Source organism: Ipomoea nil, unplaced genomic scaffold, assembly GCF_001879475.1.
Source record: "Ipomoea nil cultivar Tokyo-kokei standard unplaced genomic scaffold, Asagao_1.1 scaffold2845, whole genome shotgun sequence".
In the NCBI taxonomy this organism is placed as follows: Eukaryota; Viridiplantae; Streptophyta; class Magnoliopsida; order Solanales; family Convolvulaceae; genus Ipomoea; species Ipomoea nil.
In genome coordinates this window covers 5,083,690-5,155,778 of record NW_017619273.1, presented here as the reverse complement: position 1 = coordinate 5,155,778, position 72,089 = coordinate 5,083,690, and the positions used below count along the sequence as shown (strand labels likewise).

Below are 72,089 nucleotides of genomic sequence, written 5' to 3'. Positions count from 1 at the left end.
CATAAAACCTGCCTCATCGAGAATCTCCAGGGCATACCTTCTTTGGCACAAATTTAGGCCCGATTCCTCCATACGGGCTTCGATCCCCAGAAAGTAACCTAAGGAGCCGAGATCTTTGATCTTGAAGGCTGAATTCAAGAATGCTTTAAGCTCAGTAATCAGCTGTAAAGAAGGACTTGTTACAAGTATATCATCGACGTATATAAGGAGAGCAATGAAACCTGTAGCATCCCCTTTTGTAAACAAAGAGGGATCAGATATGGATTGTGTGAAGCCTTGCTGAATCAATGCATTACTTAGCTTGGCGTTCCACTGTCGACTGGCCTGTTTCAAGCCGTATAGGGAACGTAGTAATTTGCACACTTGCCCTGGCTTATCACTGTGGAAACCGGGTGGTAAGACCATGTAGACCTCCTCATCTAAATCACCATGGAGGAATGCATTGTTGATGTCTAGTTGATGAATGTGCCAATCCCGGGATGAAGCCATGGCTAGAAAGGTTCGAATGGTAGTAATTCTCGCAACCGGAGAAAAGGTTTCAATGTAATCAACTCCAAGTTGTTGGGTGTACCCTTTTGCCACTAGCCTAGCCTTATGGCGTTCCACTGAACCATCAGCTCTAAGTTTCACCTTATAGACCCATTTGCATCCAATGGGGTTCTTTCCGGAGGGCAGATCGACTATCTCCCATGTGTTGTTTTGTTGCAAGGCCTTGATCTCATCATCCATGGCCTCTTTCCAACACTGATGGTGTATAGCTTGACTGTAAGTGCGGGGTTCGTCAATGGAGGTGACTGCCAAAGCAAACTTCTTGTGTGGCAAGGAGAGGTGGTCATATGATATGACCTTAGAGATAAGATGTGGTGAGGAGCCTCGGATCATAGCAGAGTCACAATAATAGTCCATCAGCTTGTTTGGAGCTTGGCGAGATCGACCTGACCTTCTAGGCTGCATGACAACATCTTGGTCAGAGTGGTAGGCAGAGTCTTGTTGCTCAGTAGTACTGCATGGTTGTGGCTCAATATCCACTGGATCATGAGGCATGCTAGAGTTTTGCTGTTCACCATTGAGATCTGTTGGTCCATGAGGTGAGTTTGAATTCAACAATTCATGAGATTGAGACATATCAGTAGCTACTGGTCCATGTGAGTTATTTAAGTCTGGTGGATCACGAGGGTACTGCATCTGATCACACGGCTCCAAGTCCAAGTTTAGGGATGTAGGAACATTGGGAAGTGAAGGCTCAATATGTGAAGGCTTTTGACTTGGAATATCTCTATCCATCATAGGGAATTGAGTTTCATAAAAAACCACATCCCTTGACACAAAGACAGAACCATCACTCAAACTGTACAGCAGGTAGCCTTTAATCCCAGCTGGGATTCCCACAAAAATGCACCTCTGACCTCTGGCTGCCATCTTATGTCTGGCATTCTTAAGCGTAGCTGCGTAGCATAAACAGCCAAACACCCTCATGTTGCTAATGTCTGGAGTCTTTCCATATAACCTCTTGTAGGGACTGGATAAATCGATAACAGGAGAAGGAAGTCGATTTATGATAAACACTGCATGCATAATGCAATGCCCCCAAAATTCTAGGGGAAGATTGGCTTGGAACCGTAGGGATCTAGCAACGTTGAGGATGTGTTGATGTTTACGTTCTACAACGGCGTTCTGCTGTGGCGTATGAACACATGAACGCTGATGGATAATCCCTTTTTCTGAAAAAAAACTTTCCATTTTAAATTCTGCTCCATTATCACTGCGAATAGTTTTGATCAGGATGCCGAATTGAGTGAACACAAAAGAATGAAAGTTCTTCAAATGTTGCCTTGTTTCAGACTTATTTTTCATCATATGAACCCAGGTGAACCTGGAGTAATCATCAACCACAGTCAAGAAATAATAGTCCCCTTTCAAAGAGCAAACATGAAAGGGTCCCCAAATGTCAATATGAATCAAATCAAAGCATCCTTTTGAACTAGTGGCACTGACAGGAAAAGAAGAACGTTTATGTTTAGCTAAATGACATGTATCACAAGCTACATTCTTATTTCTAGAGACATCAATGTCACACAAAAGGTGAAGTTTATTTGTTGGGAAATGCCCCAACCTTTGGTGCCAAATCTCTGGACTGATGCATGGCATGGCATAATTCTTGACTAGTGATCTGGATGGTTGCATCAGGTATAGACCCTTTGCCTCCCTAGCTAATCCAACTATCTTCCCATGAGTCTCCTGGATTAAGCATTGTTTAGACATAAAAGTCAATTTATAAGCAGCATCCTTAATTAACTTGCTCACAGAGATGATGTTGAACTTGAATAAGGGAATATATAAGACTTCTCTTAGCCATAGATTATCACTGAACCTCACGTCTCCTATGTGTTTAACTGAGACACACTGCCCAGTGGGAAGGTTCACCTCAATTCCATTAGCATCATGATAATTGTCAAGAGAATCAAGAGAAGACACAACATGATTTGTAGCTCCTGAATCAAGTATCCATGTAGAATTATTCAGAGAGAGAGTATTAGCCAAGTACTTGCCTTCAGATATAGGTGACTCATCAAATTTTGGAGTTAAGGTGGTAGCAACAGACATGTTGGAGCCGGATGATCCAGTGGCTTGGCCTACTTGAGTCTGCAAATAGGAAAGCATTTTCTTCAATTGCTCCGAGGAGAATCCTAGTTCACCTGCTGAGCTTGTTGCTGTCGTAGCTTGCTGCTTGGCCTTAGTCTTGTAACCGGGCACCCAACCGGGAGGATAACCGTGCTTTTTGTAGCACTTGTCAATGGTATGTCCAGTCATCCCGCGGTAAGTGCACTTAGCCTTCACACCATTGTTCCTTTTCCCATTGGAATAGTAAGGAGCTGCTGCTACTATCTCATCAGTTGTGAAGCCCTGCACAGCATTAGTTTGAATGACATCCGAACCTGCCAGAGTCAAATTGGTTAATCTAGCTTGTCTCTCCAATTTTTCTGCCATAACGAAGATTTTATAAACCTCCGGCAAGGGATCTAAAACAAGCACATTAGACTTAAGATTATTGTATTCATCACTAAGGCCTTGTAAGAATCGGATCACTTGATCCGTGTCTCTCTCCTTCCGGATGATCTCCATGAGGTCGCAGCAGCACCTAGGATCGCATTTGCAGAGAGGTAATGGTCTCAAAGTGTTCATCTCTTCCCACAATGTCCTGCATCTGGTATAATACTCACTGACGGTAAGAGATCCTTGCTTCAAGTTGTACATCTCGGACTGCAAACTCGAAATCCTCTGTGCGTCTTGTTGCGAGAATCTCCGCCTTAGATCCTCCCATATGCTCTTCGCATTATCCAGATGCATTACGCTCTGCGCTATGGAAGGATGCAGCGACTTGAAGATCCATGAACAAATCATCAAGTTGCATCGTCTCCAAGCAGCATGGTGACTCTGATCTCTGCTCGGCGCTGGAGTGCTTCCGTCGACGATCGTCCATTTGTTCTTCACTTCTAGGGCGATCTTCATTGATATGCTCCAGCTGCCGTAGTTCGAACTTCCCGCCAACACCGGACTGACGAGGATCGCAGAAGCGCTATCACTGGAGCTGAAGAACAGCGGATTCTCCAACTCGTGAATGTTATAGTTCCTTTCGGACTGGAAACGATTCCCTTGTGGAATCACTTCTGGAACAGCTTGGCTTGGTGTTTGGACGACCGGTGAGGCAGCATCTTCTCCTTGGCTGTTCTCTCCGGCGCCGGTAACTGCAGCGGCGTAGGTGGTGCGCCATCGCTCTGATACCATGTTGATTAGGATGGCATTGGAAGATCAGAAGTAAAAAAGAGGAGGGAAAACTTGAGTTGTATTGAGGAAGTGAACCGAATGAATGGAAAAAAAAAAATCTGTGATTACAACAGATGCTAGACTATATATATACGGTTATGATGTAACCGCCTCTAACAACTTTCATCAAGGAATGAAATTACATGAAAGTCCCTCAAAGCCTCTCGATAGGATATTCCATCGTCCTGCCGGAAAATCCTTCCACCGTTGCTGTCATTTCCTCCCAGTCGCGCGCCATGGCGAACCTAGCCCACACTCTTTAGTCTTCAAAATTTATTCACACCTCAAATGTTAAACATCATCTTTTCATAATATATATCATTTCACGGTGCTGTATGTGGAGTTTAAACTAAAACAAAGTTAAAGCATATGTCATTTGAACTTTGAAATAATCATGCATGAATTGAAGACTCAAATTTGAAATTTGAGTTGGAATCAAATTCAAATGAATTGTCATTTCAATACGTACATTCGCAACTCTTTGGTCGAAAAATTTCGTTATCAAATGATGCATTTTTTTTTTCTGCGGATGGTTAAATATTTTGATTAAAAAAGGATGTTGATGTCACGTTATCATTTTTAGAACAATTGTGGTGTGTTTTTTGTCACATTTTTTGTGCCAAGTTTGCATATTTAAAATTTAAAACAAAATTAAAAGAAAATATTTAAAAAATATATAATACTTAAAAAAAAAAAAAAGGTATTTTTTGGGTGAATACTAGAGATGCGACCAACGGGCACATGTAGTCCACACGCCGGCTCAAATGAGGGAATGGGGCTCAGAGCCTCTTTCATTTTTCTTCTCAAAAATTGCATGTGTCAAGAACTCAAGTTTGCAAAAGAACTTTATTTTTGCTCACCTCTCCCTCTCTCTTCTAGTTATGTTTTCTTTTATGAAAGTACATCTATATCTTGGAGGTGCATTAAGTAGACCATAGTTGCTACTTCGTCCAAATGTCCAATCACTCAGAGAAAATTACTTTATATGAGACCTCAGGTGAATGTGTATGGTTGAGGTCATTGATACAACATATCTGATCCATAGCTCATGCGGTATAATGAGCAAAGTTGATTCCCCCACTGCCCTAGATGAGGACAATGCAGCCTGTGTTGCACAGATCTGTAGTGGGTACATTAAAGGAGATCTTACGAAACATATTGCTCCTATATCTGTTCTTTTACCCACATGAACTCCAGAAGAGTGATACCTATTGAGAAAGCTCGTTCTAGTGAAAATCTAGTAGATTTGTTCACTAAATCCCTGCCTACATCCATATTTGAGAAATATGTCTATAAAACTGGTATGCAAAGGCTTGGAAGACGCGCGGTTGTCTTAAGGTGAAGCGATAAACTCTAAGTGTAATTGAATAGACGGTCTAGAAGACTTTAAATCATGGAGATGATACTCGGAAAGCGTATGGTTGTATTTTGTTTTGCTCTTAACTAAGTTTTTCTCCCATTGAATTTTTCTTATGCTAAGGTTTTTGATGAGGCAACCGATGCAACATATTTTCATAATGTATGTACTCTTTTCCTTGACTATGTTTTCTAGCGAGATTTTTAACCACGCATGAGTATTGTGTGATAATGGCCCACGGGAGTGTTATAAATATTATTATTATTATGATCATTATCACTAAGACTTTTCATTTGCCTTTCATTTATTCCATTGTTTATGTTAAAGAAAATAAAATAACAAAGACAAAAAACTTGTGTATGCATGTGAGACTATCTCACGAAAAAAATCTAAAACTAAATTAGGAAAAAAATGTTTATTATTTATATGAAAATGCAATACTTTTATATTTTGATTTAAAAGTATTACATTTTTCATCAAAAGTATTAGGAATAAGGGTCAAATTAACCACTGAACGAAACCTGAAAGTGCAATTAGACCACTGTACTAAAAAAGATTGCAATTACACCATTCAACAAGTGAAATGTGTGCAATTTTATCGGCTAGCAGGTAAACGCCCTCTCCTTCCGGTTACCTGGTGACATGGACGTTGAGTTGGCAATTATTTCCCTTTTCTTTCTTATTTCTTCCATTGAAATTTCTACTCTCTCTCTTCTTATCACAACCCAGTTGACCTTCACGACGGTTTTAGCTCTCTTTATCAATGCACAGAGGTTCATGCCTTATGACCTTCACCGCAGTGATGTCGACCTTCAACTCCGTCATGTTTCTCACATTTAATTTTCCCTTTTCCTTCTGGTGTTCGACAACGATAGTGGCAGATCCCTGGCGACATCTGTCAACTCCGCCGCCGCCAACGTTCGTTTCATGTTAGGGGCTCTGTTCACAGTTCACGGTCGATACCACTAAGACTCTAAGAGGCGCTGTGGGATCATATCTGATAAACTTTTTTAGAAGTTTCAATGGGAAAGACAGGCTTTTAGGAAGAAATGGGAAAGAAAAAGAAAATAATTGCCAGCTCAGCGTACAAGTCACCAGGTAACCGGAAGGAGACTGGTGAAATTGCACCCATTTGGCTTGTTGAAGGGTGTAATTGCAATCTTTTTTAGTACAGTGGCTTAATTGCACTTTCAAGTTTCGTTCAGTGGCTAATTTGACCCTTAATCCAAAGTATTACATTTGCCTTTATAAGTACCAAACATTTACCAACATTATTATAAGGGAAATTGCAATACCTTTTTTTAAAAAAGTAATACTTTTATATCAAAATGTAAAAGTATTACAGTTGTCTTCAAAAGTATTATGTTCCTCTTATAAGTAACAAACACTTTATTCGTAATTAGTATTACATTTTGCAATATAATTAAGTATTACATTTTCATATTGACCCGATCCGACCAAACACACGGATAAGAATTCGTGAGACGGTCTCAATAACAAAAGTGAGATCGAGTAGAATTCTTAAACAACTCAAATTTGTTGAAAATTGATGCAATCAGAGAGATGGAACAGAAATAAAAGTAGATCTATGCTAGTTTTGGAATGGAGGGGTTGTTAATTAATAAATATAATGCAAAAAAGAAATGCCATTTCTTAAGAACAAAGTTGAAATGAACCACAATTCAAATAAAATAATTATTGTCATACTAAAAGTTAATTGAAACGAATTGAAATACCAATTTTACAAACCAAACATATATAGGTATGTGTTTTCAATATAATCCATTGAATGTGCAAACTTTTAATTTAGTTAGACAAGTCCACTTTGGATGGACAATGAAATGTCCAATTCGTTGGGGTTTCTGAGAGTTTGTTCTCTTCAAATTAATGATTTATTCGGATGTAAATAAATGAAGGCAATTTATATCGTGCACCAGGGCGCGCATTGCATTGTGCGCCCTGGTGCAAAACGACGTCGTTTTGAAATTTTTATTTTTATTTTAGAAATTTCGCTTTCGTTTGTCGGTTGTTTAAAAATGTACATAATTATATATTAAAATGTACATAATTGTATCACAAAATACACATACTCTTTTTTGAAAAGATAATACATATAATCTAACATAATACATAATACACATAATCTAACATAATACATAATACACATAAACTCTTAACATAATGCACATAAATTTCATGTTTTGGATGTACATACTTGTATAATAAAAAAAATGTACATAATTGTATAACAAAATGTACATAATCGCGTCAACTACCTACACAACTTAACAAAATAACGTCGTTCGCTATGTGCGCTGTAGTGCACGGTTATGGGCTGTAGTGCAGTGTATAACCGCACAGTGCTATGTGCGCTGTAGTGCAGGGTATATCGATTGATAAATGAACGGGAGAGTTCAGATGTGAGTATGTGATGAATTCATAAAAGGAAAAAGCTAGAATAAAACATTATTTATGTAGAGCCCCAAAACGTGCCAGATAATATAGAAAATAAACATTTACTTAATAAACAAAATACCACTCTTAGCTTGAGTCTTGACAATCCACCCACCACACATACCAGGCCAAAACAAAACATTAACATTAAAGATTTTCAAAAGATTTCATGTGATCCAAACGTACCCAAAAACAAAGTGAAGCACCAAACATTTTTATCCATCTGCCAATACAATTCTGTCCATGATGTTGGCAACAACATCCTTAGATTCCATGAGCAGCTTGACACTCTTGCTCAACCGATAACGCTTCTCCGCGACCACCTGCGACTCCCCCAACATCCTCTCAATCCCTCCGCCGTGAGGCGCCATCAGATCACCCACAACTTCTTCCTCCAACTCTCTATTAACCAGCGTTTGAATGCTATAAAGAACATGCAACGCCATGGAGTCAACCAGCCTCATCAGAACAATCTTCCAATACGCAATAATTCTCATCCTCATATCAAACGCTTTACAAACAGCATCGCTACCAAAACCCCTTAGATGGCTGATTTCAATTTTGTTGCCGTCAATATTTAACTTAGACCCCTTGGAGCTGTCATTCAAACGCTCCATCAACTCTCCTTGCTTCACCATCAGTTTACTCCATGTTGCTGAGTATTCTGGATTGCAAGAGTAATCCGCCATCATTTCCATTCCGATTATTTCCTGCACCCAATCAACAGACTTCTGCTTCATCTTCGCAATCAAATTCTGGGAAGCTCGCTTCATGGAAGACAGAAGCTGTGGATAACTTTCTGCATATTCCTTCCAAACCCTAACCACCATCTTCTCAATATAGTCCCACAACTTGGCCACAAAATCTTCTGGCCTTGTAGATATTGCCTTAACCCTTTTGTGCAGAATGCTAAGGAACACTCTACGGGGAAGAAAATTGGGCAAACTAATCTCTTTTGTCTCTTCCAAGGCCAAAATTTCTTCCATTAAGAAATTATTGCTATCAAAAGATACGCGCAAATCTTCCGCATACTCATCTAGCATTTCCACTAATCGTGCCTTGCAATGCATTTCTTCCTCATCAGGGTACTCATCAAACTCACCTCTAACAAGAATTTTTCTAAGCGACTCCTTGGCTGAGCTGATAATCCGCAAGAATGTCGTCAAGGCTTCAGCCACCGTGCTTAGATTCTTGGGCAGTCTGTTCAAATCAGCCATGTTGGCTGTCAGCTTATCATTGATTTTCCGGACAATTTCAGGCAAACATTTCGAGATAATATTGGCTTGGATCCTCACCAATTTCTGCGCCAGTACAGGAATGGACACCATGGACTTTTCAATCTTGGAAAGGAAAGGATGACTCTGGAATAGCTTTGCCTCTTCCATTCTCGCTTCTTCATAGGACTCTTCGCCGATTCGGTTTCGGACACAAACGTAACCGAGCCCGATGTGAACATCATCGGCTGATACCTTCTCAAGCAGGCCTTCCGGTGATCGATCCACCTTTGTCACCACCGCAAGTGTTCTCTCTCCTGTTTTATCCACTTTCTGGGACATACGGATAGATTCACATGTAGAAAAATCCACGCTAGCCGACAGAACATTAAGGATTATGCTCTCTTCGGGAGTAATATACTCCATGATAATGTTGGAGATTTGTTCGTAGATATCCTCGGGCTGGCCGTGAACCGGCACCCTAGTAATTCCAGGCAAATCCACCATTGTTAAATCAGGAACACCGCACTTTTTCACTGTCAACGTTAAAGGGGCGTGAGAAATCCCCTTTCCCCGGCCGGCAACCTCCTCAGTAGCAAGCACGATAGCCTCTGCAACACTTTCTTCATCAGTCGGGACGGTTTTTCCATTGAACTCCAAATGGAGCTCAGGCTGGCCAAGATTCGGGACATTCTTGAGGCGCATGATTAGAGGAACCCTTGTACATATGCCCTGCCCTCTCGGCAGGCTGATTCCGGCAAGGGACTCGAGAACGCTAGACTTTCCCGATGACTGGTCGCCGACGACCACGATGGTGGGAAGCTGGATTCCCTCCTGCATGATCTTAAGGTGTCGGAGCTTATCGATACAATCTAGTAAAGGTCTGATCTTGTCGTTATATGACGAAACAATTGGTGCTTCCATAGGAGATTGTCTACATATCAGAACCATGATAACAGTAATGCTATTAATGTAAGAACAGGAAGAAAATGCTTAGGCAGTAAGAACCAGAGCAGTGGTTGACTTGATATAGCTCGGATACAAAACTCAAAGTATAATTCCAACGCCAGGCCTTAGAATAACAAGAAAATAGAAAAAATATAAGAGAAAATATAGGAAGGAATTTTGTATCGAAGAGTATTAAATCGCTGAAAGTTCTCTCACTCTCTTGTATGTGAGGCGTCTATTTATACCTATTTTGGACCTAGAGTCCTACCAGGAATAACAATTCTAGATTGTCTGGGAGTCTTAGTTACAAGATCTAATTCTATTATACAAAAAAAAAAAATGAGTACAATTCTAATTACACTAGGAATAATAGGCTCAATCCTTAATATGCTCTTGATTGCTCCGTACTGTATATCTCTCTTGGACTTTCTTGATCGAGTTGTTTTATTGGGCCGGTCCGTATGGCCCAAGCCTAGTATGCTATCCATCATCCAGTTTCCCACTTTCTTGGCAAATTATTGTGTGGACCATGGTCCACACAGTGTTGTGTGGACCATAACAAAAAATACATTATTTTTTTACTGAATGAATATTATTTTTGTACTAAGTGTACATTATACAATATAATGTACACTCAGTACAAAAATAATGTACATTATTTACACATTAACCTTATTGGCTATTTTATTTAGTAATAGTTTTATTTGTTTTAATTAAACAATTAATTAAGAGTTGTTAGAATTTATGATATTTTGGACCATGTGATATAAGTATGTGGATGGGATGCATTGATAAATGAAGAAGTCAGCAACGCATGAAGTGTTCAAAGAAAACAAAAGATGTGGCTGTGAATCATTCGAACAAATGAAGGCTATATGATTAAGGATCACTAATGAGGCTTGTCATCTAGTATTTAAAGAAGTTGTTCGAAAGAAGAATGTCAACCTTGAGATTAATATTCAAGAGCACACTTCTGATTTACAAAGCCTTCGATTTTAATGTGTTTTATTATTTAATTCTTAAAAATATTTAATCTGTACTACATGATCAGTACGTGGTACTGCTGAAGCATCTTGTGAAGATTGTTTGGGTATTCGTGTGTCAATCCTAGATAGGTGTTAGAAAGAGTGGTAGTGGTAAAGGCTGGAGGCCATCTGTATTTACCTCTTGTAATACTCCTTTTGGTAAACATCTATAGTGGATTGGGCAGACGTGGTCTGCCCCGCAGACGTAGGAGAAGGAGCTCCGAACTGCGTAACATTTCTTTGTGTTTTTTACATTCTTTATGCTTTTAGCTTTCATTATTTACATTTGCTTAAACAAGTTTAATTAATGAACATAACTACTGCATAACCTAATTAACAAGTAAAAATACATTGCTTTTGTTTTTCAAGTGTCACGGTGAAATTTCAGGGAGAATATAAGACTGAGTAGGAAAGAGAATAATGTGGGAGGGGAGGAAAAAAAATCAAAACTGATTTTATAAAAAAATATATAAAATAAGTATGTCATTTCTCTATTGGTTCTCTCTCCTCCATCATTAATTCTTTTTCTTGGGCAGAGTAATATCCCAACATTTACAGATGCTCCCGACCCCTTCTTGCTCCCGACCCCTTCTCTCTCTTGATTCTCTCTATGCTATTATGGCATTTTGGCCTCAAAAGTAGTGAATTCCCTCATTTTTACTCTGATGTAGATGCTCTTAGTGTAGATATCTCACCACCTTACTCCTCTGACCTCTCTACGGCAAACTGCTTGAATCAACGGACGCCATCAACACTCACAGCTGTGGGTAAGCCATCCTCTTCGTTGTTGTCTGGTCAGTGTTATTTGTTGTAGTAGATGTCGAGACCAGAGTTTTCTTTTCTTCCCCTCATCCTCTCTCTCTACTCTTTCTCAAGTTCAGTAATTAAACTTTCTTGCTCCCAACAATGGCATCGGTTGGAGCTTTAAGGCACGCAACACTGAAGTGTATGCTTCTTGTTATATGTAATGTATTTGCATCTCCACATCGCCATGTATCTATGCAGTGCTATGGGCACAAAGTCTGTGGAAGTTTTTTTTTTTAATATTATTATTTCGGTGGTCGACTGTTGCTTGCGGCTTACTGGTAGCCAAGGGAATCAGCTGGGCGACTAGACTGACCGGTCGGTTAGCATTATTGGATATCCTACACTAGCGCTAGGCGATTGGTTCGCTCGTTCGTTGGCAGACAGTTGGTGACCGAACGCTTGACTAGTCGGTTATTCTTGCTTCTATTTTTATTTTTTTTATCGGATCGACGGGCGCTCTACAACTGGTTCATTATCCGGTGGTCAGTTGGCCATCAACCGAAGGGAATTGTTGACCGTCAGCCCCTTGGGCTGTTTTTTCAAGCTGTTTATTTATTTTTTATCTCTTCCAAGTTAATACTATGCCTAGGGTACTTTAACGCTTTCCAAAACAGACAATCGAGTCAAAAGTTATGTATTGCCGAACTTTTAACACTTTTTCAACAACCTTTAAAAAAAAAAAAAAAAAAAAATCGGCCGGTTCGCCGCCTTCCTCGCGGTGGCCGGACGGCGCTTAGCGCCTAGCTAGGCACGATTTATGCAACACAGCTAAATGTGAATTTCTTGTGAGACAATTTTTTTGGCATTATTATCATGGATGTTTAAGCGTTTCCATAATATTTAAGACTTTTGAGATTTGTATGGAGTTTTAGATTGAAATTGTTGTAGGGTTCATTTTTTTCTTTTGTGTGCAGTGCAAGTGCAAATGCAAAAATGGACAAATTTCATAGGGACTTCCGGAGCAATTATGTTTTATTTTCTTGGTTTCCTACTTACCCTGGCCTAAACGCAAAAATTTCAAATTTTGAGAGTTTGCGCTCATGTCAAAGAACTGTCACGAAAGTGCTAATGTCATTTAGTAGCTATATATCTCTCTCCTATATAATGTTGGCTAAACTTCCGTATTCACCTTAGCAACGAGTACAGAAACTCAAAAATGGATACAAACTTTTTCCAATTCGTTGCTTGATTACTTTCTTGTGAGTTCTCCTTTTTATTTAAGGTTGAACTTTTGCTTTTTCAACATTTACCTATATGTATGTTTGATTGATCTTTGTTTTGTATTCTCTATGAGATATATTGGAAATTCCATTCTGAACTCATATTTGATTTCTAGTAATTGTTTCTTTTTTTTTTTACTCTTTTTGAAAGTCTTTTTTTTTTTACTCTTTTTGAAAGTCTTTTTTTTTTTACTCTAATTATGAATTTCTTTTGATATTTTGTTTTGGCTTGCTTGTTATGGTTCTCTAAGTGTTTCCTTGATCTTTTACACATCTAAGATTTGTATGGAGTTTTGAATTGAAATTGTTGTAGGGTTCATTTCTTCCCTTTTTTTGTGCAGTGTAAGTGTAATTGTGAAAATGGACAAATCAATTTGTTATTTCTTCTTTTGGAGGTTAGTAAATCTTCATCTCTTTCCACTCCATTTTGGCAAAGTTCATAGGGGCTCTGTTTGGCAACGATAAGTTATAAGCTTTGTTTGGTAATGTTCTTAAAATAAGCTCCTAGCTTAAAATAAGAACTTATTTTGGAACGCTACTTTAGATAGCTTTTCAAAATAAGCTAATAGCTTCCTAACTTTTTTTCCATCTTTGCCCTTATTATTTTAAAGTAATGACATATTTTAACCTAGTAAATCATGCTAGTAGCTCTCCTCCTCCTCCTCCTCCTCCTTCTTCTTCTTCTTCTTATTCTTCTTCTTCTTCCTCTCCTCTTCTTCTTATTCTTCCTCTCCTCTTCTTCTTCTTATTGAATTAGCAATATGGCTTCAACCAATGACAATATTGCTATTTCATTATGGGATGCTAGATCATGATCATGCTAATAGTTTTATTTTTTAAAAATGTTTACTTTTTTTGGAAGACGAACTGTTAAATTTTAATATGTCATTTTTAGTCTTTTTACATTTATCAGCTTATCAAAAAGCTAATTTTACCAAACACTTTCAATCATAACAGCTAGCTTAACAACTCTTTAATTTTCAGCTCCGAGCTTATAGCTTTTCAGCTTTCAGCTCATTTTCAGCTATCAGCTCCTAGCTTATAGCTTTTCAGCTAGGTTTGCCAAACAGAGCCAGGGTATTCCTGAGAAATTAGGTTTTGTTTTCTTGATTTCATTCATTCTGAAATTTTAGTTCATAGATTATGGAATTATAGTTCATTGATTATGGAATTATAGTTCATCGATTATGGAATTGTAGTTCATCGATTCTGAAATTTTAGTTTATAGATTATGGAATTTTAGTTCATTCATTCTGGAATTTTTAGTTCATAGATTAGATTATGGAATTATAGTTCATCGATTATGGAATTATAGTTCATCGATTATGGAATTATAGTTTATCGATTATGGAATTATAATTCATCGATTATGGAATTTTAGTTCATATGTTGTTGCTGGGAATCCAATCTGATTTTTTTTTTAAGGGAAGACACGCGTTTTATTAAAACAACGTCGTTTTTGCATCCGTATGCACCATGCATGGTGCATACGGATGCACAACATAATTTGTCATAGATACCTATACTAGGTGGTTCTAAGTTAAGTATGGAACAAAAATGGCTAACGACCTACCGTTCAAGATGCAACACAACAAGATGTGGTTGGAGATCAACACTGCTTCCGCTTCCGCTACTACGAGGTCCAGTTGCTCTTAGGGGGTGTATTCAATCATGACTTTCGTAGAGTTTTAAAGACTTTTATGAACTTTAAAAGTTTGAAGGTATTCAATTCAAACTTTTAGAGAGTCTTTAAAAGTCATGCGGTATTCAATCAAGATTTTTAAAGAGTCTTTAAAAGTGGTGTGGTATTCGATTAAGACTTTTAAAGAGTTTTTAAAAGTCATGTGGTATTCAAAAAGTTATAAACTTTTGTAGACTTTTTAATTTTAAGATTTTTGTAGACTTTTTCTTCTCAAATATAAATAGTTAAATCCAACCATCAACCCCAAGATTTCAAAATTTTATTTCTAACAACTTTAAATGTTTTCTCTCTCTATTTAAACTCTATTTTTTCTTCCTGTTTCAACTTTATAAACCTATCTAAATTCAATAAAATTACTTTTTTCTTCATTATTCTATACTTTCTTCATACCTAAACTCTACCAATTTTTTTTTTCTCTCCTACACTTTACCATCTTCAACTAAAAATTCGAAATAATATTATTTTTACTTCATTATTACTTGTCTATATTGATTTTTATTTTTTCTATATGAATTTTTTATCCCTAACTTCCTCTAATTCTCCTTAAATACATGAACAAAGCAAATTTTTCATCTTCAAATTTTAGTATATGTTTCATAATATTCATATAAATACTTATATATTTTGATTTTTATTCTTTTTTATGTTTATATTCATAATATATATTTTTCCTCTTTTTTTAACAATGAGTTACTACGAATAGCGAATTACTGTTCGCAACAACAATTTGGGGTTGAAAACAGTAGCACCTTGTTGTTGTCTACAATCTCGAATTGCTATTGCAAATAATATTTCTTTTCGTGATGCCTAACAATAAAAGTATAATTATATATATAAATATTACGATATTTATTATAAATAACAATTTCACATATAAGTATTATAATATTTGCATTAGATTTATATTTTTATAAGTGTCATATATAATTTCAGTTATAAGTATTATAATATTTATCATTAATAATAATCATTTTACCTTAAATAGTATCACAATTTTGCATATAAATATTACAATATATTTATTATAAATAACAATTTATTTGTTTCAAATAGGTATTAAATTTGTTTGTAATAAATATTATGATTTCTATCATAAGTAAAACTCGTCGTTGTTTATAACACGATCCGTCTCACAAACAAAGATTAGTGAAACGATCTCACACAAATTTTTTTCTTAGCTAATATATTAATTTTTTTTTATTAAATTAGAGTTAATACCACAAATGATTCTCTGACTATTGGAGTAGTACTTCTTTTAGTCCTTGACTTTCAATTTGACCAAAACATGTACCACGACTTTCATTTTTTACCACAAATAGTCCTCCGTTAGTCTTTCTGTTAAGTTAGTGTTAAATTTACCTTCATTCCTTTCATTAAACTTTTTTGCTTCGTCCACAATGTCGACATCAAAATAGTGTATATATCAGCAATATGTGTACTATGTAAGGAGTAAAAATGTCGTATCCCGTAGCCTACTACTGGTGGTGGTTTTGACACATTTCCCTCTCTCCTTGCGTTGTAAAAATTTCTCTCATGGATTCCATTGAGATACAACCATCTCTGTTCACTCAGAAGTGTTCAACAAGATTTTCCACATATAAAGAGGGAAATTATGGATTGAGGAAGCAATTTACATAAAGATTGACGGATTTGACGATAATACCCTTAAATTGAACACCCACTTATAACAGATGACTTTTCCGGATATCAAAAGTGGTCGGAACAAGACTTTCGACTTAATTTAAGATTATTTTCAGGTGGTCGGAAATTTCATAAATTCTAGTAGTGTATTAAACAAAAAAATCAAATTTATAAATAAGTAAAAATATTAAAGAAAATAAGCAAATAAGAAATAGTTGGTTTGACTCATAAATACTTCTTAATAAGTAGGACATATAAAATGAGAAAAATGATATATTATTTTATAACAATTGTAAAATATATTTGTACTCTTATTAAAAAAAAACTTTTATTTAAAAAAGCAAGTAACCCAAACGTTAGAAGGACCATGCATACAACATTATGACTAGCAATTTCCAAAGAAACTGTATCACTTCTCGGCAGACTACAGCATTATCGGAAAACGGTATTGCCGCTCATGCCCCTTGTCATAGGTTTTCGTTTACCACAGCTGATAGTTTGTCTCATTTTTTAGTCATATTTTCAAAAAACATGGCTGAACCTAACATCACTTGCGAGAAGGATGTCAATTTAACCCGAATCCGATGTGCAAACCCGATAAAATTGAAATCGACAGGGCTATGATTTGAACGGATTAGCCTAATAAAATGCATTAGCCCGACGAGCCCGAAACTGATTAGCCTGGTAGCCCGAAATTAAAAGGGCTAGCCCGACAACCCGAACTATTGAAAATTGTTCTTTATTATAGAAGTGATGTGAAACCTAAAATACATGGAATAATTATTATTATTATTATTATTATTATAATTATTATTATTTAAATTAAAACTTAAGTTTTTAGTTTTTTAAATTTAAAACAACATTAATATAATATTTTGACTAAAAATTGATGAGGACGAGATTCTTCGTCCCCCCAAATTCTTTGTGGGAACGTAGATAGGGACTATTTTCAATTTCCTGTGAGGACGGAGACGGGGAGTATACTTCTCGCCCCTCCCCGTTGTCATCCGTACTCTAAATATGAGTACTCACTTTCAGTTTCTAATTTTAGTTCAGATAGTGCAACCCGTCCGATTAGCCCGACAACCCGAAGTTTAGGGTTAGGGCCAAATCGAACCCGAGAATAAAATATTAATAAACTGATTAGCCCGACAACCCGACAGGGCTAGCCCGAAACCGAGTAGGCTGGCCCGATTGACATCCCTACTTGCGAGGCATTTGATTAAAAGAAAAGAAATAGAGGATATATAAATGAATGGTAATTATTATATTTTGTGAGAAAAAAAAAAGGTGATAATAAAATAAGAATTTAAATTTTATTATTTGGTGGACAAGAATATAGTTATTGTTAATTGAAAGAGAATAAGTGATATAAAAACTAAAATGTTCTTTAATAATAATAATAATAATAATGTGGGAGAATGGTCATTTTAGTCTCTCAATTATACAATACTAGTCAACTTAGTCCCTTAATTATACATATGACATCATTTAGTTGCTAAATTGTTTGTTTGGTTATAGGCTCTGTTTGGCAACGCTAAGCTAGGAGCTTATAGCTTATTCTAAGCTACTAATAAGCTATAAGCTCTGTTTGGTAATGTTCCCAAAATAAGTTCCTAGCTTAAAATAAGAGCTTATTTTGGAACGCTACTTTATGTAACTTTTCAAAATAAGCTACTAGCTTCCTAACTTTTTTTTTCCATCTTTACCCTTATTATTTTAAATAATGACATATATTTAACCTTATGAATTAAAACACTTTCTCTTTTCATATCCCAACTTTCACGTGAATCCCTTCATCTTTATTATTATTATTATTATTATTATTATTATTATTATTATTATTATTATTAAATTAGCAATATGACTTCAACCAATGACAATATTGATACTTCATTATGGGATGTTAGATCATGATCATGCTAATAATTTTATTTTAAAAAATATTTACTTTTTTTTGAAAGACGAACTGTTAAATTTTAATATGTAAACAATATAATTTAAATTTTATGAAGATGTCATTTTTAATCTTTTTATATTTATCAGCTCATCAAAAAGCTAATTTTACCAAACACTTTCAATCATAACAGCTAACTTAACAACTCTTCAATTTTCAGCTCCGAGCTTATAGCTTTTCAGCTAGGTTTGCCAAACAGAGCCATACTCCCTTGTCTCAAATGATTTTATCAAAATGAAATGAAATATTGATTAATTGGGTTTGAGATTAAAGATAGAATTATGAACGACCCTACCGTTAATAGGGTTCCATGCATTTCTTTGTCTTCCAATAGTAAAGTTCCATGCTAGTAAATACGGAGTAATTTTACGTTCACTGCTCGAAACCACCATCATAAATTCCAAACACTTCAATCCCCGAGATAATTTTTTGATTAATTGTTTTTAAGATGTTCAAGAATCACTATAAAAAGCTTAGCTTCAAACTATATACAAAGCTAAGCTATCAACCACTGCTCTAGTTCTTGCTTCCTAAGCATTTAATTTCCTTCCTGTTCTTACGTACGTAATAACATTTCTGTTATAATGGCTCTGATATGCAGTGAAACTCCCATGGATGCCCCTATAGTTTCCTCATATAACGATAAGATAAGACCTTTACTTGATTGTGTCGATAAGCTCAGACACCTCAAGATCATGCAGGAGGGAATCCAGCTTCCCACCATCGTGGTCGTCGGCGACCAGTCGTCGGGAAAGTCCAGCGTGTTGGAGTCCCTTGCCGGAATCAGCCTTCCGAGAGGGCAGGGGATATGTACAAGGGTTCCTCTAATCATGCGCCTCAAGAATGTCCCAAATCTTGGCGAGCCTGAGCTCCATTTAGAGTTCAATGGAAAAATCGTCCCGACTGATGAAGAGAGTGTTGCGGAGGCTATCGTGCTTGCTACTGAGGAGGTTGCCGGCCGGGGAAAGGGGATTTCTCACGCCCCTTTAACGTTGACTGTGAAAAAGTGCGGTGTTCCGGATTTAACTATGGTGGATTTGCCTGGAATCACTAGGGTGCCGGTTCATGGCCAGCCCGAGGATATCTATGAACAAATCTCAAACATTATCATGGAGTATATTACTCCGGAAGAGAGCATAATCCTTAATGTTCTGTCGGCTAGCGTGGATTTCTCGACATGCGAGTCTATCCGTATGTCCCAGAAAGTGGATAAAACCGGAGAGAGAACACTTGCGGTGGTGACAAAGGCGGATCGATCACCGGAAGGCCTGCTTGAGAAGGTAACAGCTGACGATGTTCAAATCGGTCTCGGTTACGTTTGCGTCCGAAACCGAATCGGCGAAGAGTCGTACGAGGAAGCAAGAATTGAAGAGGCAAAGCTATTCCAGAGTCATCCGTTCTTGTCCAAGATTGAGAAGTCAATGGTGTCCATTCCTGTACTGGCGCAGAAATTGGTGAGAATTCAAGCCAATATTATCTCGAAATGTTTGCCTGAAATTGTCCGGAAAATCAATGATAAGCTGTCTGCCAACATGGCCGATTTGAACAGACTGCCCCAGAATCTAAGCACTGTGGCTGAAGCCTTGACGGCATTCATGCGGATTACCAGCTCTGCCAAGGAGTCACTGAGAAAAATTCTTGTTAGAGGGGAATTTGATGAGTACCCTGATGAGAAAGAAATGCATTGCACAGCCCGATTGGTGGAAATGCTGAATGAGTACGCAAAAGAGTTGCGGGAAACTGGTTTGAGTTTTGATTCCAAGAATTTCTTAATGGAGGAGATTCAGGCCTTGGAGGAGGCAAAAGAAATTGGGCTCCCCAATTTTCTTCCACGTAGAGTGTTCTTCAGCGTTTTGCAAAAGAGGCTCAAAGCGATATCTACAAGGCCACAAGATTTTGTGGCCAAGCTTTGGGACTATATTGAAAAAATAGTGGTTACAGTTTTGATGACTCATGCTGATAGTTACCCACAGCTTCAATCTTCCATGCGTCGAGCTTCCCAGAATTTGATTGCGAAGATGAAACAGAAGTCTATTGATTGGGTGCTGGAAATTATAGGAATGGAAATGATGGCGGATTTCTCTTGTAATCCGGAGTACTCAGCGAAATGGAATGAACTGATGGAGAAGCAAGGTGAATTCATGGAGCTTTTGATTGACAGCTCCAAGGGCTCCAAATTCAAGATTGATGGCATTGAAATTGAAATCGGGCATCTAAGGGTGTTTGTTGATGTTGTGAATCAAGCGTTTGATATGAGGATGCGCATTATTGCGTATTGGAAGATTGTTCTGATGAGATTGGTTGATTCTATGGCGTTGCATGTTCTTTTTAGCATTCAAAAGCTAGTGAATAAGGAGTTGGAGGAAGAAGTTGTGGGTGATCTGATGGCGCCTCACGGCGGAGGGATTGAGAGGATGTTGGAGGAGTCGCCGGTGGTCGCCGAGAAGCGTTATCGGTTGACCAAGAGTGTCAAGTTGCTTAAAGAATCTAAGGATGTCGTTGCAAACATCATGGACAGAATTGTATTGGCAGATGGATAAAAATGTTTGGTGCTTCAGTTTGTTTTGTGGTTTGGATCGGATGAAATCTTTTGGAAATTTTAATGTTAATGTTATGTTTTGGCCTGCTGCTATGTGTGGTAGGTGGTTTGTCTATTTTGTTTATTAAGTGAAATGTTTATTTTCTATATTATCTAAGGTTTATTTTCTTTTTTATCTTGCACTTTTTGGGTCTCTACATAAATAATGTTTTATTCTACTTTATTCCTTTTATGAATTTGTCACATCTGAACCCAACTCTCAAAAACCCCAATAAATTGGGCATTTTAGTGTCCATGCAAAGTGGACTTGTGTGAGAGTAATCTAGCCTAACATAAAGTTCAATTTTGCACATTCAATGGATTTCAAACTTTAGTATGACAATAATTGTTTTATTTGAATTGTTTCATTTCAACTTTGTTTTTAAGAAATGACATTTCTTTTTGCCATTATATTTATTAATTAACAACCCCTCCATTCCAAAATTAACATTATTCTCTCTTTTTGTATCTCTTGATGCATTCCATCCCCGTAGATACTTTTATTTCAGTTCCATCTCTCTCGTTATTGCATCAATCTTCAACAAAAACTGATTTTTTAAGGATTCTATTTGATCTCACTTTTGTTATTGGGTCACACTTGCGTGAGACCTAACGGATCCTTATCCGTGCGTCTGAGGGATCCAATCAATAGAAAAATGTAATGCTTATATTGCAAAATGTAATACTAATTATGAATAAACCGTTTGTTACTTAATAAGGGGAAACCTAATACTTTTGAAGACAAATATAATACTTTTACACCTTGATATAAAAGTATTACTTTTTTTTAGCAAAAGTATTGCAATTTCTCTTATAAGTAATGTTGGTAATTTTTGTTACTTATAAAGACAAATGTAATATTTTTGAGAAAAAAATGTATAGTAATACTTGTAAATCAAAATGTAAAAGTATTATATTACATTTTTCTATATAAGTAATAAATATTTTTTTCCTGATTTAGTTTTAGATTTCTCGCCAGACAGTTTTACACAAGTTTTAGTCTTTGTTATTTTATTTACTTTAACATAAACAATGGAATAAATTAAAGGCAAATGAAAAGTCTTAGTGATAATGGCCATAATAGTAATAATAATATTTATAACACTCACCATTGACCATTATCACACAATACTCATTCCTGGTTAAAATTCTCAATAGAAAACCTAGTAAAGGAAAATAATACATGCATGCAGTATGAAAATATGTGTTGCATCGATTGCCTCATCAAAAACCTAGTGAGAGAAAAACTTAGTTAAGAGATAGAGTACAATCATAAGCTTTCCAAACATCATCTCTAGGATTTTCAAAGTCTTCTGGACCATCTATTCAATTACACATTTAGAGTTTATCTCTTCCCCTTAAGACAATCGTCTTCCAAGCCTTCGCATACTGGTTTTATAGACATATTTCTCAAAGGTAGGATTTAGTGAACAAATCTACTTGATTTTCACTAGAGCGAACTTTCTCAATAGGTATTTAAATCATCACTCTTCTAGAGTTCATGTGGGTAAAAGAACTTAGGAGCAATATGTTTTGTAATGTCTCCAGCCTACACGTCCATCATCCCCCTCCTGGGATTTGACTTGGCTCCTCCTGGGATTTGACTTGGCTCGACCTAACTGGACTCGGCTTCCGCCTCGCCATCGACTCGAATCCGTGACCAATTGTTGGATCTCAGCGCTGCACTATGCTCACTTCCCAGAGGGGTCACTCATCTCAGGATTGTCGGAAGTCAAGCACGCTTAACCACAGAGTTCTATGATACCTGGTTGCCATATCTTACTCAAAATCAATTTGTGATAAGTAGGTGGACATTAAACATTTAACCACATCTCTCCATGGTAAGCCACATCGTCACGTCTCCAATCGAGCAGGGGCTGAACTCGGCCAACTCGGCCGACACCCAACATCAATGACATCAACCATACACATTCACGTGAGGTCTCATATAAAACAATTTTTCTCCAAGTGATTAGACGAGGTAGCAACTAAGGTCTCCTTAATGAACCTCCAAAATATAGTTGTACTTCCACAAAAGAAAATATAACTAGAAGAGAGATGGAGAGGTGAGAAAAATTCTTTTAGAAACTTGAGTTCTTAGCACAATTTTTTAGAAAAATAAAATGAATAGGCACTGAGCGGCAAATTATGCTGTGCATCGGTATGCACCATGCTTGGTGCATACAGATGTAAAAACGACGTCGTTTTAATAAAACGCGCGTCTCCCCTTAAAAAAAAATCAAGTTCGAAACTATAATTCCATAATCGATGAACTATAATTCCATAATCGATGAACTATATTTCCATAATTAACTATAATTTCATAATGTAATCTATGAACTAAAAATTTCAGAATGAATGAACTAAAATTTCAGAATCTATGAACTAAAATTTCAGAATCGATGAACTATAATTCCATAATCGATGAACTATAGTTCCATAATCGATGAACTATAATTCCATAATCCATGAACTAAAATTCTATAATAAATGAACAAAATAATGTTGTTACTAGGAATCGAACCTGATTTTTTTTTTAAATGGGAAACGCGCGTTTTTAATAGAACAACGTCGTTTTTGCATGGTGCATACAGATGCACAGCATAACTATTCGCTCTGAGCCCCACTAACCCATTTGAGCGTCGGCGTGTGGGCTACATGTGCCGTTGGTCACATCTATAGTATCCACCCCAAAAACTTTTTTTTTTTTTTTTTTTTTTAATTTTAATTTTAAGTATGCAAACTTGGCAAAAAAAAAAAAAAAAAGTGACATAAAAAACACACCGCTATTGTTCTAAAAATGATAACGTGACATCAACATCCTTTTATTATATAAAATATTTAACCATCCGCAAAAAAAAAAAAAAAAAAAAAAAAAAAAAAAACATTTGATAACGAAATTTTTTGACCAAAGAATTACGTATGTATTGAAATGACAAGTCATTTGAATTTGATTCCAACTCAAATTTCAAATTTGAGTCTTCAATTCATGCATGGTTATTTCAAATTTCAAATGATATATATATGCATGCACAGTTTATAAAAATAATAATTATATCCTTTAACATATATTGTTTTAGTTTAAACTCCACATACAGCACCGTGAAATGATATTATGAAAAGATGATGTTTAACATTTGATCTGAGCTCAATTATTTCTGAATAAATTTTGAACACTAAAGAGTGTGGGCTAGTTCCGCCATAGCGTGCGACTGTGAGGACATGACAGCGGCGGTGGAAGGATTTTCCGGCAGGACAATGGAATATCCGTCGTCCCATCTGCCCATGTCTTGTGCCATCAGCTGCCACACCATGCTAGCCGCCATTGTGCCACCGTCCTTGGCCAGCTCGTAAGTTTGCCTGTAAACTTTATTCATGAATGAATCTCGGACGCCGACGCTGAATCCTTCGTCTCTGCTGTTCTTTCCGAATTCTGCTAGCACTAAGGGTTTATTCAGTATTGTCTTTGCATCTTCCCAATGCCTTCTTATCCACTTCTCTACAAATTCCATCCGATCATTTTCACTTTCTCGGGGAAGCCTGTAAACCACTCACATGTTAGACCCCTTTTTTTTTTTGGGTGTGATGAGAAAAACTATTAAGACCTTAACGTTTTTCAATAGTTATGCTGTGCAACCGAATGTACCATGCGCATGGTGCATACGGTTCAAAACGACGTCGTTTTGATTAAAAACGCGCGTCCCACTTAAAAAAAAAAATCAGGTTCGACTCTCAGCAATAGCATTATTGTGGATATATAGTTATGAAATTCTGGATATATAGTTATGAAATTGTGGTTATATAGTTATGAATTTATGGATATTTAGTTCATTCATTGTGGATATTTAGTTCAATCATATATTGTGGATATTTAGTTCATTCATTGTGGATTTTTACTTCATTCATTCATTCATTGTGGATTTTTACTTCATTCATTCATTCATTGTGGATTTTTACTTCATTCATTCACTGTGGATATATAGTTATGAAATTATGGATATATAGTTATGAAATTATGGATATATAGTTATGAAATTGTGGATATTTAGTTCATTCATTGTAGATATTTAGTTCAATCATATATTGTGGATATTTAGTTCATTCATTGTGGATTTTTACTTCATTCATTCATTCATTGTGGATTTTTACTTCATTCATTCATTCATTGTGGATTTTTACTTCATTCATTCACTGTGGATATATAGTTATGAAATTATGGATATATAGTTATGAAATTATGGATATATAGTTATGAAATTGTGGATATATAAAAATGCTATTGTCGGGAATCGAACCTGATTTCTCCTTTAAGTGGGACGCGCGTTTTTTTAACCAAAACGGCGCCGTTTTGCAACCGTATGCACCTTGCAAGGTGCATTCGGTTGCACAGCATAATTTGCGAACGTTTTTACCGGTCTGGTAGGACTCTAACCAGTGATTTGGTTCTATACACTTGTTAGATCAAGCCCTAATAGTGAAGGCCCAACTTACACTTGTTAGATCAAGCCCTAATAGCGAAGGCCCAACTTTATTTAATTTACTGTTCAACAGCTGGATGTTGGACTTGACCTTTACTTTTTTACCGACCATTGTCCAACTGTCCCTTAGCTCCCAGGTGCTAGACTTGGTCTTTATTAGCCTCAGCCCAACAAAAGCCGTAATCAGTTTAAGGGTATGCACGAGTAAACCTCACATTGTGACCATAGCCTCTAAAGGACCACAACAAGTCTATATGGTTATACCCACTCACATTGTTAATTTATGTCAATTTTTTAGAGCAACGTAACGACATGGAGTTGCTGCTTACCATCCAGTAGCGTATAGATGGATGGTGGCGAAGTCAATTTGTTGAACAAGGTGGTTGGTAATGAAATCAGTTCCCAGTAGGTAATTGCCAGGGTTAAATTGCTTCCTATCAGGCACTGAGTTCCCATAAAATCCTTCCATTCCTATCTCCAAAAGGTGTTTGCTATCTATTGACTTCACAAAGCTTGCCATTTCTTCAACCCATGACTGCAGGTATGTTTTTTTTATTCAATCATATAGCAAATATAATGGGTTTACAATTTTAAACAAGTTTAAATTGTGAATCTTGATAATGTTTAGATTCTATATTTATTTATTTATTGTTGGCTAAAATTTCTGATGGTTGATGATATATAATATATTATAAGCATAAATGTACAGTTTAATTATAAAATTCTGACTTTTAGTTGAGGCAAAAAGAGTATTCAAATCACACAACAAATTGAAATGAGAAACTATCTCGGAATGTCCTTGTTTGGCAATCAGCAGTTAGCTCTTCAATATTAGTATATATTTAATATTTTATGCCCTAATTTTTTTTGCTCTCCCTTATGTCCCGTATTTGGTTTCAACCATACCTATACAATTATTTTATTGACAATTATAATCAATCTTGACTATATTATCTTGCATTTGTAAACTTAGAATTGCTTATTTAAATACGCAAATTTAACATTCAATTATCTATGCATGAACAATTCCAATATAATCTTGCGTTGATATACTTTAAAAAAAAAACATTGGACATTATCTCAATTGTGCAATGCGCGTAAAAAACTAGTATATATATATATATATGGAAAAGCAACTGAACTAATTTCATGAGTTTTTAGGTGTGGTAAGTGTTAAAAAAAAAAGTTTATGAATCTCAATGGAGGTTATTAAGTAAGGTGATGGATATGTAATTTAACTTTATTGGACATAGAATAAAGATGCAACTGCATGTTTGGTTAGTTTGACTTTGTTTTTTTTTTAATATTTAGTTAGTGGTTGGTAATGATTTTAATTAGTTTTGAGAAATGCAATAGTGATGATATGATATTGCTCACATTAAAAATATTTCCAGAGTAATTGGCTTGACAACGAGGCTCATTCATTAGTTCCCATGCCATCACGATTGGATCATCTTTGTATGCAATTCCAGTAATTGTGTTTATTCTTGTTACAACTTTCTGCAAAATAATAATAATAATACATGAAAAAATTAAATAAAAGTAAACGCACAAGCCATGAATATTGTTAAGAGTTACTATTCCTTGGAAACACAAAAATATACCAATTAAAGAAATTATATATAAAAGGTGTTACCAAGATTATGTGGTCTAATGCTACCCGAGTTAGACTTCTATTTGGAAGGTTGTGGATTCTCTTTATTGAGATTACAAATTTAATATATTACAGGTTTGAAATGAATAATAGGGGAAAGATAAATTAATATTTAAATGTACTCATTAAATTGGAAAATTTAAAATTTGGGATGACTTATAAGTATTAGCATTTGTCCCACATTAAAAAGCAATGTAGATTTTTTTATTTTTTTATTTTTTAATTTTATTTTATTTATCTAATGGAAGGGGAAACCACAAAGTTTAGCAAGCATGTTTGTAAAAACTTTAAATGTATAGCATAAAAGTTATTTCTCTCCTAATAAAAATTTCAATTACTGAACCACTACTCTATAGGATTATGTAAGGAACTATCGATATAATCGGTGCATGCAATGCATGTTAACCTAAATTTTAATTATGTACCAATATAACTGGTGCATGCCCGCAATGCATGTTAAACTAAACTTTAATAATTTAGTCTCGTGGATTAAACCAAAGTAGCAATAGGAAAAATGTTACTTTTTTCTTTATGTTTTGTAAAATATTTTCTTTATTATGATATGACTTAAAAATTGGGTGTTATGAATTGACTAACCCTACATATTTTTAATTAAACACTAAAATAACTAATAAAATAGTATCACATGAAGAGAAGAAATTAAAAAAAAAAAAAATTATGAGGGTGTGTAATATTACTTAAGACTAAATGAACTTTACCTTGATGTGATTCTTGTAATAACCTTTGGGGACTGGATGATTAAAGAACTCATCGTCATTGTAAACCGGTGCTCCTGCATCCCTAGCCCATTCAACATACTGTGGTTTGCCACCAAAGTCAACCCAATTGTTCACTAAGCTCAATATCAAACGAACCCCATATTTTCTTGCTTCCGAGACCGCAAAATCAAGCCCCTATGATCACCATGCAACGATAAATTATCCATTCAGAAAATCGATTACAAAAAATTGACGTGTTCTATCTCAATTAAAATTTTAACTATACGTTTATATTATATGCTCAACATGTGGGAAAATAGAGCAAATAGTTGACCTTAAAAACACGTTCATCATAAACGCCAGGGGATATTTGTAGTCCGTTGTAGCGTTTTCCGTCGCTAAAAGCCAAGGTCCGGCAGACCGATAAGCCGGCGGCGGAAGCATCCCTGAGCACCTCGGTGACTTTGTGCCTCTCATTGGGCTCACTTGCCACGACCATCAGCCAATATGAGTTGAAGCCGTTGAAAAGAAATGGTGAGCCGTTAAGCTCAAAACGTGCACCGTTTCTTGTAACCCACCCTTCAACTTTTGAGAGTATTGGCTGTCTATAGTTAAAAGCTTGTGTTGTTGAAATAGTTAAAAGCAATAAAAACAGAAAATTGAAGCAACAAGTTTTCATTAAAGAAGCCATTGGCACGAGTGACAAGTGTATGCGAGATTGCTAATGTTGTGGAGAATGGTGTGAGGTAATGGTTTGGAATGTAGGGTTATTTATAGACTTGGGGTTTGAGTGCAAATATTGGAGGGATGGGGTTTAAAGTGAAACAACGCAAAAAGTTAAGGGAGTTAGAGTGTAAAGACTGATCAAGAAATGTAGTAGGGGGGCCGGGGTATGTTTGCCCCTAGCTCGGCTACCAGAGGTGTCGGATGGTGCCCCCGTCCCCGGTTGGGTTGTGGTCCAAAGAGGTGGGTGGTCGTCGGCCACAACTAACAACGATAGGGTGTTGGCCGATGATTGTCGAGGTGTTGACGGGGTGTGATCGGTTGGGTTTTGCAAGTGGCATTTGCACGTGACGGGTAGTCCGGTGGCTTGGCCAGAGACTATGCATGGCAGCTAGGTGGGACACATACGTGGTTGAGAATCCTTATGTATCTTGGTTGACTTGTTCTCTATGATGTTTCACTCGAAATTTAGTATAAAAAAGGGGTTTGTCCGATCCCTTTCAAACATCACCATCAACTCTTTTAAATCAAAATGTAATATTAGGGTTTGATGAGTTACTTATGAGGAAAATTGTAATATTTATAAATGAAAGTGCAATACTTATGAAAAATTCAACTCTTCTCACGGATGAAGATTCGTGGGATGACCTCATGGAAGATTTTTCATTATTAAATTATTTGAAGCTCAAAAGGTGTCTTTAATGATCCATTTATTGTCTAATTTAATCTAATTATTTGATTGTTGGTTAGAATTTCCCACCAACTTTTATAGTGGTAGAAACAGTTCAAAGAATTCTAAATTTCTCACTTTTTTTTTTTTTTTAATGTTTAGAAAATCGTTAGAATTTCGAGATTTTTTCGGTAAATGTTAAAAAGTCTATGAATCTCAATGGAGCTTATTTATTAAGTAAGGTGACGACGTACATGTAATTTAACTTCATTGGGCATTATAATTTAATAAAATGTGAGATATTCGATAAGTTTTCAATAAACATGGTATAAAATGGGTGTTGGTTTGACTTTGTTTTTTAATTCTTCCCAAAATAAGGTTGTTTTTTAAGGATTGACTTTGTTTTTTAATGTTTGTTTGGTATGTGGTTGGTTATGTTTAGGAAAATGCAATAGTGATGATATTACTCACATAAAAAGTATTTTCAGAGTAATCGGCTTGGCAATGAGACTCATTCATTTGTTCTCATGCTATTACGTTGAACAAATTATATCATGGATCAAGATTCACCTCGTATTATGAATACTAGTTTTACACGCGCATTGCACGAACACTGCTGGAAATTATGCAATTTCCGACCACCTGAAAATGATCTTAAATCAAGTCGAAAGCCTTGTTCCGACCACTTTTGGTGTCCGGAAAAACCTTTGTTGCTATTTCCGACCACTTTTTGCTTTCGACTTGATATAAGATCATTTTCAGGTGGTCGTAAATTCCATAATTTCCAGTAGTGTAATGAATTAATGCCTAATGTTTATAATTAATAATTAAATAAACGAAAGTATATCAATGCAAGATTATATATGAAAAGTTCATACATAAGTAATTTAATGTCAAATTTGTTTATTTAAATATGTAACTCATAATATATGAATACAAGATAATATAGGAGATTCATTATAATTGTTGCTAAATTTTTTTTAAAATAGAAATCAATGAATGAATCAACGGTACCAGTCCGTTAGGTGTTTTGCTCGATGTTCATTTAGTTCAACCATTATTGTTGAATAAATTATTATGGATAAAGAAATTCTTAATTTAAAGAATTTAGATGAAGTAGTAAAAAATTAAAAATTTTAAATATAATGTAATACAAAGATATTGGACGGTAGGTAAATATGATGTAACCCAAAGCTCAAAATGCTAAAAAAAAAAGTGTTTGGTTATTCAACAGCTTGGGGCAACAATTTGTGTCCAAACCACTGAAAATACAAAAACTGCAATTTACAATATTTTCACTTAACGTTTTTTAGAATGATTTTCCCAAAACACCTCTATATTAAAAAAAAAAAAAAAAAAAAAGAAGTTAAAACTGTAGAGCCATTTGGACTTCGTAAATAACAATAGTCAGCTTCGCAGGCTCACTACTTGGTGGATGGACAAACTTATTTTTAAATTGGAGCCTTAAAGCTTCTTTTATAGGAGCCTCAAGGCTCCTATGACACTTTTCCCACCGATGTAGGAAAAGTAGCAAAACTAAGAGCAACCCCAATAACGGGATATTGCACAAAGTTTAAGAAATGTTGAGTGAGATGGAGGAAAGAGATGGAAGATAGAGAGAGAGAGGGAGTTGGTCATGCAAAAATAGGGATTTTGCAATCATTGGTGGGACCCAACGAAGAAGGAGACGCGCCTGCCTGGACGCGTAATTTTTTATTTTTTTATTTTTTTTGATTTCAGATTTTAGTTTTTTATTTTTTTTCCTCCCCTCTCATTTCTCTTTTCTAATCACACCTGTAAAATCTCCTCAAAATCTTCACACTATTGAGGATGCCCTAAGGGAGGAACGTTCGGCTCCCCATATGTTTTTTTTTTTAATTTTTTAAAGTTTATTTCTTTTATTAAATTATTATTGTTATTATTTTTAAACAATTATTGTTATTATTATTATTATTACTACTACTACTATTATTATTATTTTTTAAACAATTATTATTATTATTATTATTATTATTATTATTATTATTATTATTATTATTATTATTATTATTATTATTATTATTATTATGTATACCCTTAGGTCATTTTACATGTTAATCTAATCAGCTAATTTTTTCAAGTATCTTTTAACCAACCGTTGATATAATTCGCTGGTCAAATTCGCTAATATATAATCGGCTAACGCTAACCGCTAGCTGCTGATTGTCAAACAAGGACATTGCGAGATAGTTTCCCACTTCAATTTTTTGTGTGATTTGAATATTCTCTTTGTCAACAAATTACTCAAGTAGTTAATATGATTGGCTTAATTATATTTTTTTTTAATTTTTTCATGGTATTAATAAAATACTTGGTAAATAAATATATAGCATTATTTTGTATTATAACTTTGATATTTAATTAAAAAATAGTTCACAAAAAAGATAATGGACAATGTAGTGAATATAATTAATTGATGAATTTGAATGTAAAGAATTTTTACATTGGAGAAAAATAAAGACAATAATTAATGAAATTATTTCTCTTAATTAATTTATTGATAGTGATTTTTTTTTTTTTGAATAAAGACATTGTAGGGACCAACTAATGAAATTAAAAATTTATTTAAATTATTATTTTAAAAATTATTGTAATAATTTTTAAATTAAAAGAACTTTTTAAAAAAATGTGGCCGTCGTTTTTTAATTTTTTATTTTAAGGTTTTTAATTTAAAAATTATTAAAATAATTTTTATAAATAAAAAGTAAATAAATTAGTTGGTCACCGATGATTAGACTGGAAAATTTAACAGCAGGACCAAATGTGATACAAGTTGAATAGTCATGCACCTAATTTGAAAATGTTAATAGTCAAGGACCAAATGTGATACAAATTGAATAGTCATGCACTTAATTTGAAAATTTTAATAGTCAGTGACTAAAACTGATACATGTATTATAGTCTAGGGACTAAAAATAATATTTTCTCATTTCTTTATATATATATTTTTAATTTTTTTTATCATAACCCTTTATTTATATTAATTAAAGGTTATTAGTTACAATAACATTTCTCCTTGCACTTTCCTATATAACCCTTATTTTATTTGAGTATGGATTTTTCAATTAATGGGGTATTCGAAACCCATAGTATGTTCTAAAAACCTATCAACTAAACAATAACAATCACTTTCATACTCATTCTTGTGAGCAAAACCCATCAACCAAACACACCCAAAGTTTGTCATCATTTGAATATCAGATCATACTATGCATATTGCATATAGATCATTTTAATTAAATAATCTGACCTTGATATATAGAGTATACGATAAGCATATGCATATGTAGCATTCCCATATTCAGTGGTAAAGGCATAAAGTAGCATATCAATATAATTTTGAGCAACACAAAATAAAACAAGCACCTCCACAAATCCTATTAAGTCGGAGTATGGGGACTCCCGAGATGAGGTGTTTCACTTTTTGTGGGCAAGAAAATAAAACAAATATTTAGGGTCTGTTTAGGATGAGAACTGATTGTATTATATTTTCTGAACTTAATTACAATGAGATCAGATGATGTGAATATATAGAATAGAGAGTCACAGTGTGACAATGATAAGAAGTAGAGAGTCACAGTGTGACAAGGATAAGAAGTTCTAAACAGACATATACATAGAGTCCTAATACTCCCCCTCAAGCACAGTGTATACTAGTAACCTGTAGCTTGTCCCTTAAGGAAGAAAATCTAGGTCCAGGCAGAGCTTTGGTGAAGATATCATCAAGTTAATCCTTTGTGGAGATGAAGTTGACTTGGATATCGCCCGAAGCTACTCGATCACGAACAAAATGATAATCAATCTCCACATGCTTGGTGCGCGCATGAAAGATTGGATTGGCACTCATATATGTAGCTCCTAGATTATCACACCATAATTTTGGAATGGAAATACCCGGAATCTGTATCTCACGCAATAATGACATAATCCATAGAACCTCAGCACAAACATCTGCAAGAGCTTTGTATTCAGCCTCAGTGGATGACCTGGCAACAGTTCTCTGTTTCTTGCAAACCCATGATATAAGATTACTCCCCAAGAAAACAGCAAAACCACTCGTGGATTTTCGATCGTCAGGACAACCAGCCCAATCAGAATCAGAGAAAGCATGAATGTCTCTAGATGAGCACCGTCGTATGCGTAAACCATGATCAACTGTTCCCTTAACATACCTGAGTACCCGTTTGAGCTGCTCCCAGTGTGATATGGTGGGGGCATGCATATGCTGGCATAACTGATTAACTGCAAAGGATAGGTCAGGTCGTGTGACAGTGAGATATTGCAGTGCTCCAGCTAAACTCCTGTACTGTGTGGGATCATCATATAGATCTGAATTGAAGGGGACAGTTTTCGAGACAGAGATAGGTGTAGAAAGGGGTTTGCATTCAGACATTCCAGCCCGTTTTAAAATATCATTCATATACCGTTGTTGAGATAAAATAATCCCATTGTCACTCTTAACTGTTTCAATACCCAGAAAAAAATTTGGTTCACCAAGATCTCTGATTTTGAATGTAGCAGACAGTTTGGACAAGAGCTGAGACATAATACCTTGATCACTTCCCATTACAAGAATGTCATCCACGTACACCAATAGATAAACCAAAGCAGAGTCTTTAGAGTAATAGAACAGAGAGACATCTGTCTTGGATGCTTGAAAGCCAACCGATAGTAAGAACGTATGTAGTCGATTAAACCAAGCTCTGGGAGCTTGTTTTAACCCATACAGAGATCTTTTTAACAAACAAACATGATTCGGGAAGTTAGCATCAATATAACCAGGGGGTTGCTTCATATAAACTGTTTCAGCCAGATTACCATTCAGAAAAGCATTATGAACATCTAGCTGTTTGATAGACCACCCAGATGATAAAGCTAGAGATAGAAGGAGTCTTACAGTCGTAGGCTTTACCACTGGACTAAAAGTGTCGAAGAAGTCCTGACCTGGAACCTGATTAAAACCTTTCGCAACCAGCCTGGCTTTATGCCTTTCAATAGCACCATCAGTCTTTCTCTTCGTACGAAACACCCATTTACAGCCAATAATATTCATACCTGCAGTGGGTGGAACTAGAGACCATGTGTGGTTATGCAAGAGAGCATTGAATTCTTGGTCCATGGCTTCACGCCACTCAGTATATTTAACAGCTTGAGAGTAACACGTGGGTTCCGTGGGATGCACTTGAGCTGCTAGAGCAAAAAGAGGAGCATCTGCGTTGCTGCGAGTGGCCATAGAGTGAGTACGGACATTGGGCCTGATGGACCGCCCACGTGGACGGCCTCGCCGGCGAGCAACAGGCTCCATAGGATCACCCGACGAGGCAGCCTGTCCAGGAACCACGGCTGGTTCGAATGATGCAGGTAGCGGCGGTTCTGGCAGCTCATCATTGGACACGGCAGGAATAGGTGTGCTGTGACTGAGAACAGATTCCGCCCAAGGTCCAGAAAACGGAGTAGATAGATCCTGCAAAGAAGTTTTAGTAGCAAAGGGGAAAACTTCTTCATCAAATCTGACATGCCTGCATGTGTAAATCTTATTAGTATGTAAGTCCATGCATCTGTACCCCCTAAAGGACTCAGGATAACCTAAGAAGACACATGGAGAAGACCTGTATGACATCTTATGACGATTATATGGTCGAAGATGAGGGTAGCATAAACACCCAAAGACACGAAGAAAAAGATAGGAAGGAGGGGATTTATGTAACAGGAGATGAGGACTGGAGTTATTTAATACAGAAGATGGCATTCTGTTAATTAAATAGACAGCAGTCTCAAAGGCAAAATCCCAAAATTTCAAAGGAACAGAGGCATGAGCTAGAAGAGCCAGACCAGTTTCAACAATGTGACGATGTTTTCGTTCAACACGACCATTCTGTTCATGTGTATAGGCACAGGATTGTCTATGTTGAATTCCTAATTGAACAAACAAAGAATGCAACTTTTTGTACTCAGCACCTAAATCAGACTGAATGGCCTTTATTTTGCAATTAAAGGACCGTTCAACAAGAGTACGAAATTTATCAAAGATGACATAAAGAACAGACTTTAATTTCATAGGAAAGAACCATGTATAACGGGAATAGTCATCCACAAAGATCACAAAATAACGGAAGCCAGAAGTAGATAAAGTGGGCGCAGGACCCCAAATGTCTGTGTAAATAAGATCTAGGACTTGAGAACTAGAGGAAGCAACACGGGGGAGGGGAAAACGGGCAGATTTGCCTAATTGACACGCATTGCATAAAGAATTATGACAACGAATATTATCACGAGACCCACTAACCAAACAAGAACGAAGTATATGGCTAAGAACACGGTTATGAGGATGACCTAGACGATTGTGCCAAGTGGAAGCCGAGGCACGAGCGGAAATAAACGCTGACGGAGACGAACTAGGTAATGAAAGTGTGTATAGTCCCCCCGAACTATTGCCCCGAAGAAGTATTTCCTTGGTATTGATATCTTTTACAACAAAAAAGGAGGGGTGAAACTCAAAAAAGACTTTATTATCGGATGCAAACTTTTGAACAGATAATAAAGAATTAGACAAACGCGGAACGTGAAGTATATCAGACAATGTAAATGATCTAGAAGGGGTATTAAAAGAGGCATGGCCAACATGACTAATAGATAAACCCATACCGTCACCGACACGTAAAGTGTCATCACCAGTGTACTTCTCCGATGTAGAAAGGGCAGCGATGTTCGGAGTTGCATGATTTGTGGCTTCAGTGTCCGGAACCCAAGTATGAGAATTTGACGAGGTTTTAGCAACTAAACCATTCTGAAACACCAAATTAGCCTGAGAACCCGGAGCCCCTGAATATCGCCGAAAACAGTTGACTCCTGTGTGACCGAAACTTTTGCAAATTTGACACGGATCATTATAGCGCCAAAAACAATTGGCTCCCGTGTGACCAAAACGTTTACAAATTTGACACAGATCATCATAGCGCCAAAAACAATTGGCTCCCGTGTGACCAAAACGTTTACAAATTTGACACGGATCATCATAGCCACGTTGCTGACCTCCACGGTAATTAAGGTTGCCATCGCAGCGCTGCATCTTCTTAATTTTATGAATCACAAAACCCTAGCTAACTGATACCAGATGAGAACTGATTGTATTATATTTTCTGAACTTAATTACAATGAGATCAGATGATGTGAATATATAGAATAGAGAGTCACAGTGTGACAATGATAAGAAGTAGAGAGTCACAGTGTGACAAGGATAAGAAGTTCTAAACAGACTCATATACATAGAGTCCTAATATTTAGAAACTTCGAAAAATGACTTCTGTAATATAATATGACATGCAACTAGACTCGACCCGGACCGGTCAAGGCAGTTAAGACGGTCAAACAATAACGGCCAAAGCTGAGCATCAAACGTAGATCGAGCCAATGCATTTAGCAGTTATGACGACTAGAGCACTTATGAAGGAGAGCGCCACCCTTATTAGGAGGTCGTTGCCCGTTCCTATCATTATTGTAACCATTATCATTGTATTGTATAAAAGTCAAGACCCATTTGAGGGGGACACACTCAAAATTTGGACACATGCAACACTTTGTACCAAAATTATTAAACAATTCTACTTTATTATTCTTTCCAAATATACTCTGGCAACATATTTACCGTCAGTGGTGCTTTCATTGAGAGCCTGAGATCAACTCTCAAACATGATGAACACTTCATGTGTCTGATCATACAAGAAGATAGCACGATCTAGATCCCGTGGTTCCCGTGGCCTGCACCACAACGGCAATGCTAGCATGGACGCCTGGCCGACGTACTCACATGACGGCATTGGGACCAACTCAACAATAGCTGTGGTGGAGGACATCAAGGCCCCGGTACACTGGTATGTACCACCTGTGGATCTCCAGGCAACTACCCAGGCCATTTAGTAGGCAGTGGCGACGCTAACTGAATTGGTGGCAGGGATTTGGGGTCAAGTGCTCAAGGCATGCACCCACGCAAAAGGATAAGGTAACAAAACTGATTAAACTAAATTTGTTCTTTTTACAAACTAGCACCAGTAACCCAATTACATATGGGACACTACCAATTAAAAAAAAAAAAAACGGACAAGCAATGAAGACAAAGACAATAACAAACATATCCAAAAACCAAATAACAAAACTTAGAGTAATTTCAACCAAAAGTAGTATATACTACCTAATACCATACCAACTACAATAAATATTTAGATAATTGTTTTTAGAAAAATGCGAATTAAACATTAATTTTAATACCAACTATAATAAATTTTTTCTATATGATATTACATTGATATACTTTAAATTATCTATTTAAATACAGCATTGGGCTTTAAATCAGTTGCACAATGCTGTGAAACTAGTAGTATAATAAGAATCATATATTACCAAACAATATACATTAATTAGTATTGAAAGTTAGTATTAATTAATTATTATATTATTTGTTTATCATTGTAATTTTGATAGTATGTGATTTAGTACGTCTTTGGATCTACTCACGGATTGCACGCAACTTTAGAATGCTATACGACAGGAGTCAACGATTATAATGTCGTATGTTGGGGTTGTAGTGGACGAATGTAGGTCTTTAATGACTTCTTTTACTTATTGTTCATTAAATTATGTTACTAGGCATGTTAATTCACATGCACATGTTTTAACTTCTTTAGCCTTCTCTCAGGACCAGTTTATGTATTGGGATTCAATCCCTCATGACTCAATTGCAGTTTTGCTTCATTAATACAATCATTTATTGGTTGATTTTCAAAAAAAGGAAGTTATTTTTTTGATTTTTTTTATATTAATATTTTAATATATATCCAAGTTATAAACTACCTTATTGAATTGAATTTAAAATTACAGTATGTTATTATTATTCCAATGCCATGGAATCCATTTATGTTAGTGATATGATATTTTAAATATTTTTATTTTAGCATATTATTAATTAGTGATTTGAAAATCACCATATACTCTAACTCTAGTCATGTTAGCATATTTAAGTATTTAACCCTTTAACTAATGATATTAATAATTTTACTTAATTATTCTATTTTGTAACAGTACAAAGGTTAAATTGATCAAATTTATAATATAAAAATTACTAAATTAGATTAAACATTTTTCAATAGCATAAAAACTAATTGAGTATGTATACCTATTAAATATTATTGACCATACTGAACTCTCTCCCATTCTTATCAACTGAAAGAGAGGTTGAGGTATGGTGTCTGCAACCAAAACTCCTTGCCGCCGTCGTCATAATCCTTATCCAATTTGCAACCAAAACACCTTTCATAAATGCTCAAACTGACATTTTTAGTTCTCAACGTAACGGAAATAACTGCTCTTTTAATTTCTATACTCAACACCCCATAAAATCTTGTTGCTTTTTGTTTTTAATTTGTTGTTTATATAGTTTTTTTTTTCTTTTAATTTCTTGCTCAAAACAATAACTATGCAATATAATTTTATAACAGTATTAATATATTAACTAATAATAACTACATTATACTTCACCATCCTTCAAGCATCAATACAAATTATGGAAAGTGACAATGATTATTTTATAATCGTAAACACGTACACCAGTAAAGTGATGATAAGCATTCAAACTCAATAAAACTCGTCCAAAAACAGTAGTTCAGTACGTAAAAGAACATATCAAATTCAAATACCACTACACAATATTTTATTGTTTACCCTTTGAAAAGCCAACGTTCTCAAGGGCATGTACTATGGATAATTCCTTCATATGGACCTCTTTCACTTTTAGCCTCCGATAGCCCCTTTTTAAAGTAGTCATTTTTGTCACACATTGATCTTTAAAAAAAACACACACACAATAAGTACTCAAACGCAAAATAAAAACTCTTTTAAAAAACTAGCTTAGTCCAATAAGTGAGAGAATCCATTAATTAAGCATAAGTATCATTGCATAATAACTAATATACAATCCAATTATATAATTCATAAAGACAAAAAAGCTTACGAAGAATTTTAGCTAGCACGCACAAGCAAACCACCCTAACATTCTATTTTTAGTAAATTACTTCTAACTATCTTCCATCCTAAAATACTATAAATAACCCTAAAATCCAACCAATCAGCTCACACCTTCTGATCGATCTTCAAAACATTAGCAATCTCAAACACACGTACTTCTCACTCGTGCCAATGGCTTCTTTCATGAAAGCTACTACACAGCCAAAAATATCAGAAGTTGAAGGATGGGTTACAATAAAGGATGCACATTTCGAGCTCAACGGTTCACCATTTCTTTTCAACGGCTTCAACTCATATTGGCTGATGCACGTTGCGAGTGACCCCAACGAGAGGCACAAAGTCACCGAGGTGCTCAGGGATGCCTCAGCCGCCGGCCTATCGGTGTGCCGGACTTGGGCTTTTAGCGACGGAAACCGCTACAATGGACTGCAAATATCTCCTGGCGTTTATGACGAACGTGTTTTTCAGGTTAACTTTTTGCTATATTCACGGCTGGAAATTATGAAATTTCCGACCACCTGATCTTAAATCAAGTCGAAAGCCTTGTTCCAACAGCTTTTGGTATTCAGAAAAACCTTTATTGCTATTTTCGACCACTTTTTGCTTTCAACTTATTTAAGATCACTTTCAGTTGGTCGGAAATTTCATAATTTTCAGCAATGATTTTCCACTTGGTTGACATTCTATTTTGTAATTTTTTTCTGAATTTGTAGAATTGAAGTATGTGTTCTGTCTCACCTAAAAATCTAAATTGATAGTCAGGACTATATGTTTAATATTTATATTTATAATGGTATCCTAGGGGCTTGATTTTGTGGTCTCGGAAGCAAGAAAATATGGGATTCGCTTGATATTAAGCTTCGTGAACAATTGGAATGACTTTGGAGGCAAAGCACAATATGTACAATGGGCTAGAGATTCAGGAGCACAGGTTAACAATGACGATGATTTCTTTACTCAATCTGTCCCCAAAGATTATTACAAGAACCACATCAAGGTAAAATAATCCATTAAGTCTAACTAACTCATGAGACTAAATTATTATAATTTATATTAGAATGCATGCATGCAAAAATGCATTATTGGTACGAAATCATATAAAATAGTGAGTTACATATTTTTTTTAATCAAATTAAACTTTAGCCTCTTAAAATATACTCCGTATTATCTAATAACTAGCTTCCATAATTTTTTTAAATGATGAATAGACAAAATGCTTGCTTTGAATAGTAACTCTAACATGCATGGCTTGTACGTGTATTTATTTTTATTTTTATTTTATAATTTTTGTTTAAATTTTGCATGTATTTATTATTATTATTATTTTGCAGAAAATTATAACAAGAAACAACACAATTACTGGAGTTGCATACAAGGATGATCCAACCGTGATGGCATGGGAACTAATGAATGAGCCTCGCTGCCAAGCCGATTACTCTGGAAATACTCTTAATGTGAGCAATATATATCATCACTATTGCATTTCCCACAACATAACCAACCACCAAACAAACATTTTATGGGAAAAAAAGTCAAACCAACAGAAAAGTTGACAAATATCGTCTCTCATTTTTTTTATTTTTTATTTTTTGTAATTATAATGTTAGAAAAACTTAAATTGGACCATGGTCCACTGTGAATCATTGATATAAAGTATATTTTTAATATATTAAAAGTTTATTTTTAATACATTGAATATACATTTTCTGAAAGTTTATTATTTGTGTACTGAAAGTTCATTATTAGTACTACTAAATAATAAATCTTCAATATGTATACAAATTAAATAATAAACTTTTAATATACTCTATGTATTAAAAATAAACATTTATTTATGTGGCACAGTATAATTTGCCTTACTCTAATAGGAGTAATACGTAATGAGATTCATCACAAACGTGTATACTACTCTAGTAGTTTGTTTAACATTATAAATCCATGTATTATATATACATTTGATTAAAAAACCGGACGGCCGGGCTGCAGGCATGGGTTCAAGAAATTGCAAGCTTTGTGAAGTCAATAGACAGCAAACACCTGTTGGAGATAGGAATGGAGGGATTTTATGGAGACTCAGTGCCTGACAGGAAGCAGTTCAACCCTGGTTATGAAGTGGGAACTGATTTCATTAGCAACCACCTTATTCATGAGATTGACTTCGCCTCCATCCATGTATATGCTGATCAATGGTAAGCAATTCAACACCATATCTATCTTTGCAAGCTCAAAGCTACGCTTGATGCATATAAATTAACATGTATGTTGGGCGGAGGTCGATGAAGGCCTAGTCTAGCACCTGGTGGCTGGGATTGTTGGGCAGAGGCCCTAGTCTAGCACCTGGTGGGTGGGATTGTAGGGCTGAGGCTGGTAAAGGCCTAATCTAGCATCTGTGTTTGGGGATTGTTGGGCGAAGGCTTGTAAAGGCCCAATCTAGCATATGGTAGCTAGGGATTGTTGGGCCGAGCCCGGTAAAGGCTTAATCTAGCACCTGGTGGCTGGGATTGTTAGGCGGAGGCCAATAAAGGTCTAGTCTAGCACCTGTTGGCTGCTGGGATTGTTGGGCGGTGGCCTGTAAAGGCCTAATCTATCACCTGTGACTGGGAATTGTTGGACGGAGGCAAATAAAGGGTTTAAAAGACCAAGTTCAGTATCCAGCTTATCGAAAATGTGACGGCTGTTTATAAGAAAAAAGTTGCTTTTTCACTACTAGCTATAGTTTTTGGCTTAAATGGTAAGCGTTGATCCTAACAATATATGTGAATGATTTACAGGGTTTCCGGGAAAAGTGAGGATGTTCAGATGGAATTTCTAGAGAAGTGGATAACAAGCCATTGGCAAGATGCAAAGACTGTGCTTAAGAAGCCCATAGTGCTTGCAGAATTCGGAAAGTCAAGCCGGGACGGAGGAGCGTTCACCGTCGGCGTCCGAGATTCTTTCATGGCTACGGTTTACGGCCAGACTTACAACCTCGCCAAGGACGGCGGCGTAATGGCGGGGACCATAGTGTGGCAGATCATGGCACAAGACATGGGCGGATGGGACGACGGGTACTCCATCGTCCTGCCGGAAAATCCTTCCACCGCCGCTGTCCTTTCCTCCCAGTCGCACGCCATGGCGGAGCTATCCCACTCTCTAACCCACCAAAGGCTGCCCAGGGTGGATGGCTGGATTACCAGAAACACTGACCGTTTCGAGCTCAACGGCTCGCCGTTTCTTTTCAACGGTTTCAATTCGTACTGGCTGATGCATGTGGCGAGTGACGCCGATCAGAGGGACAAAGTCACGGAGGTGCTGAAACAAGCTTCCGCCGCCGGCCTCTCCGTTTGCCGGACTTGGGCCTTCAGTGACGGCAACCAATACAACGCCTTACAAACCTCTCCCGGCGTTTATGACGAATGTGTTTTTCAGGTTCATTATATTTTTAAACATATTTTCTTAGTAATCAGAGAAATCTGCAATCACTATCAAAAAGTATATATATAGTGGGTAAATCCCGTCTATTCAAAAAGGCCAATAGGCCACTTTCACTAAGAATAGAACTAGTAACTCTGTGGTTACTAAATTAAAAGTCTGGCTGGTTTTCAAAAAAAAATTTAACAGCCCGACCAATTTAGTTGAAATTGTTTAATAACTTAACCAGTTGTTTTAATTTGTCCTTTTGATAATTCTAAAAAATATATTTGTGACAAATATTACAATTATACTATGTATATGTAGGGACTTGATTTTGTGATTTCGGAAGCAAGAACATATGGGATTCACTTAATATTAAGCTTTGTGAACAATTGGAATGACTTTGGAGGCAAAGCACAATATGCAAACTGGGCAAGAGATTCAGGCGTACAAATCGATAGCGAAGATGACTTCTACACTAATCCTGTTCTCATAGGCTATTACAAGAACCATATCAAGGTACGTACGTAATTAATTAAACATAAAACGTTACTATAACACGATATATATGTGTCTTACTTACAATAATATTTGTTGATAAATTAAACACTTCATATTTCAATAAATTTTCTTACGAATTTTTTCATATATAAATATTGCAGAAAATTATAACGAGAGTGAATACAGTTACTGGAACAGCGTACAAGGATGATCCAATCATCATGGCATGGGAACTAATGAATGAACCTCGTTGCCAGAAAGATTATTCTGGAAAAACCCTTAACGTGAGTACATTGTCGTCTCTTTCAATTTTTTTTTTCTAATTTTTTTTTTCTTGTAGAGATGAACGAACGGCCCCACGGCTGCCAGCATGCAACACTAAATTAAAATGTACTCTCTAATTAATATTTAATGTGCGAGAGTACGACTGCGATTAAATTTATATTTTGAAAAGTTTGCGTATATATATTCACAACCTCACATGAATTAATTGATATATAGTATGAGTTCCATCTAATCAATAACAATTACTTGCCCACATCAATATATAACAGTACAATTACATGCCGCACTATTAGGCGATAGATCTTCAAGCATATAAAAAAATAAAAATAAAAGACTTGTCGCTACTTGTGTATTTAATAACTAATTGCTGTCCGCATGAGCAGCTCAACTGGTCATAGGGGTGAAGTTTGGGAAGAATAACTAATTGCTAAATCATTTAATTTGTTAGAAAATGTTATTTGCATCCAAATTTATTTTGGCCCTGTTTGGTAAAATAGTTAGCTTATCAAACCAATTTTGCCTTGTTTGAGTACTATTAGTTGTTTGACTTGGTTAAACAACCAATATAAGTGTTTGATTAATTAGCTTTTGTAACAGTTTATTGTTTCAAAAGACTAAATTCAAAAAACTGCTCAAAACAGCTTTTTCGATTAACTTTTTGAGAAAGCTATTTTACATATAATCATCTATCAACTAACAGCTGATTTACCAAACATCTTTCTATAATCAATCAATATTATCAACTAATCAAACATATTAATCCAATCAGCTAACAGTTATCAGTCAACATCTATTTACCAAGCACCTCATTCATCTAGGGTCTTAATTCTAAACTAAATTAACTTAATATGGAAAATGTTTTAACGGTTAACTGAACCAAGATTTTTATTTATGAATTAATTGAAACTTTTTCCCAATTAATTAGTTAGTAAACCTCTGTATCGAAATATTTCAGTAAAATTTTAAATCCTTAAAGTTTTTAAATCAATATTTTTGTAATAGGGATGGGTTCAAGAAATTGCAAGTTACGTGAAATCATTGGACAACAAGCACCTATTGGAGATAGGAATGGAAGGGTTTTATGGAGATTCAGAGCCTGATAGGGAGAAATTCAACCCTGGATACCAAGTGGGAACTGATTTCATTAGTAACCATCTTGTTCCTGAAATTGACTTTGCCACCATCCATGCATACACTGATCAATGGTAAAGTCTATCTTCTTTAATTGCAACCAAAATGACTCAATTACATTTTTGGGCAGAGGCCCGTGAAAGGTCAAATCCAGCATTTTGATCTGTTTTTCGAAAATATAGTGGTATATAAAAAAAAAATTACGTTTTTACCCTTCTGGCGTAGTGATAAGCGTTCGATCCTAACAGTAAATTTTGTCTTTAGGGTGTCTGGGAAAAGTGACGATGAACAAATGGAATTCATGGAGAATTGGATGAGGAGCCACTGGGAAGATGCAAAGACTGTAGTGAAGAAGCCATTGGTGTTGGCCGAATTCGGCAAGTCTAGCCGAGACGGAGGATTTAGCATCGCCGTTCGCGACTCTTTCTTAACGACGGTTTACAAGGACACATATGACTTGGCAAAGGCCGGCGGGACGATGGCGGGGAGTATGGTGTGGCAGCTAATGGCACACGACATGGGTGGGTGGGACGACGGATATTCCATCGTCTTGCCGGAGAATCCGTCGACCGCCGGCGTGATTTCCGGCCAGTCGCAAGCCATGAAGGACTTAGCTGGTGACTTGCCTCACTATGAAGCCTAGAGGAAGTACGTCGAAGTTCCATTAATAAGACAACACCCAATAAGGCAATAAATGTATGCTAATTAAATAAAATTAATAAAATCATGTTTTAGAATTATTTGTCTTTTAATTAATTACTATCCCAAATTAAATAGACATCTACTATTTTTAATCATTATTATGTAATAGAAAAGAGAAAAAAAATTAACAAATAAACTCTCAAATTATTTTAAAAGTTCAGTTGCACCATTGAATTAGAAAAAGTTTCATATAAACCTTCAAACTTATTAAAAAAAAAAAAACAACAAATGACCCTTTCACCCAATAACAAAATGTAAAACAAATGACCCTTTCACTCAAAAAAAAAAAAGTGTATTATGTATCATGCATATAATCAAATAGAAATTATATTATGTAATAATTTGAAATAAAATAATTTTTATTCAAGGAATCACCTTAAAACCTTTCTGTGTCCTAAAAATGATCTTACATTGTAAACTCTTGGATTATGGAAGGTTTTGACTTTTGAGGAATTGATAAAAGAAGAAAAAAAAAGTCAAAGACTCAACTGTTATATCATGGACCATGGTTCATCTTGCATTGTGTACCCTAATCCAAAACAATATTTATATTATTCTTCCCACCCTAACCCTAAGGGACAATATTCATATTATGTGTCTATTGGTAATATATTATGTGTCTTTTGTTAATAAATTGTGTACCTATTACAATTAACATATTATGTATTTACAGTTAACATATTTTAAGATATTATGTATCTTTAATTTATATGTTAATTGCATTCACATAGTCTGAATAACATTTTGAACTAGAATCCACAATGCAAGGTGGATCTTAGTACATAGAATAACTTGTCAAAAAACTTCAATCGTTATGCTGTGGAACCATGTTCACCGTGCAAGGTGGACACAGTTCTATGTTCATAATTATTGAATTATATGTTCATAATTATAAAGCTATATCTACTATCTACTATACTAATAAGAGCCCAAGAGAGTTAGGTCTATAATGGGTAGAAAAAATGGCGGTCACAGATTTTAATCAAATGAATGGCTCAGATTGATTAAAAGATTGATCAGATTTAAATTTTACACTAAAATTTCCTAAAATACCCACACACCGTTACTAATTCCGTTAAACTTTTAAGAATTGCCGTTAGTTCACCGTTAACTTACTCATTGATTTCAATAAAAAAAAAAGGTCTTAGGTTCGAACCTCATCCCAATCAAAGTTGGCATAATTAGTACTCTATTTTACCCTTATTAAATTATATAAATAATAATTTAGTAGTTACAACAAAAAATAATACATATGCATTTCTTTAATTTAGAATTATGTGTCCACAATGTCTTTATTCAAAAAAAAAATATTCATTATCAATAAATTAAATAAGATAAATAATTTTATTAGTTATATTGTCTTTAGTTTTCTTCAATATAAAAATTCTTTATATTCAAATTTATTAATTGATTATATTCGCTACATTGTCCTTACAATGTCTTTATTCAGTGAAAAAAAATTTATTAATTATCAATAAATTAATTAAAAGAAATATTTTCATTAGTTATATTATCTTTATTTTTCTCAAATGTAAAATTTTTTACATTCAAATTCATCAATTGATTATATTCACTACATTATCTATTATCTTTTTTTGTGCACTATTTTTCTAATTAAATATCAAAGTTATAACATAAAATAATGCTATATATTTATTTATCAAGTATTTTATTAATACCATGAAAAAATTAAAAAAATATAATTAATAAAGCCAACCATGTTAACTACTTTTGAGAGATTTTGTGACAAAGAGAGTATTCAAATCACACAACAAATTGAAGTGAGAACTACCTCGCAATGTCCTTGTTTGACAATCAGCAGTCAGCTGTTAGCATTAACGGATTATACTAGCGGATTTGACCAGCGAATTTATTTAATTATTAACATTGGGTAGAAAAAATGACCGCCAAATTATTAAATCAAATGAATGGTTCATATTGTTCAGGCCAGGTTTTAATTTTTTTCTTTTAAGATTTTCTAATTTATCCTTAATTATATGATTATCCATTTAACTTTTTCGTTAATTCACCGTTAGTATAATTCTAATATTAAAGTCTAATATAGAATTATAACTACACCATTAATTTAATTCTAATATTAAAGTCTTAATAGAACTTAACCACAAATCCTAATGTCGGAATCTCCTCAAACAATATTAGTATATATTTAATATTTTATGCCCTAATTTTTATTTGTTCTCCCTTATGTCCCGTATTTGGTTTCAACCATACCTATACAATTATTTTAGTGACAATTATAATCAATATTGACTATATTATCTTGCATTTGTAAACTTAGAATTACCTATTTAAACCGCACGAGCTTAGCTCAATGGTGTAGTGTGTAGTATTTCGGAGAAGAGACCAAGGTTTGAACCTCGGCGGCGGCAATGCAGGAATTATGTCCAAAGTGGGTCTGCTAAACCATTGAGTCACCGTGATTTACAACTTCCCACAATGCTCTGCCGGGTCGGAGTGTGGGGGGCCCTTGGGGTTGGGGACTCAACCTTTGGGAGAAGAATTACCTATTTAAATACGCAAATTCAACTTTCAATTATCTATGCACGAACAATTTCAATATAATCTTGCCTTAATATACTTTAAAATACTTATTTAAAAAAAATCATTGGGCATTATCCCAATCGCGCAATGCGCGTTAAAAACTAGTATATTCATAAATATTGAACTTTATATTCACAATTACGGAACTATATGTTCATAATTATAAAGCTATATATTTATAATTTTTGAACTTCATATTCACAATTATTGAATCTCTATATTCATAATTACAGAATTATATGTTCATAATTATGTTCACAACTCTATGTTCATAATTATATAAAAAAGGATAACCCTACTGAAATTTTCTCTTTTCACCAAATACTCCTTAATTATATACCCTTAGCATATTTAATTAATTTTTGTTTTGATTAATAATCAGTTTTAATACAGTCAACTAATAATTAATACAAAATGAATTTGATTTAATGATTAGATAAAGATTAATCAAATTAATGACTAGTCAATCCAAGAAAATAATTGAATATATAATTGTCACTAATGTTTATATTAATGAATAAAGTAGCAATTTTTTAGGGTTTATTATTTATTTGTATATATTAGAATTAAGTGTATATATATATATTATTGGATATAATGAAGTAGAATAAAGCTGTAAGTTTTGTTGTTTATTATTTATTTGTATATATTGGATTAATGGATGGATTATATTTTTTAATCTCTTCACCTTGCAGTACACACTACTAGCTGTCTGGCCATTAACAATTCTCTTAAATCCCTTATTGGAATTTAAGATATTCCTATTTTGACTGGATTCTTTAATTTGTTTAGAAACTGCAGGAATTAAACTAATTTGCAGAATAGTATCAATGTGTACTGCTTTCTGCTTTGGATAGAATTTGAGCACATTGAAATGCTTCTTTTAAACTTTTTCTTCTCCCAAAAGGTCGAATCCCCAACCCCAACTTGACAGAGCATTTGAAAAGATGTAAATTACGGTGACTCAATTTCCCATCAGACATGTCCAAATATTAATAAACACAAGAAATCTGTCCACTTTAAACATAACAGAATATGATAGCTAGTAATGGAGTACCCAGTGTAACAACAGTAAAACAACAAAGTGCAAAGATTGGTAGCCCAGAGCAGCATACAACAAACCTTGGATTTTTAATGTTCTGAAGACTACATAATGATTAATTGATTATAGATTACATTGCCAAGACTGCCTGGCATAAGAGAAAATGTAGGGCTAAATAACAGACATAATGGAAGTTCGCATCCTCTCAACAAAGGGCATAAACTTAGCTCGACCACAGCAGCGACAAGGGTTTTCCTTCTTGGCACTTTATCATGCACTCCACCACAATTTCTCTCAGCTCTTTTTCAATGTCTTCCATAGGAAGGGTTGCATCTATTATCTAAATCAGAAAAAAAAAAAGAAAAGAAAAAAAAGGGATCTATGATTAGGACTTTCTGCTGCTTCATCATGGAAAAACTGTATTCAAATGTGGTTCTTACGAGTAAATGGGTCCATGGGGGTGTTTGGTAAATGGTAGTTAGCTGATTGGGTTAGTGGTTTTAACTAGTTGATAGCATTATTGTAGAAAAGTGTTTGGTAAGTTAGCTTTTAGCTGATTACATACAAAATGATTTTCTCAAAAAGCTGATCGAAAAAACTACTTTGAACAGCTTTTTGATTTTAGCATTTTGGAGCAATAAGTTGTTACAAAAAGCTAATTAATCAAACACTCATATTGATTGTTTAACCAAGTCAAACAGCTAATAGTGGTCAAATAAGCCAAAATTGGCTGATAAGCTAACTATTTTACCAAACAAGGCTAATATAGGCAAATCAATATCCCATCTAGACTCATTCATAAATCACAAGCATTGCTGAGCTGAAAACTAAATGCATTTTGGTATCCTGGCAGACATGGCCTATGATCTTGCTACTGAATATCAAAGCTCTAAATGCAGCATAAGTGTCTGTTCTCTGTACTACCCCTAAAGGTAAAGACTGGGCCATACTTAAAAAATAATGGAGTTCTACTACATGTACTCCCAAATTCTAATCCCTCACTTGTACTCCATGACATGGCAAACAAAGATTGGCTATTTTCATCATATGGGTCCCAGAGAATGTGTCTACATCAAGAATTTGTGAGAGGGAGTACACATTGGGAGTAAGAAATGGGAGTGCATGTAGTATTTTCCAAAATAATGTCACTTACCTTCCATGATGAATCCTGAAGGGCCTTGTAAGAGAGGGCAACCTTTTTCTGAAACTCCAACTGCTCATACCTCTCACCACCGTAACCTCCTCTTTCAGCAGCTCTCTAGCATATTTTAAGAACAAATTCTCAATAAACCACAAGAAATATAAAAGATACACCAGTGCATCATCCATATCAGAAAGAAACAAATATGACATATTAGCTGAATTCTCTCTAAAAATTAGAGAACCGCAAAAGATTGACGAATAGTGAAGCAAGCCATCGCATCCAGGTGGCTGTTAACTGGCAATTTCTTGCCCCAAATACTTTCCAAAGGGACTAAATAGTGCATAACAAATGCAAACCTATATTGAAAATATCATCACTCCCAAAATGACCAAGCATGCAATAACTAAACCAAACAGGCAATAAAACCATACTGGTGCCACTGGTTCAAATTTGACACTACAATAAAATGTTTTACTATTTCTACAATTACACATGCATTTAAACTGAAAAATTGATTACCTCGGGTGAAATGTCAAGGTACAGTACCAGATCTGGAGCAAGCAATCCTATATCAGGAGCCTGCATCAAAAGACTTCATGAAATCACAGCCCAAGAAACCATGAATTTTAATATTAACACTGAAGAATGTATTTACCTTACACCATTGAATATCAAGTCCCTTGGCAGCCGAAAATGCTACCCCAGAATAAGAATAACGGTCTACAATAATAGTGGTCCCACTCTTCAGAGTTTCTTCCATTAATGACCTGCAATTATATTGCCAGTCAATAGTTGATCATTCAGAGCATGGATAAACCATGCTGGGCAAATCCAAATATAATAGTACATATCAAAGTCATTTAAGTGAAAATTTCATATTGTGTAGAACCAAAAAGATAATAGGGTGTGGAGTCTTCTACTCTTCTATGACTAAACCTGTAAAATCATTCATTTTAAGAGCATCCATCACTTAGCAAATAAAAGGCAATTACTCTTGTCACATAAAAGAGAATACCTTTTCTCCCAGCGGTTGGCACTGAAAAGGAGATGGATAGCACGATCATCCAAATGCGACTTGTTAGCAAGATAAGAAGATATCATTTGCCCAATTCCAGTATTTCTATCAGGAAATCTCCATGATTGAATGGAGTGCCCAAGGTTATCCAAATACTTAACTAATCTACTAGACTGTGATGTCTTCCCACAACGATCTAGCCCTTCAAAGACAATCAAAGCGCCCCTTGAAATTCTGCTGCTTCTACTACTTTCCATGTGAACTTGTCTGATTGAGTTCTTCACAGTAAACTTCAAATTCAAGCCAAAGTTTAAAAGTTGGCGCGCTCCTACTCTCTCAAATTCCCTGAAAATAAAACTTTTAACTTCATCATCAACTATGACTCTCAATGGCATTTTCTCATACATCATAAAAGCATTTACCATACCCACAAAAATAACAATACAAATGGTAATTGTTCATAAATAACAAATAATTACCCCCAAAATTTTGGAAAATATACACGGATCGAATCGTAATCTCGAACAAAACAAAATAAATTACAGAGTATGCAAATTATGATTTGCTAATTCCTCAAAGAAAGAGCTAAGAAAATCTTACAAAGCCTTTGTAAAACTGCTAGCATTGAGCATGGCCTCATCAAACACTAGAATCTAAAATCACAAAAAATAAATAAATAAATAAAATCTTCATTCTCTCGTAGATCAGAAAAAATAGAACTAAACACTAAACCAAAAATGAAGGAAAAGGGTATAGATGAACCTGCTTAGAAATCCATCCCAATTTTCCAGTTAACAAAACGGGAGAGTGCACTGTGATATGAAGATTAAGGTCTCCGATCCAACTTTTATTTCTCTTTCGGTCGTCTGATCTTGGCGCAAGTTTTGAACTTTTTCGATCTGATGCGCGCGGCGCGCCTTTGGTGTATAGGTAATGGGCTTTCCAAAACTATGAACCCTTACCACAAAGCCCAGTTAGAATTGGGCTGTTTTCTCAATCCATTTGAAATTGGATTTTATTTTTAAGCGGCGTTTGGTTCACGGAAAATTATATTCTTGTGTTTGGTAAAAAAATGAACTATGTAATATAAATTTGTTTGGTGTTCATCCGCTACTCCACAAAGAGAGTTTATTTACCACTTAAGCTACTCCGTTAGGTTTAATTTGTTGTTTATATTATAATGATTATTTTATCTTAATACCCTCATATTACAAATCACATTGCAAACATGAAAATGTGCCAAACTACTACAATATAATGTTCTTTCTTTTCCAAATTTATGTTTTCCTTTATCTAGTCATCTTTCATAAAAATAAAATGAATAAAATAAAGTTCAAAATCAAGCTTTCACCTTTATGTTAAGGACAAAAAATGTAAAATGGTAAGAAAATCTAACATTACCTAAGATGAATAGGGGAATCACATTCCCTCAAAAACAAGGAAAAATATAATGTAGAGGCAATATTTGATTTTAAGGGAATGTTATATATATAACTCCAACCAAACATTAAAATGTTAGGTAACCAACCCAATATAACCCTAGTTATCCTATATAACCCGAACCAAACACCCCCTTAGGGTGTGTTTAATTGGTTCATGAATTTACACATCAGTAATGATAATAAACAATCATTGTACTATAGACCAGGGTTCATACTGCACTATGGATCCAGGTTCACACAAATGTTGTGACTTTTTGTTAGGTATAATCCAGGTTCAGTTCGAACTGGACCGTTCAAACTGAACCGTGTCGGTTCCGATTTCGATTCTGTTGGATATTTCGTTGGTAAAACTCAATAATAATCCTACAAAATATGGATTTTTATTTTCTGTAGAAAAAGGAAAGAAAATATGAAGATATTGGCTCGTGTTTGGTGTTGGATTTTTAGCAAGAGTCAAGCGATCACTCTTCCCTTAAAACCTTATTTGCTACCTCCCACAATCAAACAAGGAATCCGGCGAACTAGAGCAATGGGATGAACACAATTAGCTAAAGAATGAGTAGAAACAGAGAGTTTTGAGGCTGGAAAATTAATGTTAAAAATTTATAGGGCTTGAGGAGTTCATCAATAGCAACCCATTAACTTGTATTTTATACTTCAAAGAACTAACCCCGTAACTGCTGAAGCGTTTTTTATCAATCTCATTTCTCATTTTTTTTAGGATTTGAGTTTTGATTTGCAACCCCCACAAGAGAGAGCCTCTATGCTATACAATTTAATAAATTTAAAAAGAACTCTAGTATAAATAGTGGGGCAAATCTTTTTCCCAAACCAGTATGGGACAAAAGCTCACTTTTTGCCTTCATTTTCCAACTCAAATGGGTCTACTTTGAGAATCAATATCTCATTCATCCATTATCCGTTTTAAGCGTACAATATATCAATCTCTTCGTCTCACTACGAAGAACCTGAATCAACTTTGATCCGACCCAAATCGAAAGTGGACCCCACTGATTATTGTACCACAAAATAACCACTTAACATGTCATTTTAAGCTATTTTTTTCAACAGATTTTAGTTCAGTATAAAAAGAAAAAAAAAAAAAAAAAAACCAAGTGGCCTGTGGCCTCTAGCCATATAGGCATATATAATATATTATAAGAAAAATTATAATTTATGTCCTTCCATTAATATTGTCAAAAATACTATAACCATTGTCTTTCACTTGAGAAGAACTTACAGTTGTATATGTATTAAAAGAAAGTACTTTTGCTTATATATTGTGGACTATTCTACATAGTACATAAGTTACATTTTTGTGTATTCCTCCGGGAAGTTGCTACGATTTTCTACTTTCATTGTTCTTTATTTGCTTTTCTATTTGGCTTCTCATTTTGTGTATACATATATTTGTATGGATTGTTTTTGGCCGTATTTTAATTACAACATTATATTATCTAACTTTTACTTATATATGGTCGACTATTCTAGATAGTACATAACATACATTGCTCTCCAGTTTCTTTCGTTTACTCCTCGTGTAAGTTGCTGCAATTTTCTACTTTCATTGTTCTTGATCTGCTTTTACTTTTCTATTTGGCTTCTAATTTTGTGTTTACATAGATTTGTATGAATTGTTTTCGACTGTACTTTAATTACAACATTATATAGATATGTGATATGTAGCTTCTTTATTTTATACGTATGATCGATGGTGTTTGGTCTTTCTCTTTTGTTTGAATCCATTTTGTCTCCACCTCTACTTTCACCAACTAAAGAATTTGATGCTCTAATGTTTTTACACTATCTTAGATAGAATGTTTCTTTAATTTGAACACGCATCACTTGAAAATTAATATTCGTAATGAGATAACTATATAATGAACCTTACACATCAATGTGTTGTGATTATTAAAAGAATCAAAAACTGCTTGCATTGGTTGAGCTTAACCATTGGAGAAATTAATGCACGAATTAGCCCAACAATTCCTCTCAAATCTTCTGATGATGATGAACTGTTGGAAAGGACAATTGAAGTAAGGAGGAAACTTAACAAATTGGATAAAAGGACACCTAAAAATAATAAACATACAACAAAATTGATTGAATAAAATCCATAATTGTAACACAATAACATAAATAAAATAAAATAACCACTAAATTGTGGCAAGGAATAGAGAAGGAAACGTGCAGCACAATTAGAAACAATATATACAAAGGATGCCGACATAAATAGTGTCACTCTTGTCCTCTAAACAACTTGAATTTGGACTGCCGGTTATCGGCAAGGACAAAATAGGTAATTAATCTTATAAGAAACAACTAAGAATGCACAAAGTACAATAGACTATTCTAACACATGAATTACATGCATTATTATAACTCATAAAGTACATTATTCTCAACAAAAAAAAAAAAATAGTTTTCTAACCTTTAGCCAAATACTATAAAATCAAAATATTTTACAAAATTCTAAGTCATTTTCTGAAAATCATCTTTTTCAGAAAATATTTTTTATATTTTCAAACGGAACCTAAAATAAATAGATTAAATATTTTCCATTTTTAAAATTTTATAACCTTAAAGTATCACGTGGCCTCGTGATTGCATTGCATGGCTGCAGTTGGAGAACGAGGCTCTTTGTGTAGCAGCGAAGTGGTTGAAGAAGGCGAGGGCGATACTGCTGGATTCTGCAACGTTACGAACCTTAAATCCAGTATCCTTAATATCCCAATATCTCAATCCGTACTTTGAAATTCGATCCATACAAGCCAAGGCGTTCGTTTCCATTTTGAGCTAGCTTAGCTTTGAGCCAATTGATGCGTCTTATTGATGAGTTTGCATAGCTCTCTCTGAGCCGATCCCAAGCTGCAGCAGCGGTTGGAGCAGAAGAAATCATCAGTTGAACAACTCGGTGCAGCTCCCTAAGAGAGCGCTAACAATAATCTGATCTTGACGATACCAGATTTGATGAGCCGGATTTGGAGTTGTACATGTTGCATCCAAAAATGCAGCTGGTACGGTGACGGTGCCGTCAACATAGCCGAGTAGGCCGAGACCAATCAGTGTGGAGTGAACTTGACGACGCCAAACTAGAAAGTTCATATCATTTAGACGGATCGGGAGATGGGTGGTAGCAGTCAAATAAACAAGTTGTGTTTCAGAGGTGATTTCCATTTGAAAGAGTGGAGTACAAGAAAAAAAAATTAATTCTTCTTCCAAAGGCTGAACCCCAACCCTAAAAAAAATTAATTCTTGTTGAAGTAAATGACAGCTCTTAATACCATGTAAAGGTGAGAAAATCATACTCTATGTAACTTGGAAGAAGAGGAAAAGGTGGAAACCAAGTTAAAAGGAGCTATTCTAAAGGAGAACTATTGCAACAACCTGGAGACTTAACAATACAATAAATATAAAAAGAATAATACAATTAATCTTTAATATTGCCATGGTATATTTGTTGATTGTAATGGGAAAATGTGAAGGGCATTAGGCCATTAGTGTTTATATAGAAGGGTTGTCAGGCAAATGCTACACGTGCAGGTATCTAGAGCTTCGAGGAACCAGATTGTCGCTGGTGAGGTTGGGATTATAGCAAACAAAACGTTAATTATATTTATATTAAATTAGGTCATAAGTTTGAATAACTAATCTTGTAGTTTAGTGACACGAAGTAGCTTTTTTAAATGAAAGGTTATGGATTCAATTTTCAACTGGCCATTGATCGGTCCATATTACTTGACCCTATATATATAGTACTCAACCCTAGGTTTTGAACTCGACCTTCCAAACTTCCACCCTAACAATTCTTTCCTAACGTGCCTAGCGGGCGCATGCAGTGCACGCGCCCGCTGGACGCAGTTGTGACAGTCACGCGAGGCAGCATGGTTGGCTGATTTCTGCCGTGGGTCCCACGTTTCAGCGAAAAACCCCTTCCTTGCAAGAGAAACTTATTCCCTCTCTCTCTTCCATGTTGGCCATTTTACTCTCAAAAATCGTAAAAGATAAAATAACTCCTTAAGCAACAATCGATTTTCACTTAACGTCGTATAGACTAAGTTCGTAAAAGGCACCGGAGTAAAGTCTTTCAAAGACCTATATATTGTGTATTTATAACAACTTTTCCAACTCAATCAAAGCAAAGTTTTTTCTCATCATCATAATTATTAATTATAAGTAATATAATTAATAACTTTATAATGAAAAGTAGCTTGTATAAAGGTACATCTATTAAAGGTTTTTTTTTTTTTTATTTTTTTTTTATTTTTTTTTTTTAACAAACCTAGTTTGAGTAGTAATCTACGCTGATTTAATTGTGAATTTTCTGTGAGATGGTGCCACAAATCATTCTAACCGTTTCTGGCCTATTCAAAGAATTGGATATCAACAATGTCACAAATAGTTTTCTCATCGATTGAGTTGATGACCAATTACTTGCCTCATGGATTCCATCAATGTATTCTTTTTCATCATCTAATAATCCATGTGCATAACATGCATCTCTAAAAGTCATATACTCAATGCAATCAAATATACGAGATGTATTTAAAACCTGTAGGGCCACGAACTATATTAAGAAGACATCTAACGTAATATAGTTCACCACTACATAGCGGTACATGGAAAATATGACCAATTGAAAATCCTTTTTCCTTGGATGCCATTCTCAAATATCCTTTTTCCAAACAAATCTATTAGCTATGCATCTCAATATAAGTAAACATCTTGGCCTCTACATATCTCTTGTTGGCTTCAAACCACTCTAGAAACATACTTTGACGAATAGTATGTCGGTTCAATACATTGGTGACACTATCTTTCAACCACAAGTGTTATGAATTGCACATCAAAGTTGAGAAGACGCCATGTAGCCTCACACGCGGATACATAACGACAATTGTAGTACATGTTTATCTCATCTATTACTTCATTGCCATTTTCTTCCATTGTATTTTTAATAAATTTTATAAGATTATTTCATTTGTTCACATACTTGAATAAGTATTTTATTGATTTGGATTGGTTACATCTTACACCATTCTACTTTCATGTGTGCCCTATACTTCAAAAGCAAATACCTATTGTGTGGTATGACATATCTATTGTCCAACTGAATTTGGTTTTCGTTCACGATCATACCATCATCACGACGCCTATAGATTGGATATCCATCTTCGTCAAAACTGGAGCAGTCAACAAACTTCTTTGCAAAATGCTTAGGACATCTTCCATTTATCATGCGAGGGGACTTCTTCTTTGCGGCTCCACATGGACCATGAATCATGAATTCTTTGACTAGTTGTAGTACTCTTTGTCGTGTTCCTTGTCAGGTATTTCAGCTGATATGATAGAGTCCATGAAGTTTGCTGAACTGTTTCTTTATTTTTGCAAGGAAAAGCAAGATGTGTGCATAGGAAAATCCTCGCTTCTGTAATTTGATGGTGTATAATTGTATATAGCAGGCAAAAATGATGAATTTTTAATAATGACATGAGTATATAATAAATCATATTAATTAAAATAAACAATTAATTTAATATGTTTACTTTACCTGCTCTAACTGCACCAAATATTTCTCTAGACTTAAACTTTTTTTATTAGACCATCCAACTTCATTTTAGAGATTCGACACACAATGTCAGGTCTATCTTCAGCCTTTAAGGGATCGTTTGGTTCACGAAATGTCAGATTACCTTAGGAAATGTTAGATTGCTGAGAATGTCAGATTACTGTGAATGTTAGATTCCTGTGTTTGGTTAAAATTGAGGTATGTAATATAATCATGTTTGGTTTAGGATTATATTTTATACACACTATAATATCCTTAACATATTTTCATATATTTTAATAAATTTAAAAATTAAAATAAATAAATAAGATAACGGTATCATATATAATTATATGATTTTAAAATATTAACTAAAATATTGAACTTGAGAAACAAAATTATTTTATATGCTAACATAACATAATAAAAATAAAAAATATATATAATTACAAAAATAATTATAATTATATATATATATATATATATATATATATATATATATATATATATATATAATAAACTAACATATCCAAGGTTATCTTACATTACCTAAGATTTTGAAGGGAATCACATTCCCTTCAAAATCCTATGTGGAGGGAATGTGACATTCCTTGGGAATGTTAGATTCCCTAAGATAATATGAACCAAACACCGGAATGTGAGCTTTGGAATGTCACATTCCCTTGGTTATGTTATATAACTTGAACCAAACGCCCCCTAAGTTTCTCCTATCAACGCAGTGTTGTATTTCTGGCCAGTTAGAGTTACACGTAAATGTAATGAAAAGATTTGGATATCTTATTCAACGGCATACGACCATTGCATCCTGGTAATTTTGTATCATATACCTAGCTCCACCAGTAAAATTGGATGATAAAATTATACACTTACCCAACGTGCTAGGTTCAATCTCTCCTCGGGAAGGCATTTGACAGCCCTTTGTAAGTTTCACATCTCAAGGCTTTTTGATTGGTCCTTATAAAAATTAGTCTACCAAATTCCACCATTGTGTAAGCATCCACTAAGAACTGTTGGGCAATCTATTAGAATAGAGAATAGTTGAGATTTCACTCATTCTTTCACTCATTCTTTCATGGATACGAAAAACAAAGTACTCTTTTGGGGATATACGATGCCTTCCACCCTTTTGGTTAGCAGTTTTTCTAGCAAATTGAATACTTTGCTCATCCCCTACCACCACCTCACCACACTACCACTAACACCACCACCACAACTTCTTATTATTATTATTATTATTATTATTATTATTATTATTATTATTATTATTATTATTATTATTATTATTATTATTGTTGTTGTTGTTGTTATTATATATATGTAGCAAATAATATTTTCATTTTCTAGAAAATAAACCAAACATAAAAAAAAATGTAATTTATTAACTTTCAACAAAACAGAAAAAGCTAGTTTTTTAACCTTCGGCCAAATTAGAAATTTAAATTACTTTACAGAAAATAAATCATTTTTTGAAAATTATTTTTTCAGAATTTTTTTTTTATATTTTCAAATCGACCCTAAAATAAATAGATTAAATATTTTGCTTTTTAAAAAATAATATAGATCTTGATATGCGGCATAACATTTTGTAAGCTTAAAGTATCACGTGGCCTCGTGATTGCATTGCATAGCTGCAGTTGACTTCGAATAACCAAGCAACCCTAAAATGTAAATTGTAAACTATATATTAATAAATGTTTGATTATTGCTGATACGCCACAAGAATAATGTATATTGCCTGCATGGGCAGTTTAACTGGTTATAGAGGTGAAAGTTAAAAAGAATGTGGGAGCAACCTCTCAAAGTGATGGGGCTCCTTGTACACACTAAGCCAAGGTCTAGCGTGGCCTCTGTGGTTCATATTTAGTTGAGTTACCATGATTTACATCATCCCAAATGCTCTGTCGGATCGGGGTGTGGAGGTCCTTAGGGTTGTGATTCAACCTTTTGGAAAGACCTTAATTAGAAAAATAATTAGCATTTATGTGTAATTGGTAATTAGAGGAATAATTAGTCATTTCATTATTATAATTGCATTATTTTAGGGTATTTTATGTAATGTAAAGGCATGCAGAAATCAATTATATTGAAGAATTCTTCATTTTTCTTTAGTTATATATTTTTTCCTTTTGTAGTTACTGTAACTCGAATACGGATTTGAGCTAGAATCTTGCTCAAAGGTTTCTTCCATTCCATTATTGCATACTAAATTTCAGTACGCAACAATTGCATTATTAAATTAAATTAATTCAAAATTAATTTGATATTCACATATTGCATATACTTGAACGTTACATATGTGTCTTAAGCATACATAACATAAAAAAAAAAAACAAAAAACAAAAAAAAAACAAAAAAAAAACAAAAAAAAGATTGAACACAAAGTAAATTCCTGGTGATTTTCAAACAACAAATAATGAATTGAAATGTAACTAATTAGGGTTTGTTCTTGGAGAACGAGGCTCTTTGTGTAGCAGCGAAGTGGTTAAACATGGCGAGGGCGATACTGGTGGATTCTGCAACGTTAAGAACCTTCGCTTGAATAACTCTCCTAACCCTACCGCCCATTCTGTACCCTGAGATTCCATCCATACAAGCGAAGGCGTTGGTTTCCATTGTGCTCAGCCATGTCTGGACGTTGCTCTGATGCCAAACGAAAGCGTTTTCGCCGTCAAAGTTTTTTAGCCGTCGGAGCTCCTTCACCGCCCTGGCCAGCTGCGAAGCGCCGCCTTCGATTTGATTTATGCAATCGCGAACGGCGGCCCGGTATTCCTTGGGCTTCAGATCTCTGCTTACTTTGGCCATGTAGGCGCTCGCGTAGCGTGCCCTAACCAGACTCACCTTTAGCGCCACTTGCGCTAGCTCCTGTGGCGATTGCGATGTGGGGTTCACGTTACCGGCGAGACCCGAAACGCACAGTTTCGGGTATAGTGTGCGCCGACACTGAGATTCGACGTACGTTCTGGCGCGAGAGTAAGGCCATCTCTGAACTGGCCGGGCGCTGCCGGCGGCGATGAGGGAGAAAATGGAGAGGAGGACGAGGAGGAAGAAGGAGGAGAAGCTAAGTTTTTCCATTGTATATTTGTTGATTGTGATATATGGGAAAGTGTGAAGGGGATTAGTGTTCATATAGAAGGGGGTTGTCAAGCAAATGCTACATGTGCAGGTAGCTAGCTTCGAGGAACCAGGTTGTCACTGGTGAGGTTGGGATTCTAGCAAACAAAAACCTTAATTATAGTTATATTAAATTAAGTCATAAGATAACGCACCTGCTTCATATCATCTGGGTTGTATATTTAAGTTTATATATATATATATATATATATATATATATATATATATATATATATATATATATATATATATATATATATATAGGGAAGGGTTCAGGTGCGGGTATAATTTCCCGTGTGGTTGTGCGGTTAAATCTGAACAGTTGATCAAATTTAAATCAACGACTCAAATCAATGAAAATTAAAAAAAAAAAAAAAAAAAAAAAAACGCTTGCCAAAACCCAGTGTGCGAATACCAGGAAGGTGAGGAGGAGACTCATTCAACTCATCAACTCTATACTTTGAATTTGGATTTCTCCTTTTATCTTGCTTAGGAGTAGCTCAGCTTTGCTGGAGGGTTTTGCCAAAGCCCAGGGCAAGTCGGAGGCTTGGTGCACCTTAGGTGTTAAATCTTAATCACAAACTTACGCACTTTAAGTATAAAACCCACACACATTAAGCACAACCTCACGCACATTAAGTACAAAACCCACGCACTTTAAATATTAACTCATAGACTTTAAGTTTCAACAACCAAGTACAAAACTCACGCACATTAAGTACAAAATCCACGCACATTAAGCACAAACATCACGCACATTAAGCACAAAACTCACGCACTTTAAGTATTCACTCACAGACTTTAACTTTTAACAACTATTCACGTTAAGCACATCCCCACGCACATTAAGCACAAACCTCACGCACATTAAGCACAAAACACACGCACATTATATTAAGCACAAAACTCACGCACATTAATCACTGATCCGCTCACCTTAATTTTGACCTAGATGCAAAAATTACAAAATTGCCACCGTGTTTTTTTTTTTTAAAAAACTTTGATAATCCTGGACGTTGATTAAAGCGAGATGGATGGCTCAAATTAAACCGCACAACCGCACCTGAAGCCCTCACCCGCACGAGAACCTAAATCTATATATATATATATATATATATATATATATATATATATATATATATATATAGGGTCGGGTTCAGGTGCGAATAGGTGCCAAGGAGAGAAATGCAAACCAATTAGCGTGTGTCACGTGTCAACATTCATTGATCGGGTGCACCTACTTTCACCTACAGTGTACCTACTTTTGCCTGTAAGTGCATGTAGTTTTTGCCTGTATTCATTTATTGGGTGTACCTACTTTCACCTACAAGTGCACCAACTTTCGCCTGCAAGTGTATGTAATTTTTACCTTGTTAACATTCATTGATCAGAGTTCGTTCTGTTTGGCATCGTTTTTGTTCTTCTGGGGAGTTCAGCGAGTAGTAGTAATTTTTACCTTGTTAACATTCATTGATCAGAGTTCGTTCTGTTTGGCATCGTTCTTGTTCTTCTGGGGAGTTCAACGAGTAGTAGTACCCGTTAAAACCACCTGTAAGCATTCATGCACCTAGGTGCAACTACTTATAACCATAGGTGCAACTACTTATAACTATAGGTGTACTTAATATTGATGCTCAGTGTAAATTTTACTTGCACATATAATACATTTTACATGCACTTGTAATACATTTTACTTGCACTTCGATGTTCAATTATTTATGAAAATACCACCGCATTTTTTTTTAAAAAATCAATATTTCTCATCCATTAGATCTGAACACGAGGACGAATATCAGGCATTCGCATATTCGCACACGGGCGCTCCATCCGCACCATAGGGTTGAGTTCAAATGAGGACAACACTATATAGAGGACTGTGCGGACAAATAATGGGCGCACAACAAATTAATAACAGACACACAATTTATACATAATGGCACACACAACATCAAGTTTCGAATTCAAACTCTATTAATTAACAAATCTATGCACGCGACATACAAACTGTGGCACACGACTACATTCAGCCATGCACACGACATACAGGCTAATGACACACACTACATATGTCCTCACAGTCCTCTATAATATACTTGTCCTCATTTGAACTCAACTATATATATATATATATATATATATATATATATATATATATATATATATATATATATATATATATATATATATATATATATATATATATATGTTGGATCTTGTGACCACCTTTGTAGATGAGATCATGGGATCTCATATCAATTATCCAATTAATTTTAATTAATGATAAGGATTGAATTTAAAGATCCATTTATATTAAGATATATTTAATATATAGGGGTGACAGTAATTTTAGTTTTATATTTGAATTGTATTATAATTGAAATACAATATTGTACTTATTTAGAGGGATTCTATCAATGGTACGAATCAAAACTAAAAAAAATTAAACGCAGGAATAATATCGTGAGCAATAGTGTGTGCTTATCATGTGTGCTCACCCCCTAATTATGTACGTTTTTTAGTATGCATATGACATACCCTAAATGTGTGCAAACACGCAAAATGGTGTGTGCATTTTACTGTGCGTCCCCAATGTTGTGAAATAATACTAAGTACTATGCATATTAGTTCATGAGTGTGTGAAATAGAAATCATAGTAGTGTGTAATAATGCTGTTTAAGAATGTGAAGTCATACGACACTATCTACAATGTGTCCTTACTATCATGCATTTTTGTATAACAGTGTGTGCAACGTTTTTTACAAAGTAAAACATTCCTAATTATATATGTTTTTAGTATGCATATGACCTACCCTTAGTGTGTGCAAAAGCGCAAACAGGTGTATGCAAAAGCGCAAACAGGTGTGTGCATTTTACTGAGCGTCCCCAATGTTGTGGAATAATACTGAGTATTGTGCATATTCGCCCAAGAGGGTGTGTAATAGTAGCCATAGTAGTATGTAATAATGCCGACTAAGGCGGTGAAGCCATACGACCCTATCTACCGTGTGTGCTTAGTACCTATCATGCATTTTTGTATAACAGTGTGTGCAATGTTTTTTTGTTTTTTTTTTACGAAGTAAAACATTTCTAATTATATACATTTTTAATATACATATGACCTACCCGTAGTGTGTGTAAAAACGTAAATAAGTGTGTGCATTTTATATATAGAGAGTCCCGATGTTGTGTAAGAATATAATATTGAATACTGTGCATATTCATCCATAAGTGTGTGCAATAGAAACTATAGTATTGTGTAATAATGCAACCTGAGGCTGTGAAGCCATAGAAATGGGTGAGTTATGAAGTGTGCAAGTTAGTATGGGGGTGTGTGCATAAAAGGGGTGTGCGTAATTACGTGTTTGGTTGGGGAGGTGCGTGCACAACTGTACAACCTTGCGTGTGCATTTAGAAATACAACATTGTTGGTTGCATTCCTACCATGAATAAAGCTCCTATAAACATGGAAAAGATTTGCCATCGTTTATAATATAATTAAAAACCCAATTTAATTACTATATCAATTAATTCAATCTTAAATAAATGGAAAAAATGGTAATACCATTACTTTTTTTTTTTAGATGGATAACTATGATTTGATTTCACAATCTCATATAAATGGATGATCTGACCTAATGCTATATATATATATATATATATATATATATATATATATATATATATATTAACGGGGGATTCAGTCAATCTTGTCCGACGATTACTTAGTTGGCTAAGGGTATGTTCTCGTAGTAGCTGATTTTGTTTGTTATTTGGGTTCTCCATTCCCTTTAAATCAATGCAATGGACACCTAATAGTTGATTTAGATTCATTTTTAGTATTTTATAGATTAATTTTTAATATGTTACAGGTTAATTTGCACTATATTAAAAATAAACATTTTTTAGTACTACTAATACTATTACAATGTAATATTTGTAACCTATAGTTCAAACCCATGATCCCTATTTAGGAAAGTCAATTCATACCACTAAACCACAAGGTCATTAGAATATTAAAAATGAACTTATATCAAAATATAATGAACTTATTAAAACTAAACATATACTACACAAACAATGAACTTGCATTAGTATATTAAAAATGAACATGTATCATCTCAAAATGGGTGATCGAGTGTGTGAAGTATGACTCTCATATATGATAGTCACAAGTTCAGTTATTATCAACACATTCTTAATCAAGTGTACGATATTATTTGTCCCTATTCAATCCCCCACCTCCACTCCCAACCCCGGCCAAAAAATCTTACATATAATAAAGCTATATGGTTTGGGAAGTAATTAATGTTATAATTAATTACCAACAATATTATTATTATTAGCTATAAATATAAAATAGCCACAACATCTTTTACTATATAAAAAAAAAAAACACACACACACAACATTTGAAAAATAAAATAGCTATTTTTTTCTCGCCCATAACAAAGGATTACATTTATTGAATTAATGGAGTTATTAAATGTTATGATATTAGGATTAAGGATTCCGATTCCCGATTAATAGAAAATATGAAACGATGCAATATTAATTAAATCTCTGGCTTTATAATGAAAGTCTATTTGATATGCTTTTGTTATTTATGGTGGTTCTTGAGATTACAATATTAGTTAAATTTTTGATGAAAGCCTATTCGATATGTGAAACAGTGCAATTAATGCAAGCCTCTACATATAATTTTTCTCCCTCTCAAATGCTTCAAAGAAATTACAGAAGCGAGAAGGGATGAAGAAAGCAAATGTTGCGGGCCGTGGGTCAATTATTGGACTTCAGAATAAAAAAAATCATTTAAGCCATAAATAAAAATTTAAATATATATAAATGTATATATCGTATGGGTCTTTCATGTTTTTTTCTGGATGTCTAAACTTAGGACTTTTAAAAGAAAAAAAATACATTTGAATTATCTCCATAAAAAATGGTCTTGGACTTATAAAATGACATTTGGATTTATGGAATGACATGTGCATAAAGAATATATTAGATAATCATATAAAAAATGTGTTCAATTAGAGTTAGCAGACCCGGAACCGTTAGCGTATCCCAACAAATTTTGACCCCGGAGAAACGGTATAAGTTGTGTCCGCCAGAAAAGAAAGTTACGATTCGTGAGTTTGATACTCACAAAATGGTGAGCAGTAGAAAGCGAATTGGGTAGGGAAGGAACGACCACATCAGAGACAGTCCGCTCGGAAGACACACCGGCAGAGCTATCGGCAGCCATGGGAAAAAGAGACCAACTAGAGATTAGGACTACGTTATTCAATGATCAATCAGTTTAGGATTACAGATAGGGAAATAGACTGAGTGGACTCAAACAGAAATAACCAACGCTGGAAACAATGATAAGGCTTTAGACACAATTTATTCTCTTATGCATGAAAGCCAGTTCTCAATTGTTGCAGGTATTCCTTCAGCTAAAGGTACTTGGGAGGCTCTTGAGTCTACTTACGAAGGAACGACATCGGTAAAACAGTCAAAACTGCAACTGGTCCAGTCAGAATTCGAAGAGCTTTGCATGAATGAGGATGAGTCAGTCATCGACTTTCACACACGCGTACAGGATCTGGCGAATCGCGCAATGGTCCTTAGTGAACTATTCTCGCAAGCAAAGCTTGTTAAGAAAATACTGAGATCTCTGCCTCCCAGGTTTCGAATGAAAGTCACAGCCATCCAAGAGCATGATGGCTGGGAGAATAAATCGGTCACTCAGTTAATGGGAAATCTTAAAACATATGAAATGGAAATCTTAACTGATCATACGAGAAAACAAAAAAAATGTTGCATTTTCCGCTGAAGAAAATAATGTTGTATCCGATTCTGATGAAACTAGTGATGATACAGTTGTATTTCTGACTAAACAGTTTTCCAAAATTTTAAAACATGTATCCAAAAACACACACAACAGAAATTCACAAAGGGGAGCAACGTCGTCCAAAACTGCGCCTAGGACAGGGGCGTCAAACTTCAAACAGTCTGTCTCACGTCCAGGACAGTCCAAAGAAAGACCCAACAATAAAGGAATCAAGTGTTATGAGTGCGAGGGCTTTGGACATGTACAAGCTGAGTGTGCTACCTATCTTCGACGCAAAAAATCTATGTCAGCCATTACCTGGAGTGATGACGAGCCTGACGTTGATACAACTGGATCGGATGTCGAAGAAATCTCGGGTAACTTTGTTGCATTTACGGCACGAGTCACTGGCTGTTCAGAACCCATTGAAGACTCAGAAGGTGGTAAATATGTCTCTACAGAAGATGTGGAACTAAATACTTTATCTTTTGAAGCTGAGTTTAATAAGTTGTATCCCAAATGGGAAGCCTTACGAAAAATGAACTGCAAACTAGCTAGTGAGATAGAGATTGTAACCAATGTCAATAAAGTATATCAAACTCAAGTAGCTGATAGGAATGTCTTACTTAAAGAAGCAGCTGATCGAGAAGAAAAACTACAAAACAAAGTACAAACTGGCAATATACTACTGAAGGAGGCAGCCGACCGAGAAGAAAAACTCCAGCAAGAAGTACAGACATTGAAACAGGAGCTCAGCACCTACAAACGACAAATCCAAATGATGGATACCACTTCAACACTTGATAAGATTCTTAATTCCGGCAGGAAATCTTCTGCAAAATTTGGTTTGGGCTTCACTGGAAGTAACTCCAAAGATAAGACAGTATTTGTCAAAGCATCTAGACCTGATCCAGAAGACATCCCTGAGTCCAGCACAATGAAACGCTCCTATGGTACAGTAAGCGCAAATAAGATACATTATAAACTATATAATCCCGTTTGCCACTATTGCAGGTTATGCAGTCATACCAGACCTAAATGCTACTATTTCTACAAGAATCAAAGGATCGAGAAGTTCAGGCACAAGAACATACAACCGTTCACAAAACAAATTTGGGTTAAAAAGACTGATTATATTTCGTTTCACTCTAAAAGTGCAGGAAGAGAAGAGAAATTGTACTTTGACAGCGGATGTTCCCGTCACATGACAGGAAATGTCAAATTCTTTAACAACGTAATACCAGTAAAGGTGAAGTTACCTTTGGTGACGGTGTCAAAGGTCAGGTGACTGGCGTAGGCACTCTGAATGTAGCTAGTTTGCCAAAACTGGACAAAGTGTTGCTTGTTCGTGGTCTTCATGCTAATCTTATCAGCATAAGTCAATTATGCGACCAAAACTGGAACGTATGCTTCACTAAAAATAGCTCTAGTGTGATGGACAAAACAAATCAATGTGTTATGGTAGGTAAAAGGTCAACTGACAATTGCTATATTCTAACTAACATATCTTCTGTTGCAGGACCAACATGAATGAAGCCGAGCTATGGCATCAAAAAAAAAAAAAGGGTCATCTAAGTTATAGACTCCTTGATAAACTTGTAAAAGTAGAAGGTGTTCGTGGTTTACCCAAGATGAAAGTCGAGTCAACTATCTGCGGTGTCTGTCAAGCTAGGAAGCAAACCAAATAATCTCATCCAGCTCAACATACCATAAACATAAGTCGGTGCCTAGAATTGATCCACATGGATCTCGTTGGTCCAACTCAAACAAAAAGCTTCGGAGGTAAGAAATACATACTGATATGTGTCGATGACTTTTCACGTTTTTCGTGGGTAATCTTTCTCAGGGAAAAATCCGAAGCACCTGAAGCATTCAAAACACTGGGATTAAAACTCCAAAAAAAAAAAGAAATGAATCCATTGTTCGAATCCGAAGTGATCACGACAGAGATTTCGAAAACAAGCTGTTTGATGACTTCTATAACCCATCAGGAATCACTCATGAGTATTCAGCTCCAAAGACTCCTCAGCAAATGGGAAGGGTTTTATTAAACGCCAAAGGATTACCACAGAAGTTCTGGGCAGAGGCTGTAAACACAGCATGTCACATCATCAACCGAGTCTACCTTCGTCCAGTCACAACACAAACACCATACGAATTATGGAAAGGTAAGAAGCCGAACATTTCATATTTTCACATTTTTGGCTCACTATGTTTTATATTGAAAGATAGGAATCCAGTCTCAAAATTTGAACCAAAAAGCGACGAAGGAATCTTTCTCAGCTATTCAACAAATAGCAGAGCCTACAGAGTATACAATAAGGTGATCAAAACCATCATGGTTTCCACAAATGTCGTAATCGATGATCAACCACATGAGATTATCGAAGTTACTCAACCTGACTCAGTGACAGATCCTGAAGCTAACCGCCCTAAATCCCCTGACGCTGGTACTCCGGAACCAGTTCCTGAGTCATCTACCTCATCGCCCATATCTAATCAACTAGCACCTGAACCAGAGTCAGAATCAGACAGCGATCGAGATGACATTGACATTCCAACACGCATCCACAATAGATCACCCATCTTCAAAATTAATTTTGCCATCATTGTTGCTGATAAAGTTTACAGGTTCATCACTCTATAATTCCTTTTGTTAATTCCTTGAATGTTTTTAGGGTGTCTTTGTCTAATGTGTCTTGTGAATTACCTGCAAATTTTCCTATATCTAAAGCTGAGTTTTTATGTGTTCTTTTATCTAATTTGGTGCCATCTACTTCAATATCCTTGCATTCATCAAAATCTTGAAATTCTTCATCTTTGCCAGTGTAATATTCTGCATCTGTGATAGAATCTGTTTCAGGATAAGAGAATTTACCTTTTGAATTAATGGTTCAGTTCCTACATGCTCTCACACTGCATATATGTTTTATTTGGAGTGTGTCTATGATTGATTTTCCTTATATTTTATCTTTTTTAATTTTCTCGCAATTAGTTCTTTTCATTACCTACTACTCAAAATTGCAGATTGATCCTTTGCGTTTTGTTCTTGACTATTTTTTATGTGTTACTAAATGTTCTACTTGTGTTGTTGTGAGTGCTTTTAAAACTATTTTTACTGAGGTTACTTTATTGGTGTTTCTTGTGTTGCATCTTTTGAATTCTCTATGGTTATTTGAATGAAAATTTGATGCATTTTGTTTAATATTTGCACAATATGTGAATGTGTTTTGTTGGTCCGGTCATGACCGTATCTGTGTTTTCTTGTGTACTTAATTGTGCTAAACTGTTATGAATTCTTGCCTGAAGTTGATTTATATGAATCTGTGCCTGATTTTGATCTATTTGAATCCCTGGTAGAATATGCTTTTCATAACCGTGCTTGTTTTGTTTGTGTGTTTTACCGTGCTATCTGGTATGAATCTGTGCTTGACTTTGCTTTATATGAATCTGTGCGTAAATGTGCTTTACTTGAATGTGCTTACTGTCTTATTTACCAATTTGTCCTTTTGAGTGACCCAATTGTGTGTTTTTTGTGTTATTTGCTACGAATTTGTGCTTGAATACGTTTGTTACTGGGTATGTTTTATCTACTTAATCTGCTCCAACTTGACTTGTGCGTATATGTTATTTGTTAAAATTGCTTTGATAAAATTGTTCGAATTTTTGTTTGGTATGTTCTGGTTGCTTTTGTTGGAATAAAGGGGTAAGTAAGAAAGGGGGAGTAGTAGTTAATATGATTTAGGTATTGGCTTGACTATGACTGCTGCATATGGTATTCTTTTTGGTACTACTACTCTTATGGTAATCTTCTTTTGGTAAATCTCTTGCTATTATATCAGTCTCCGATTATGAAGTTTATGATTATTAATCTCTCGCCAAATATAAAGCCTTTATTTGGCTATATGATGCATTGGATTCTCTTACTGGAATTTCTCATATTTTGGATTATCTCGGTTGGTTATAGTTTTATTTGGCTCATCATAAACTCTGGGGTCTCATTCTATAATCATCACCTTATTTGGATTCTTCTTGGATTATCTACTTGATGAGATTATTTATGAGGAATATTTTGGATGGGATTGCTTATAAGGCTTTATCTTCTTGGTGTATGATATTTGATATTGATCAATATGATGCAAGATTAGATATAAAATTATAAAATACGGGGGTGTAAGCCAACAAGTAATTATGAGGGCTGATACTGATGATGCTGATGACGACCCAGTTTCGGGCACCCCGTCTGCACGCTGAAACTAATCCACTATTATGATGTTCACCTTCCTTTGTCATTTATTTGGCAAAAAAAAGGAGTTTTTGGAGTAAGGGGGAGTATATTCGAATTTTTTGTCAATGGTTCCTTTGGATGTTTCGGTTTATGCTACTCACATGAACAAGTTGATTTATGATGTGGTATGCTATGAATTCAATTCTACTGTGTGTGATCCAAGGCTTGAAGAATTCTAATCAGGTATACTATTCACAAATGGTCCAAAAAGAACTTAAGTTGTGTTATATCTTGGTTATATACCTTTGTGTCTTGTTTAAGTACCTATACTAAGGGCTATAAATAAAATTAAATTGATTCTTGCCCAAAGTATTTGATACTCAAGTTTTCCCAAATAAAATGGCAAAGGGGGAGATTTTAAGTGTAAAATAAATTACACAATATTGGCTATTTTATTTAGCTGTAGCTTTATTAGTTTTAATTAAGAACTTAATTATTATTGTTAGAATTATTTCATTTTTTGGACCATGTGATTACAAAATAAGTGGATGGTATGCCTTGGTGAATAAAGTCTACGGATGAAGCTTTCAAAGAAATAAAAAACATGGTTGTGGTTTATTCGAACAAGGAAAAGCAAGGAAAAGGGCTACATTCAAGGATCACAAAGGAAGCTCATTATGGGCTATAAAAAGGTGTTGTTCGAAAGAAGACATTGCCATTTTTGAGATTATCATTTACGAGAGATATACTGATTTACAAAGCTATTCTTTTTAATGTGGTTTATTATTTAATTCTTAAGAATATTTAATCTATGATCAGTACGTGGTACTGCTGAAGTATCTTGTGAAGATTGTTCGGGTATTCGTGTGTCAGTCCTGGATAGGTGTTAGAAAGAGTGGTAGTGGTAAAGACTGGATGCCATCTTCATTTACCTCTTGTAATACTCCTTTTGGTGAATTGAACATCTATAGTGGATTGGGCAGACAAGGGTTGCCCCGCAAACGTAGGAGAAGGAGCTCCGAACTGCGTAACAATTTCTTTGTGTTTTTAATTTACTTTATGATTTCTGCGGTTATTATTTACACTTGCTTAAACGAGTCTAATTAATTAACGAAACTGGT

At 35.0% G+C, this 72,089-nt stretch overlaps 8 protein-coding genes across 10 annotated transcripts in view; 4 read left to right on the top strand and 4 right to left on the bottom strand.

Moving 5' to 3' along the window:
- LOC109159739 (mannan endo-1,4-beta-mannosidase 5-like) overlaps positions 1-4,148 on the top strand; it is an 8,480-nt gene extending 4,332 nt beyond the window's left edge. The window contains exon 6 of the mRNA XM_019307850.1: positions 4,003-4,148. Coding sequence (XP_019163395.1) covers positions 4,003-4,088 — 86 coding nt within the window. The 3' untranslated portion in view covers positions 4,089-4,148. The remainder of the gene's footprint in view (positions 1-4,002) is intronic.
- A 3,703-nt stretch (positions 4,149-7,851) lies between these two features.
- On the bottom strand, positions 7,852-9,852 carry LOC109159878 (dynamin-related protein 4C-like). Its single transcript, XM_019307987.1, has 2 exons — positions 9,148-9,852; positions 7,852-9,108 (listed from the first exon to the last, which is right to left on the bottom strand). Exons 1-2 carry the CDS (start codon positions 9,799-9,801, stop codon positions 7,852-7,854), a joined length of 1,911 nt encoding a protein of 636 aa, XP_019163532.1. The 5' UTR covers positions 9,802-9,852.
- An 8,882-nt stretch (positions 9,853-18,734) lies between these two features.
- LOC109159877 (dynamin-related protein 4C-like) lies at positions 18,735-20,690 on the top strand. Its single transcript, XM_019307986.1, has one exon. It carries the CDS (start codon positions 18,735-18,737, stop codon positions 20,688-20,690), a length of 1,956 nt encoding a protein of 651 aa, XP_019163531.1.
- A 3,103-nt stretch (positions 20,691-23,793) lies between these two features.
- Positions 23,794-28,329, bottom strand: LOC109159738 (mannan endo-1,4-beta-mannosidase 5-like). The gene is made up of 5 exons (XM_019307849.1): positions 27,914-28,329; positions 27,580-27,774; positions 26,584-26,706; positions 25,536-25,741; positions 23,794-24,268 (listed from the first exon to the last, which is right to left on the bottom strand). The coding sequence occupies exons 1-5, from the start codon at positions 28,268-28,270 to the stop codon at positions 23,905-23,907; spliced, it is 1,245 nt and encodes a 414-aa protein (XP_019163394.1). The 5' UTR covers positions 28,271-28,329; the 3' UTR covers positions 23,794-23,904.
- Positions 28,330-39,199: 10,870 nt separating this feature from the next.
- Positions 39,200-40,909, top strand: LOC109159876 (mannan endo-1,4-beta-mannosidase 5-like). The gene is made up of 4 exons (XM_019307985.1): positions 39,200-39,496; positions 39,831-40,025; positions 40,360-40,482; positions 40,874-40,909. Exons 1-4 carry the CDS (start codon positions 39,200-39,202, stop codon positions 40,907-40,909), a joined length of 651 nt encoding a protein of 216 aa, XP_019163530.1.
- Positions 40,910-41,008: 99 nt separating this feature from the next.
- Positions 41,009-45,036, top strand: LOC109159737 (mannan endo-1,4-beta-mannosidase 1-like). Its single transcript, XM_019307847.1, has 6 exons — positions 41,009-41,217; positions 41,800-42,436; positions 42,746-42,940; positions 43,084-43,206; positions 44,210-44,412; positions 44,603-45,036. The coding sequence occupies exons 1-6, from the start codon at positions 41,081-41,083 to the stop codon at positions 44,979-44,981; spliced, it is 1,674 nt and encodes a 557-aa protein (XP_019163392.1). The 5' UTR covers positions 41,009-41,080; the 3' UTR covers positions 44,982-45,036.
- A 3,579-nt stretch (positions 45,037-48,615) lies between these two features.
- LOC109159717 (thymidylate kinase-like) lies at positions 48,616-51,746 on the bottom strand. Of its 3 annotated transcripts, none has more exons than XM_019307813.1 (7): positions 51,566-51,746; positions 51,404-51,456; positions 50,804-51,160; positions 50,444-50,555; positions 50,308-50,367; positions 49,798-49,902; positions 48,616-48,984 (listed from the first exon to the last, which is right to left on the bottom strand). In XM_019307813.1, exons 2-7 carry the CDS (start codon positions 51,433-51,435, stop codon positions 48,868-48,870), a joined length of 783 nt encoding a protein of 260 aa, XP_019163358.1. In that variant the 5' UTR covers positions 51,436-51,456; positions 51,566-51,746; the 3' UTR covers positions 48,616-48,867. The 3 variants fall into 3 exon arrangements, with proteins under 3 accessions (XP_019163358.1, XP_019163359.1, XP_019163360.1); XM_019307814.1 differs by having other exon boundaries at positions 50,804-51,148; XM_019307815.1 differs by lacking the exon at positions 51,404-51,456 and having other exon boundaries at positions 50,804-51,148; positions 51,566-51,704.
- An 8,469-nt stretch (positions 51,747-60,215) lies between these two features.
- On the bottom strand, positions 60,216-60,886 carry LOC109160019 (21 kDa protein-like). Its single transcript, XM_019308129.1, has one exon. It carries the CDS (start codon positions 60,884-60,886, stop codon positions 60,248-60,250), a length of 639 nt encoding a protein of 212 aa, XP_019163674.1. The 3' UTR covers positions 60,216-60,247.
- Between the last annotated feature and the right edge of the window lie 11,203 nt (positions 60,887-72,089).

Bases quoted from the DNA above. Each gene is read 5' to 3' on its own strand.
- LOC109159738 (XM_019307849.1), bottom strand. From the start codon at position 28,270: ATGGCTTCTTTAATGAAAACTTGTTGCTTCAATTTTCTGTTTTTATTG. The intron at 27,775-27,913 runs GTCAACTATTTG...TGGTGATCATAG, and splicing joins ATGATGAACGTGTTTTTAAG to GGGCTTGATTTTGCGGTCTC. The intron at 24,269-25,535 runs GTAAGCAGCAAC...AGTGGTTTACAG, and splicing joins CATCTATACGCTACTGGATG to GCTTCCCCGAGAAAGTGAAA.
- LOC109159717 (XM_019307813.1), bottom strand. From the start codon at position 51,435: ATGCTCAATGCTAGCAGTTTTACAAAGGCTTT. The intron at 50,556-50,803 runs GTATTCTCTTTT...ATATAATTGCAG, and splicing joins GCCAACCGCTGGGAGAAAAG to GTCATTAATGGAAGAAACTC. The intron at 50,368-50,443 runs GTAAATACATTC...CTTTTGATGCAG, and splicing joins TTGATATTCAATGGTGTAAG to GCTCCTGATATAGGATTGCT.
- LOC109160019 (XM_019308129.1), bottom strand. From the start codon at position 60,886: ATGGAAAAACTTAGCTTCTCCTCCTTCTTCCTCCTCGTCCTCCTCTCC.
- LOC109159737 (XM_019307847.1), top strand. From the start codon at position 41,081: ATGGAGGGATTTTATGGAGACTCAGTGCCTGACAGGAAGCAGTTCAAC. The intron at 43,207-44,209 runs GTGAGTACATTG...TTTTTGTAATAG, and splicing joins ATTCTGGAAAAACCCTTAAC to GGATGGGTTCAAGAAATTGC. The intron at 44,413-44,602 runs GTAAAGTCTATC...TTTTGTCTTTAG, and splicing joins CATGCATACACTGATCAATG to GGTGTCTGGGAAAAGTGACG.
- LOC109159878 (XM_019307987.1), bottom strand. From the start codon at position 9,801: ATGGTTCTGATATGTAGACAATCTCCTATGGAAGCACCAATTGTTTCG. The intron at 9,109-9,147 runs GTGACAAAGGTG...GGCCTGCTTGAG, and splicing joins GAGAGAGAACACTTGCGGTG to AAGGTATCAGCCGATGATGT.
- LOC109159876 (XM_019307985.1), top strand. From the start codon at position 39,200: ATGGCTTCTTTCATGAAAGCTACTACACAGCCAAAAATATCAGAAGTT. The intron at 39,497-39,830 runs GTTAACTTTTTG...ATGGTATCCTAG, and splicing joins ATGACGAACGTGTTTTTCAG to GGGCTTGATTTTGTGGTCTC. The intron at 40,026-40,359 runs GTAAAATAATCC...ATTATTTTGCAG, and splicing joins ATTACAAGAACCACATCAAG to AAAATTATAACAAGAAACAA.
- LOC109159877 (XM_019307986.1), top strand. From the start codon at position 18,735: ATGGCTCTGATATGCAGTGAAACTCCCATGGATGCCCCTATAGTTTCC.